This window comes from Schistocerca cancellata, chromosome 5 (assembly GCF_023864275.1).
Source record: "Schistocerca cancellata isolate TAMUIC-IGC-003103 chromosome 5, iqSchCanc2.1, whole genome shotgun sequence".
Lineage (NCBI taxonomy): Eukaryota > Metazoa > Arthropoda > Insecta > Orthoptera > Acrididae > Schistocerca > Schistocerca cancellata.
The window spans coordinates 763,784,653-763,856,741 of NC_064630.1; the positions used below are offsets into that span (position 1 = coordinate 763,784,653).

The 72,089-nt window shown below is 44.9% G+C and overlaps 1 non-coding gene across 1 annotated transcript; it reads left to right on the forward strand.

The window, feature by feature from the left end:
- Window positions 1-32,052: 32,052 nt before the first annotated feature.
- On the forward strand, window positions 32,053-32,136 carry Trnap-ugg (transfer RNA proline (anticodon UGG)). The gene has a single exon. It is a non-coding gene; the product is annotated as a tRNA-Pro (tRNA).
- The last annotated feature ends 39,953 nt before the right edge of the window (window positions 32,137-72,089 follow it).

The window sequence follows — 72,089 nt, forward strand, 5'->3', positions numbered from 1 at the left end:
TGTCAGCGTTTTAATCACACTCGCCAGTCTTGTTCCAATGCGGCTAAATGTGTCACTTGTGGCAGGGAAGCCCATGAGGGTGACTGTCCACCTCCCTCTCCTCGTTGTGTGAACTGTCAAAGTGACCATGCAGCGTCCTCCCGCGACTGTCCCATCTACAAGGAAGAACGCTGTATACAGGAAATTCGGGTCAAAGAGAAAGTGTCCACCTCGGCTGCTCACAAGCTATTTGCAAGTAGGAAGCCCACGCTGCTCCCAGCGGGGAAATACAGTACTGTCCTCGCCTCTCCTCTGACTACCAGGGAGGTGGCGACACAGACATGTGATCTGACCTTCAGCACTACGGTCGTCCGTTCGGCCAGTGCTAAGATCGCCCGGTCGACGTCTCCTCTTCCTCCCGTCCCCCCTCAGACACGAGCACCTTCATCAGCTTCTGCCAAGACGAAGACCCAGAAGTCAGATGCACGGGCCTTCAAGAAGGAACCGTCCCGTGCAGACTTCCTACGTACCTCGAACTCCCAGCCATCGACCAGTACTTCCACTAAACGACCTTCCAAGAAGGCTCATAGGAAGCACAGTTCTCCTTCTCCGCCACGGCGCATTTCTTCTCCTGCGCCACCCAGCGATTGCCGCCCCAGGCCGCCATCCGTTTCACCTGGCCGCACCGCTGGTAGTCGAACATCTGGCCGTTCACCCGCGGAGGAAGCTCCCCCTCCCAGCCATCTTAACAAGATGGCCGATGAACCTATAGACCCAATGGACGATGACTGTCCGCCTACTGATAGCGGCGGCGGTGCTCGCTCGAAGCCAGGCCCTCAGCGGCCTTCGAGGTGACCCCTTCTTTCATCTTCCTTTTCTTACGATGGCACTTATTCACTGGAATATTCGCAGCATTCGCTCCAACCGAGAGGACTTGAAGTTGCTGCTCCGCTTGCACCGTCCGCTCGTCGTAGCCCTCCAGGAAACGAAGCTACGCTCATGCGATCAAATTGCCTTGGCACACTACACCTCTGTGCGTTTTGACCTACCCCCTGTGGCAGGTATTCCGGCTCATGGAGGGGTTATGTTGCTGGTTCGGGATGATATTTACTACGATCCCATCACATTGCACACCGGCCTGCAGGCAGTTGCCGTTCGAATTACTCTCCCCACTTTTACATTTTCCATTTGTACCGTTTACACTCCATCGTCGTCTGCCGTTACCAGGGCAGACATGATGCAAATTATTGCTCAGCTCCCTGCACCATTTTTGTTAACTGGAGACTTCAGTGCCCTCCATCCCATTTGGGGCTCTCCAGCATCCTGCCCGAAGGGTTCCCTGTTAGCAGACCTTTTCAACCAGATCAATCTTGTCTGCCTCAACACTGGCGCCACCTACTTTTCTTTCGGACACATCTCACACCTCTCTATATGTACTACCCAACTTGCACGCCGGTTTGAGTGGTATGCACTTTCTGATACATATTCGAGTGACCACTTCCCGTGTGTTATCCATCTCTTGCATCATACCCCCTCTCCGTGCTCAACTAGTTGGAACATCTCCAAAGCAGACTGGGGCCTCTTCTCCTCCAGGGTGACCTTTCAGGATCAAACCTTCACAAGCTGCGATAGTCTGGTCGCACACCTCACGGAAGTCATTCTCCTGCTGCTGAATATTCCATCCCTCACACTACTTCTTCTCCACGTCGCGTACCGGTCCCCTGGTGGACCGCAGCATGTAGAGACGCTTTACGTGCTCGTCGACGTGCTTTACGCACCTTTAAACGCCACCCTACAGTGGCGAATTGTATCAGTTATAAACGATTACGTGCACAGTGTCGTCGTATTATTAAAGAAAGCAAGAAAGCCAGCTGGGCTGCTTTCACAATCACCTTCAACAGTTTTACTCCTTCTTCCGTTGTCTGGGGTAGCCTGCGCCGGCTATCTGGCACTAAGGTCCACTCACCAGTTTCTGGCTTGACGGTCGCGAATGACGTCCTTGTGGCCCCTGAGCATGTCTCCAATGCCTTCGGCCGCTTTTTCGCAGAGGTTTCGAGCTCCGCTCATTACCACCCTGCCTTCCTCCCCCGCAAACAGGCAGAGGGGGCTAGGCCACCTAACTTCCGCTCCTCGAATCGTGAAAGTTATAATGCCCCTTTCACCATGCGGGAACTCGAAAATGCACTTGCCCGGTCACGGTCCTCCGCTCCAGGGCCTGATTCTATTCATACTCAGATGCTGAAGAACCTTTCTCCTGCGGGTAAAGGTTTCCTTCTTCGTACTTATAATCGCATCTGGATTGAGGGACATGTTCCCGCATGCTGGCGCGAGTCTATTGTTGTACCGATTCCTAAGCCGGGGAAGGACAAGCACTTGCCTTCCAGTTATCGACCCATCTCGCTTACCAGCTGTGTCTGTAAGGTGATGGAACAAATGGTTAACTCTCGTTTGGTTTGGCTGCTCGAATCTCGACGCCTACTTACCAATGTACAATGTGGATTTCGTAGGCGCCGCTCTGCTGTTGACCATCTGGTTACCTTGTCGACCTTCACTATGAAAAACTTCTTGCGGAAGCGCCCGACCGCGGCTGTGTTCTTTGATTTGGAGAAGGCTTACGACACCTGTTGGAGGGCGGGCATTCTCCGCACCATGCATACATGGGGCCTTCGCGGTCGCCTCCCTCTTTTTATTCGTTCCTTTTTAATGGATCGACAGTTCAGGGTACGTGTGTTTTCTGTCCTGTCAGACAACTTTCGCCAGGAGAATGGGGTGCCACAGGGCTCAGTTTTGAGCCTCGCTGCTGATGTATCAGGCTCCCTTTTCGTGGACGATTTTACCATCTATTGCAGCGCGCAGCGTACATGTTTCCTGGAGCGCTGTCTTCAGCGTTCTCTTGACCGTCTTTACTCCTGGAGTGTCGCCAATGGCTTCCGTTTTTCTGCCGAGAAGACGGTCTGTATTAACTTCTGGCGCTACAAAGAGTTTCTCCCACCGTCCTTACGACTCGGTCCCGTTGCTCTCCCATTAGTGGAGACAACAAAATTTTTAGGTCTTACATTTGACAGGAAACTTAGCTGCTCTCCACATGTGTCATATTTGGCTGCCCGTTGTACCCGTTCTCTAAATGTCCTTCGTGTTCTCAGTGGAATGTCGTGGGGAGCGGATCGAACCGTCCTACTTCGCCTATATCGGTCGATCGTCCGCTCCAAGCTGGATTATGGGAACTTCGTATACTCCTCTGCACGGCCGTCCATCTTACGCCGCCTCAACTCCATACAACATCGGGGTTTACGTCTTGCGGTCGGAGCGTTTTATACTAGTCCCGTTGAGAGTCTTCATGCTGAAGCCGGTGAATTGCCACTACCAGCGCGATATACTGCTTTGTCGTTATGCCTCTCGGCTACTGTCAATGCCCGACCACCCGTCTTATCGTTCCTTTTTTGACGACTCTCTCGACCGTATGTCTCTGCCCTGCTACCCCCTGGAGTTCGCTTTCGTCGCCTCCTTCAACACCTTAATTTTTCACTCCCTGCAACCTTTCGAGTGGGCGAGAGCCACACGCCACCTTGGCTCCAGGCTCAGGTTCGCGTTCACCTTGACCTCAGCTCGCTCCCAAAGGAGGTTACCCCCGGTTCAGTATACCACTCCCGTTTTGTCGAACTTCGTTCGAAGTTCATTAATATGACCTTCATTTATACAGATGGCTCTAAGACCAATGACGGGGTCGGGTGTTCTTTTATTGTCGGGGCACAAAGTTTCAAATACCGGCTCCATGGCCATTGTTTGGTCTTCACAGCTGAGCTCTTTGCCCTCTACCAGGCTGTTCTTTACGTCTGCCGCCACCGACATTCTGCTTATGTCATCTGCTCCGATTCCCTGAGCGCCATCCAGAGCCTCAGTGATCCGTATCCAGTTCACCCTTTCGTGCACCGGATCCAACGCTCCCTTCAGCAGCTGGTGGACGACGGTTCTCCGGTTAGCTTTATGTGGGTTCCTGGCCATGTCGGTATCCCTGGGAACGAAGCTGCAGATGCCGCGGTCAAGGCTGCGGTCCTCCAGCCTCGGACCGCTTCTTGTTGCGTCCCTTCATCAGATTGTAGCAGGGTCATTTGTCGGCGCATTTTATCGCTGTGGCATGCCGATTGGGCTGCACTTACGGACAACAAGCTACGGGCCTTGAAACCTCTTCCCTTGGCTTGGACGTCCTCCTCACGCCCTTCTCGGCGGGAGGAGGTCGTTTAGGCCCGGTTACGAATTGGACACTGCCGGTTCAGCCATCGCCATCTGCTGACGGCTGCGCCGGCGCCGTTCTGCCCATGTGGGCAATTGCTGACGTTCCGCCACATTTTAACGTCCTGTCCGGATTTTAATACACTGCGTCTTGATCTTGGCCTGCCATGTACTCTAGATGCCATTTTAGCGGATGACCCAGGAGCAGCTGCTCGCGTTCTTCGTTTAATCAACTTGACAAACCTGTCTAAAGACATTTGATTATGCTGGTTTTTTTTAATCCTATGCCTGTCAGTCTGTCTTTTATCATGTTTTCCCTTTTAGTTGCTGTTTTAAACTTGTGTCTTGCGGTGCATTCCTAACGTAGTCTGGGCGCTAATGACCATTGAAGTTGTGCGCCCTAAAACCACAAAAAAAACACCCAGTCCCTGAGCGGAGAAAATCTCAGACCCAGCCGAGAACCGAACCCGGGTCTTTAGCTCACATTCTGTCGCGCTGGCCACTCACCTACCGGAAGCGGACATTGTATTCGGTTATGTGGACGAAGATGTGGCGAACAAATGTGAATAATTCAAAGGCTTCGTTCAATATGCCCTAGACAAGTATGTTCCGAGTAAGATTTTAAGGGATGGGAAAGATCCACCATGGTTTAATAGCCGTGTTAGAAAAGCGCTACGTACACGAAGAGCACTTCATCTCAGATTCAAGGGAAGTAAAACCTAGCTGACAAACAAAAGCTCAACGAAGCGAAAATGAGCGTAAGGAGAGCAATGATAGAAGCGTTGAATGATTTTGAAAGTAAGACGTTGTCAACCGACCTGAGTAAAATCAGTTAGTGGGTCAAAATTACCTATTCATTCCCTCAGCGACCAACCGGCATCGAAATGGAAGTTAACAGAGAGAAGGCCGAAATACTGAATTTGGTCTTCCGAAGTTGTTTCGCCGCGGAATATCGTAATACTGTCCCTGCTTTCAGTCGTTATACGGACGTCGAAATGGCAGATATTGAGACAACCGATCGCGGAATTGAAAAGCAGCTACAATCGCTTGTAGTGGAAAGGCGTCAGGAGCAGATGATATACCTGTAAGATTCTATAAAGATTATGCGAAAGAACTTACTCCCCGCATCGTAGATCGCTTGAGCAACGAAAGGTACCTGACGACTGGAAAAAATTGCAGGTCATTCCGTTTTTAAGAACGACCGTAAGACAGATGCACACAATTTTAGACCTATATCGTTGACGTCAATCTGTTGTAGAATTACGCAACATGTTTTTTGCTCAAGAATTATAATGTTTTTTGAAAATAAACATACCCTCTGTAAAAATCAACTTCACAAACAGAGATCCTGCGAAACTCAGCTCCCTCTGTTCCTCCATGAGACCCACAGCGCATTGGACAACGGTGCTCAGGTTGGTGCCGTGTTCATTGATTTCAGTAACGCATTTGACACCGTCCCGCATTGCCGCTTAATACGAGGGCTATCCACAAAGTACATTACGTTTTGGAATTAAAAATAAATAAAGTATTGGAAATTTTTTTATTATATACAGATGAAAGCCACAGTTAAATACTACTTTTCTACATAGTTGCCATTTAAATTAAGGCACTTATCGTAGCGATTGACGTGCTTGGAAATTCCTTCGTCGTAAAATTCGGCCGCCTGCGCCTTCAACCACCTCTTCTTTAAGCTGTGCGTCGTCATCAAAACGCTGCATAGCCAACCACTTCTTCATTGCTGGGAATAAGTGGAAGTCGCTCGGTGCCAGGTCGGGACTGTACGGCGGATGAGGAAACCACTCCCACTTAAAAGATTCGAGAACTTCACGAGTGGCATTTGCCGTGTGGGCCCGGGCATTGTCGTGAATCAGCAAGATCTTTGAGCCCAACTTTCCCCTGCCCCTGTTTTGTATTGCTCTTCTGAGGTTGTGCAGAGTTTGGCAATATCTTTGAGAGTTTATTGTAGTGCCTCTTTCCAGGAAATCCACAAAAATCACACCTTTTCTGTCCCAAAAGACAATGATTACGTGGTGGAAGGCGCAGGCGGCCGAATTTTATGACGAAGGAATTTCCAAGCTTGTCCATCGCTACGATAAGTGCCTTAATTTAAATGGCAACTATGTAGAAAAGTAGTATTTAAGTGTGGCTTTCATATGTACATAATAAAAAAAAATTTCAATACTTTATTTATTTTTAATTGCAAAACGTAATGTACTTTGTGGATAGCCCTCGTAAAAAGAATACAAGCTTACGGAGCATTGGAGCAGACGTGCGGTTGGGTCCAAGACATTCTTCCAGATAGAACTGAACTCGTAGCTCTTAACGGAACAAAATCGACAGATGTAAAGGTAATATCCGGAGTACCACAGGGAAGTGTGATAGGAACGTTCCTGTTTACAATATATATAAATGATCAAGTAGAAAGTGTCGGATGCTCTTTAAGGCTGTTAGCAGATGAAGCAGTTTTCTATACCAAAGTTACAACGCCGGAAGATAGTAAGAATTTGCAGAACGACCTGCGGAGAATTGATGAATGGTGCAGGCTCTGGCAGTTGACCCTGAACTTAAATAAATGTAACATATTTCGCATACATAGGAAAAGAAATCCGCTACTGCATAACTACACTATTTAGATAACAAATAGTTGGAGACAGCATCTGCCGTAAAATATCTAGGCGTAGCTATCCAGAGCGACCTTAAATGGAATGAGGACATAAAACAGATAGTGGGAAAAGTAGACACCAGGCTCAGATTCATCGGAAGAATCTTAAGGAAATGTAACTCATCCACAAAAAAGTGGCTTTTAAGGCGCTTGTTCGCTCGATTCTCGAGTATTGTTCATCTACCTGGGATCTCTATCAGGTAGGACTGAAAGAGGAGATAGAGAAGATCCAACGAGGAGCGGTGCGTTTCGTCACGGGATCGTTTAGCTGGTGAGAGAGCGTTACGGAGATGCTAAACAAACTCCACGGGCAGACGTTACGAGAGAGGCGTCGTGCGCCATGGAGCGATTTACTATTGAAATTTCGAGACAGCACTAATCAGGAGGAGTCGGACAACATATTACTTCCCTCTACATACATCTCTCGTACTGACCACGACGAGAAAATTCGAGAAATTAGAGCCAATACAGAGGCTTGCCGGCAGCCATTCTTCCCACGCACTTTTCGCGAGTGGAACAGTGCTGGAGGGATCAGATAGTGGTACCGAAAGTACCCTCCGCCACACACCATTAGGTGACTTGCGGAGTATAATGCAGATGTTGATGTGTTTGTCAAAGACCTGCTGTATGTGTACCTCGGAAGCGTCTTCACAGAAGGGAACGTCTAAAGTGCCAGCTGGACGGTCGCACAGTGATACACTGTTCCACTCGCAGTTGAGTCCCGATTCGGTTGAAGAGTGATTCTCGATGTATTCGCATCTGGAGGTAACATTGAACACGATTTCGGAGCCCAAACACTGAAGAAAGAGACCGATATCGAGGAGGAGGGCAGGGGTACTGACCACATAACATCTCTTCACGAAATTCTGAATCGACAATTTGTAACTGCTGTTGCGTATTGTGGAGAGATCGTGGGACATCAAGTGCGGTTGTTCAAAATGATTCAAATGGCTCTGAGCACTATGGGACGTAACATCTGAAGTCATCAGTCCCCTAGAACTTAGAAGTACTTAAACCTAACTAACCTAAGGACATCACACACATCCATGCCCGAGGCAGGATTCGAACCTGCTACCGTAGCAGTCGCGTGGTTCCAGACTGAAGCTCTAGAACCGCTCGGCCATACCGGCCGGAAGTGCGGTTGTTGCGTGGTGCTATGGGCCCCAGACTTCGTGGTGGTGGACGATAAGACTCAACCTCATAGAGCACAGGTGATTGATGTTTTCTTGGAAGAAATTACATGCATGACGTGGCCTGCTCGACCTCCCGATTTGAATCCCATACAGAGTGTCTAGGATGCACTAGGGAGACAGGTTGCATCACGTCAGCATCAACCAACCACTCTCCAAGAATAGTGAGCAGCGCTGCTGGAAGAATGGGCGTTATTGCCCCGACATGAGACTGATGACATCATTCACAGCATGCCCTGTGTTTGTCAGGCCTGTATTGTTGCCAGAGGTCGTCACACCGCATTCTGAGCTCATCAGCCAGTGGTCGGAATGTGTGTAAAAATCCGTTAAGTTGGAAAAAACGTAGAACGTTTCTTTCTACCGTTCTCGCTTCCCGCGCCCGGGTTCCCGGGTTCGATTCCCGGCGGGGTCAGGGATTTTCTCTGCCTCGTGATGACTGGGTGTTGTCCTTAGGTTAGTTAGGTTTAAGTAGTTCTAAGTTCTAGGGGACTGATGACCATAGATGTTAAGTCCCATAGTGCTCAGAACCATTTTCTCTACCGTTATGCATGTTGCAGTTGTTTAAGTCCTGCGTTGTTTACGTTCTTTCTCCTTTACTATCACCTATTTATACTGGTTTGTGGCAAAATAAACGCAGTCTTGCAAAATATCCTTTTGTTACTTTAATTTTCGAAGCTAGTGTAAATCCATTGCATATGACAGCTATGTGAACACAATAAAAGATAGTCCTTAAGTACTAATTACGCAGCAATAATTCTATTTATAGCCCTGTGGTCCACAGTGAGTTTTCAAGGATACAAGAAAAGGTAACTCTAATCGAAACTGAGACACAACAGTGCTAATTATGGCTTGGAGGCCTCAAAAAGTACAAAACTGAACAGGAAACAAGTACTTTGGCGTTAAAACTCTCAGACTACTTTGGGTCTTTGGTCTATGAACAGTCTACCAATTTACAAACCATCTACCGCATAATTCTGGGCTCCACAGCCTCACAAAGGCTTATAATCCTAAACAGTTTTTGAAAATGCAGTTCAGTTGATGGCTCTGTTTCGGAGATTTACAGTATGTTAAGAACTAAGGCTCTTAGGACTTTAAATATGACTTTATGTAACTTAAGTACTACTTGTCTTAGGACCCTTGGCCTTACGAAAATACAAGAACCATTAACATTTACGATGAAGCTGGGTGAGGGAGGAACTCATTAGCAGGGACATTTATAGTTATTAAAACATCCATACAGTAGCGAACAACATGCATTTTCATTCTGCGTTTCCCTGTCATCAATTCCTGTGATAGTAAAGTAAGAGATTGTACTCCCTAATTTACATGATGAGCCATCAACTCGCATTTTCTCTATCTTTTCCTTTTCATTCCCAGTTTAAGATACTCTTTTTAAATCAAAAATTGTTTTCATACGACAGTCCTGAAACGTACAGTGGTCACGAACATAATATGCGTTTAATTACTTCACAAACCATAATTTTTTTCTAATTTCACTCATTAAAATTCGAAAGTTCAACCCAAATACATTAAAAGCGATGCCTTGTTTGTTTTAAGTACTTTTCTATGGGAATTGTAGAAAGATTCTTCAACAAATAAATTTAGTGAATAGGCGATAGTTATTTAATTCAAACTCTCTGTCACCTATTCAGGATAAGCCAACCAGCTTTCACCACATCAAGCAGAATGGAATAAAAGTAGAGCCCAACAAAGGCATATTTCATGTGCTCAAACTTTCTCTGCTGTACTTCTGTTCATGCCACGTTTTTTCCCGTCGATCCGCACGAGTTTGCGGTTGTGGCTGCCTCTTTTGTGAACTTTTAATAGAAATTGATTAGCCCCAGAAAAGCACGTATTTGTTGCTTGGTTCTCACCACTGCATATTTTTCTGTTGCTTCAAGTTTCGTGAGATCTGGTTGGATACTGTCTGCAGAGATTATGTGTCCCAGAAATCCTACTTCCTTGGGCCCGAACTTCCACTAGCCAGAATGACCACAGTTTTATGATCCTTGAAAGCATTATGTTCCCCATGGGAACTGCTCAATCATAATTTTGTAATGTAGACTATGCGATCTGTCCGGGAACAGTGCATGCTTGTGAATTAAGACGAAATGCTTTAATATTCCATTCTCGCCCATGTTCCGATAATTTACGCCTACGGTTACCGATGATTCCATGTTCGCTGGAGGTGCACCGGGTCACGGCGAATACGAAAGAGCCTGTCAGTTAATTCCTGCAATTCTTTTCCATTTCTTCACGCATTAATGTTTCTCTTATTCGGGTACTGTTGGTCGAACCACTGTTTCGCTGACTCTGCGTAAGCAATTCGATCAACGCTTCCTTACTCCGACGGTTAATATCTGCCTGAATTTCCCCGAATTCAAAGAGTACTTTTATCTCTTCCTGATCTTTTAAATGTATACTGTCCCAGCCGAACTCGCGTCACTGCATGACATTAAAGCTTCTACTTGTTTCTTTACTTAGGAAACGTCGTCCGTGATTACGTCAGTCCTTTATTTAAAACTGCCAACATTCGTCCGTAACTCAACGGTCGTTTCCGTGCTTAATTTATTCTAGCAACAGCTAACCTGATCGACAATCACTTGTTTCCCGCCAGTTTGGTGTTGTGCCGCGAACCACGGAAGGAGACCATGGAGGAAAACAAGTCTACACCAGCGCCATAGATTTAGAAATCGCCCTATGTTTTTAGATAGTATAAAAATGATAATTTTAGTGTGTTTTTTAATTTTGATAAGTACGAATTTTAACCTTGACATCTACAGATTTTAATTAAGTGTTTTTGGAGATAAAAGTTAATCACAAAAACCTACTGAATACAGTATGTGCATATGTAATGTAAAAAATGTACCAGACGCCACCTGTCGGTAATAGTTTTATAATTAATATAAATGACGTGCATTCTGCCAACCATGGTATGTGACGCAGCATGTGAAAGTTGCTGTATTTGGACAGGTGTATCCTGTAACCGAAATAACAGGTGCGTTCTGGTACATTTGATGTTGATTAGATAGGATGAAAAAGGTTTGCATTCGTGAAATAGTAAATTAGTATCATTATCGTTACAGATCTGAAGATGGTTCTAGATGAACCGAAACCGGCCATATGAATAAACATTTTGCAATCAAGACGAATTATAAGTAACATTGTAGCTTGTCACGTTTTCGCGAAATGATCCGTTGCCTGTGATATTGTCACGTTCTCTTCATTTAACCTCTCTGTTTCTGTTTGTTCTACGTTATTCTTTAAGTTGTCGGATTCATGGTTTATAGCAAACGACTTTAATTACTTCAGAGATGTGTGAACTGCCTTGTTCAATTTCCATGTTAAGTTTGTAATTTACAGAATTACTCGTCTTCTCCTTATGTACAGAAATCAGTCTTTCTAAACTGCGTGCATGGGCATCGGTTAATCTTGGCATCTCCTAATACTGACACTAAAATCACGCATTTTTCCCCTAATAACCCAAATTCTACCCCACACGCCACGAAATGCAATGAAATTCCTAACCAGCCTCGTAAACACATAAAATATTTGCCCCAAAAATTTCAACGACAAGAACTCAGGACCACAACACCGTTTTACTCACCTGCCTTTTGTTTGATAGGAAAAAGCTCAAATTAGTGAAATGCATACGTTTAAAATTTTATAGATTTGAAGGTGTTAAATTGTAATTGGGTGATCGTTCTACTTTTAAGGTTTAAATACGCCAAAAGAAAATTTGGGTGCGAAAGATCAGAGGCTTGCATAATTGTCTTAAAATAGTCCCGGACAGGACTTACCACAGTCTTATGTGCCGTGTCGGTTGTGGTAGGAGCATATCCGTAGGATGCACAGGATCGAACTCTGATGACCAACAGATTGAGGAGCCACTCCAAATGATTGTGCAAATTAATTTAAAATAAGGATTAAAAAGGGTGTAAGACAGAGAAGTAGTCTTTCGCCCCTACTGTTCAATCTGCACATCGAAGAAGCAATAACGGAAATTAAAGAAAGGTTCAGGAATGGGGTGAAAATTCGAGGTGAAAGGATATCAATGATACGATTCACTAATGACATTGTTACCCTCAGTGAAAGTGAAGAAGAACTACATGATCTGCTAAATGGAATGAACAGTTTAATAAGTACAGAATACGGATTGAGAGTAAATCGAAGAAAAACGAAAGTAATGAGAAGTAGCAGAAATGAGAACAGCGAGAAACTTAATATCAGGTTTGATAGTTACAAAGTAGATAAAATTTAAGGAAGCAGCAAAGACAGCAAAACAGCCAGTGACGGAGGGAGCAAGAAGGGCATCAAAAACAGACCAGCACTGCAAAAAGGACTTTCCTGGCCAAGAGAAGTCTACTAGTATCAAACATAGATCTTAATTCGACGAAGAAATTTCCGAGAATGTACGTATGGAGCACAGCATTGCATGGCAGTGTAACATGGACTGTGGGAAAACCGGAGCAGAAGAGAATCGAAGCATTTGACATGTGGTGCTACAGAAGAATGTTGAAAATTTGCTGGACTGATACGGTAAGGAATCAGGAGATTCTGCGCAGAATGGGAAAGGAATATGTGGAAAACTCTGACAAGGAGAAGGGCACATCTGTTAAGACCTCAAGGAATGACTTCCATAGTACCAGAGAGAGATTTAAAGGGCGAAAACTGTGGAGGAGGACAGAGATTGGAATACGTCTAGAAAATAATTGAGGATGTAGCTTGCAAGTGCTACTCTGATACGAAGAGGTTGACACAGGAGAGGAATTCGTGACGGGCCGCATCAAACCGGTCAGAAGACTAATGACTGATAAAAACTGGATACAGCTGCTAAATTGAAATGATATTAATAGGACTGGTCCAATTAGGCGTCAGACAAATGGATAATACACCATTCACATCGGCGTATTAATGGGAGGAGGGACCTTATAGCTATTAATGGAAACAGATGGTCACTATATCAATTAGATTTATTATCTTTAGACATGAGAAATACCCAAGGATATTTATGAAGAGCTATTAACAAGCGGGCAACGGATTATAATCTAAAGTATAACATCGGCACAGGTGGGTAGGCAAAATGAACTAGATATGTTTTTAACTCGTAGACAAGGCTACTGACTGCCTAAGTTGTTAATTATACACTCCTGGAAATTGAAATAAGAACACCGTGAATTCATTGTCCCAGGAAGGGGAAACTTTATTGACACATTCCTGGGGTCAAAAATGGCTCTGAGCACTATGGGACTCAACTGCTGTGGTCATAAGTCCCCTAGAACTTAGAACTACTTAAACCTAACTAACCTAAGGACGGCACACAACACCCAGCCATCACGAGGCAGAGAAAATCCCTGACCCCGCCGGGAATCGAACCCGGGAACCCGGGCGTGGGAAGCGAGAACGCTACCGCACGACCACGAGATGCGGGCTCCTGGGGTCAGATACATCACATGATCACACTGACAGAACCACAGGCACATAGACACAGGCAACAGAGCATGCACAATGTCGGCACTAGTACAGTGTATATCCACCTTTCGCAGCAATGCAGGCTGCTATTCTCCCATGGAGACGATTGTAGAGATGCTGGATGTAGTCCTGTGGAACGGCTTGCCATGCCATTTCCACCTGGCGCCTCAGTTGGACCAGCGTTCGTGCTGGACGTGCAGACCGCGTGAGACGACGCTTCATCCAGTCCCAAACATGCTCAATGGGGGACAGATCCGGAGATCTTGCTGGCCAGGGTAGTTGACTTACACCTTCTAGAGCACGTTGGGTGGCACGGGATACATGCGGACGTGCATTGTCCTGTTGGAACAGCAAGTTCCCTTGCCGGTCTAGGAATGGTAGAACGATGGGTTCGATGACGGTTTGGATGTACCGTGCACTATTCAGTGTCCCCTCGACGATCACCAGTGGTGTACGGCCAGTGTAGGAGATCGCTCCCCACACCATGATGCCGGGTGTTGGCCCTGTGTGCCTCGGTCGTATGCAGTCCTGATTGTGGCGCTCACCTGCACGGCGCCAAACACGCATACGACCATCATTGGCACTAAGGCAGAAGCGACTCTCATCGCTGAAGACGACACGTTTCCATTCGTCCCTCCATTCACGCCTGTCGCGACACCACTGGAGGCGGGCTGCACGATGTTGGGGCGTGAGCGGAAGACGGCCTAACGGTGTGCGGGACCGTAGCCCAGCTTCATGGAGACGGTTGCGAATGGTCCTCGCCGATACCCCAGGAGCAACAGTGTCCCTAATTTGCTGGGAAGTGGCGGTGCGGTCCCCTACGGCACTGCGTAGGATCCTACGGTCTTGGCGTGCATCCGTGCGTCGCTGCGGTCCGGTCCCAGGTCGACGGGCACGTGCACCTTCCGCCGACCACTGGCGACAACATCGATGTACTGTGGAGACCTCACGCCCCACGTGTTGAGCAATTCGGCGGTACGTCCACCCGGCCTCCCGCATGCCCACTATACGCCCTCGCTCAAAGTCCGTCAACTGCACATACGGTTCACGTCCACGCTGTCGCGGCATGCTACCAGTGTTAAAGACTGCGATGGAGCTCCGTATGCCACGGCAAACTGGCTGACACTGACGGCGGCGGTGCACAAATGCTGCGCAGCTAGCGCCATTCGACGGCCAACACCGCGGTTCCTGGTGTGTCCGCTGTGCCGTGCGTGTGATCATTGCTTGTACAGCCCTCTCGCAGTGTCCGGAGCAAGTATGGTGGGTCTGACACACCGGTGTCAATGTGTTCTTTTTTCCATTTCCAGGAGTGTACATAGGAGGTAGGAGGGAAGATGGGAACTAACACCATAGAACTGCCAAAAATGCTTACTGTGAGTAACAAACTGAATGCGTAACTCGAAGATCACGTACTCGACTCATGAAGGGAGCGAATTAACTTCACATCCAAATGACAATGTGGGTGCGACGATGGCTCATTTTTAAAAAGCACGCGGAGCGTAAGATGAGCAGCTGGCGCCAACAGCGGCTGGAGGTTACGCCCCCTCTTTGTAGTTGCTGTTATAGTGCACAAGTGCAGCCGTCCTGCCAACGGTGGCAGGGCTCGTCTCATCAGCCATCTCTCCTGTCACAACCTGGAGTCTTTACTCTGCAAAAACCTAAAGCGAAGTCATCACTGCACAAAGACGTTAGGCTATGTTTATACCCTACAACATCTACATCTACATCTACATCTACGTGGATACCCTTCCCTCAGTGCCTGGCAGAGGGTTTATCGAACCACCTTTGCGACAATTCTCTATTATTCCATTCTCGAAAAGAACGCGGATGAAACGAACACGTATATCTTTCCGTGCGAGCTCTGGTTCCCCTTATTTTCTTACGAAATCATTTCTCCTTGCGCAGGTCGGCGTCAACGAAATATTTTCGCATTCGGTGGAGAAAGATGGTGATTGAAATTTCGTGAGAATATTCCACCGCAGTGAAAAATCCCTTTCTTTTAATGATGTCCACTCCAAATCCTGTATCATGTCCGGGACACTCTCTCCCCTATTTCTCGATAGTACAAAACGTGCTGCTTTTCTTTGAACTTCGTCGATGTACTCCGTCAATCCTGTCTGGTAAGCAATCCACCCCGAGCAGCACTACTCCAAAAGAGAACGGACAACCGTAGTGTAGGCCCTCTCTTTAATAGATCCGTTACATTTTCTACATGTTCTACTAATAAAACGCAGCGTTTGGTTTACCTTCCCCATAACATTTTCTGTGTGTTGTTTCCAATTTAAATTGTTCGAAACTGTAATTCCTAGCTATTTATCTGCGTTTACGGCCTTTAAATTAGAGTGATCTATCGTGCAACCGAAGTTTAACGCATTCCTTTCAGCACTCATGTAGATAACCTCACACTTTTCATTATTTATGGTCAATTGTCAATTTTCGCGCCATTCAGACATCTTTTCTAAATCATTTTCAATTTTTTTTATCTTCTGATGAGTTTACTACACGATAAACGACATAATCCTCCTCAAACAACCTAAGACGGCTGCTCAGATAGTTTACTAAATCATTTATATAGACAAGTAACAGCAGAGTTCCTATAATATTACCTTGAGTAACGCCAGACATCACTTCTGTTCTACTCGATGACTTTCCGTCAGTTACTACGAACTGTGGCCTCTCTGACAGGAGATCACAAATCCAGTCACATAACTGAGACGATCTTCCATAAGCACGCAATTTCACTACCAGCCGCTTGAGTGGAACAGTGTCAAAAGCCTTTTGGAAATCTATAAATATGGAATCAATTTGAAATCCCTTGTCAGCGGCACTCAACGGGATGAGTAGAGAACTAGTTGCGTTTCACAAGAACGATGTTTTCTAAGTACGTGTTGACTGCGTGCGATACACCGTTCTCTTCGAGGTAATTCATAATGTTCGAACCCAATATTTGTTCCAAAATCCTGCTGCATATCGGTGTTAATAATATAGGCCTGTAATTTAGTGGATTACTCCTACTACGTTACTTGAACATTGGTGTGACCTGTGAAAATTTCCAGTATTTGGGTACGGATCTTTCGTCGACCGAGCGGTTGTATATGATTAAGTATGGGGCCATTTCATCAGCATACTCTAAAAGGAACTTAATTGGTATACAGTATCTCTCATTGACGTACACACTAAATTTCGAGCTTCTGTAAAAGTTTGCCAATCATGGAGATTTTCCATTCGTTTAAATTTAACATGCTTGTTTCATTGTTTCTGCAATAGTGTTCTGATCTATTTTGTATACCAAGGGGATCAGCTCGTTTATTTGGTATAACTCTCTCGATTGCTGTCGATACGATTTCTTCGAATTCAAGTCACATGTGGAATGAGATTTTCACACTGTAGTGGTGTGAGCGCTAATATGAAACTTCCCGGTATATCGGTGGGCCGAGGCTCGAACTCTGGACCCTTGCCTTCGTGGGCAAGTACTCTACCAACCTTTTTTTTCCATTTTTGCTCGTTGGGTTTGGTCGTTGCGGACGTCACGTGACATCCGTTAAAGTTCGTTTATTGATCCTTCCATTCAATTGCGTTTTTTAAAATAGGAACCCCCATTTTTTATTACACATTCGTGTAGTACGTAAAGAAATATGAATGTTTTAGTTGGACCACGTTTTTCGCTTTGTGATATATGTCGCTGTAATAGTCACAAACGTATAAGTACGTGGTATCACGTAACATTCGGCCAGTGCGGACGGTATTTGCTTCGTGATACATTACCCGTGTTAAAATGGACCGTTTACCAATTACGGAAAAGATCGATGTCGTGTTGATGTATGGCTATTGTGATCAAAATGCCCAAGGGCCTGTGCTATGTATGCTGTTCGGTATCCTGGACGACATCATTCATGTGTCCGGACCGTTCGCCGCATTGTTACGTTATTTAAGGAAACAGGAAGTGTTCAGCCACGTGTGATACGTCAGTCACAGCCTGCAACAAATGATGATGCCCAAGTAGGTGTTTTAGATGCTGTCGCGGCTAATCCGCACGTCAGTAGCAGTCAAACTGCGCGAGAATCGGGAATCGCAAAAACGTCGGTGTTGAGAATGCTACATCAACATCGATTGCACCCGTACCATATTCCTATGCACCAGGAATTGCATGGCGACGACTTTGAACGTCGTGTACAGTTCTGCCACTGGGCAAAGACGATGACAGATTTTTTGCATGCGTGTTATTTAGCGACGAAGCTTCATTCACCAACCGTGGTAACGTAAGCAGGCATAATATGCACTATTGGGCAACGCAAAATCCACGATGGCTGCGACAAGTGGAACATCAGCGACCTGGACTAGAATCTTTTGCCGGCCGAGATGTTATCGCCTACAAGACGTGGCACTGTGGAATCTACCCGAAGACGTAAAGTAGACTTAGTTTTGTTTATAGTAATATGCCTTTTACTCTGTATACCCGCTCATGTAGGAAAGTGTCTAATGATGAGAGGAGAAGAGAGTGAAACATCCTACTGTTCCCACAGACCAACAGGTCTCAGCAGGATTCGTTCCAGAACAGTATACCAGGATTCTAAGTGACCTATTTCCACCCACATGACAAAAACAACCGAGAGGCAGAACGTGAGTAGCGTTAGATGGCTTGGGCTATTTGACGATGGTTACCACCCACTTTGGTATCAGAGGAAGTGTTTACCTACCCTGTGGGAAGGCTCCAGACACGTCATGGAAGCGTGTGTAATGGTTACCTGGCGAGTGTAATCCGATTGAGGGGAAAAATTACTCACTCTGCAAAGAGGCTCTTACGATCAAATTAATTAATTAGCGTATCAGTTTGACGTCAATGACGTGCCGCCAAGCGAGTGAATGCCAGAGTGAGAGTACCACAGATATGATTCGAGAGTTGGAGCGTTAATCAGCGGTTTTTCGTTGTGGTGAAATCTCTTAACAGAACCTACATAGGGCAATATGATCATCATAATAAAATTAGCTATATTATCGAATCTGTTCCAATTATATTTTTGTTAAAGCCATTTGGCTGAATAGCAGTGGAATGAAATTACAATAACGGAAAAAAAGACACACAGGATCACTCAAAACTGCAAGAACCCCCACCTGCCCCCATTGTAAAACCTCCCACTTCCTGAAACAGTGTCCTAACCTCGTCTCTCCCCCTTCCTGCAACACCTGCTATGAACCCCACCCCACCTACTCCTGCAAATGCAAAGCAAAACCCCCTCCCACCAACCCTGAGCTCACTGTCCCCGTTTGCCCCAACGACCTGACCATCCACCCCAACAGTTCCCTCCACCCTCCCTCTACAGCAGAAGACACCATCCAGTTCCTACCCATCGTCCTGGAGAGCATCCATCCCTTCCAGCGCCCCCTCCAGCAGATTTCCTTCACCGCCTGCTCTGTTTTCCATTTAAGTACCTATGCTGCCTACTCCTACAATCAGGCCCACTTTACCTTCACCTACCTAGACACCCTCGTTTAAGCCCCTCACTCCTTGCCCCACTTCCTTCCCCCCTCCCACATCCTGGCTCACCAGTATCGTCTCCTCTACTCCTCAACACTCACTCCCTCCCTGCCAACAAATACCTCTTCATGCATACCATATCCCAGCACCAGGTTGACTCCTTCATCCTCAATGAAAGGTTCCTCCAACCTCACCATGTTGTCCACGTCTCTCCCTATCTCCTTCACCGCACCGACAGTCTCCTTCCCCTCGCCTGAGGCAAGGTCGCTATTGGTCATGTCAAGCTTCTCCCTGTCCAGCTACAACCCTCCTCAATGACCCAACTGAACACCTTCTCCTCAGCATGTTCTTTCCCTCCCTCACCATCAACTGTATCACTATCTTTATCTGTCCCGCATTTTCTTTCCCATACAACTTCATTTCCCATGTTGACCGTACCTTCTCCACATACGTGATTGCCACCGACCTCAACGTGCATGATATGGTCGTCCTCAAGTCTAGATTTATCGTTAAGTAGGAATGGGAGTGGGAGGGCTAGGTCAAGTTCCAGGGGATCAAGCAATACAGGTTCTGACAGAGATAGCGACTGGCGCGCCTCAAAATTGGCAAGTCTCTCAACCCAAATCCGTGCCCAAGGTACAGGGTACAAGATCACGGTTGGGTGTGAAACATCGGAAAACAATGTCAGTCCTGCATTGATCATAAATACAGACGTTTCTTGTCTTCCCAAACCTTAAGTGAGAAGAATGTATATAAAAGGATATACCAAAATTATGATCACTGTGCAGTCAAACCAACAATCAGGGCACAGTAGCAGGTGTTAATGACAACAGTAATACTTAGTCACCAGACCTGCTGTGACCCAGCATATACATACATTAAAAATAAGGGAGTTTAAACAGCAATATATATATATATATATATATATATATATATATATATATATACATATACAACTAGAACTATGTTATCTTGCTGGCAGCGCTAATAATCAGTCTCCAAACCTGCTGCGATCCAACATAGGCTTACGATACAAATCCGCAAGATGTGAACTTGCAGATCAAGTTGACAATATCCCATTAACGATGAACAAACACACGTGACCAAAGGCTGATTCAAACTGTTAAATGGTGAGGCTGTTCACGTGCGCCACCTGCCACCAACTCCCGTCTGCTAGTAGGTCCTCTCTCTCCAAAAGCCACCATCGATCGCACGCTAAGCACTGTGACCACCTCTGGCGATATGCCAGAGGAAGGAGAACACTGGTCAATGCACAGTGGTGACCTTGCCACCACCCATCCTGAAAGTAACTCCACCCCTGATGTTATCCTCGCTTCCCTCAACCTCCTTGGTCGTATTGCCATTGATGTCCTTGATCCCATTGGTAGTGACCACCTCCCCATCCTTCTCATTGTCTCCTCTGCCTGTGGCCCCCCTGTAGCCCCCTGCCCAGCTACCCCTCCAAAGTCCATGCACAACTACCAATGCGCCGACTGCGATACCTACCAGGAATCCATTACCTCACAGGTTGAAAGCCACCCCTTCACCTTTCGCCGCACTGACATCAACCAAGACTCTACCTTCCTTCGGAAGACCATCACTGACACTGTGGAGGCCTATGTCCCTACCAAACTCATCCAAACTCAGTGCCCTACGCTTTCTCTGCAGGCCGTCCTTCTTTGTGAATCCCACAGGCACTACTGCTTCTTCCTCCACAGCCGTGACCTGGATACACTCATCTGCCACCAGCAATTACAGCGTCACATCCGGAACCTCCTTACAGCAATGCTGGGACTGGCGCTAGATATGCACATGCCTCAACTCTGCCCTCCCTGTCAACTCCTCCAAGTACTAGTCAGCCTTCCACCACCTTACCGGTAGCCATCCCACCCCGCATTACCCTGCCTTCATGCCGATCATCCCTTCCCTGACAACCTCAGTAAGGCTAACGATTTTGCTTCCCACCTCTCTGAGGTCTTCTCCATTCCTGATGATCCCCATTTTCATTGCTCCCTCTTCCCCACAAACCTTGACTGCACTGATACCTCTGTCCCTACACTCGCCCCTAGCTTCCAGTACTTAAATCAGTGACCCCCCTCAGACATCAACACTCCCAGCACCACACACGACATCACACTCATCTGCTGCTCCAAACACAATACCGCCCCTGGTCCTGATGGCGTCACCTACTGCAACCTCAAGGAATCTCCTCTGTCCTTCCTGGCTGTCCTTGCTACCCTGTACAATGTCCTCCATTCCACTGGTTTTTACCCAGAACTGTGAAAGACTTCCTGTGTCCTGCTGTTCCCTATACCCAACAAACCCCCCTCTGATACCTCTTCCTATCACCCCACATGCCTCACCTCTGTATTCAGTAAGGTCTTAGAGACCATCCTCTCCCGCCATATTCACTGCCACCTTAACCAGCACCACTTCCTTCCTCTTACCCAGTGTGGCTTCTGGCCTTCCTTTTCAGCTGACAACCAGTTCCTTAACCTTACCAGTCTTCTTTCCCTCCAACTTAACTCCAGTCGCTCTGCTATCTTCGTTTCCCTTGACCTCCAGAACGCCTATGACCGTGTCTGGCATCCTCTTCAGACCTATGCTCTCCCTATCAATTTTGTCTGTATCGTTGCTTCCTTCCTCTCACGCCGTCCCTCCTATGTCACAGTCCACATTTACAACTCCTAAACCTTCTATCCTTCTGCCAGCATGCCCCAAGAATCTGTCCTTTCCCCTCTATCTCCTGACCACTGCTGATATGCCCAAAACTCCCCCCACCTGTTCATCTCATCCAATTTTCTGATGACATCGCCTTCCTAGCCCTTTATCCTACCCTTCAACAGTCCCAATGTACCCTCCAAACCCACCTTCACCACTTGGTGCAACCAGTGGTTCCTTTGTATCAACCCCTCCAAGACACAGGCGATCATCATAGGCCACACCACCTGCTCCTTCCATCTCCATGATTTCTACCTAACCATTTATGGCCGTACTATCCACCTCACTCCTACCCCCAAATAACTAGGTCTCACATTCGACCAACACCTCATCTGGACTCTCCATATCCTTACAATTCAACATAAAGCCCACAACACTCTGCCTCCTTAAACTCTGTCCAGTCACACATGGGGACTTCATCCACCATATTTCACACATACAAATCCTTGACTTGCCCCATCCTTTGTTATGCCAGCATTGCTTGGATTTCTGCCCCTTCCAGGTTCTATAACGCCCTCCCAATCCTCGAACGCCAAGTACTTATCCTCGCCTTCTGTGCCCACCTTCTGTCCCCCACACACATCCTCTATGACCTCATCCCCTTCCCCCACCTACTCCTTTTCCTTGAACACATCTGCACCCTGTATGTTGTCCGCTGACTCGATCCTACCCACCCCCTGGTGTCCCCCTTCCTCTCCACCCCTAGCCCGTTGCCACACCTTTACCGTTGTGTCCCACCCTCTCTCCATCTCCACACCCTCTGCCTCCTATCCCAATGTAACTTCCAGCACCTACCCCTCCCGGATGATGAACTTCGCCCTGACATCTACCCCTCCTACCAATTCTAACCCCACCTTCCTCCTGCCTCCTCAGGGCTCCCTCTCCTCCCCCTCCCAAGTGGCTTTCCCCATCCTACACCCCCTCCCTCTCCCATGTTCTCCTTCAGTCTCTCTGCACTCCCTCCTGCTTTCCCTCTTCATCTCCCGCCCCACCTACCTCCTGTCTCTTGCTACACCCCCTGACCCCCTGTTCCTATCATCCTACCTCCTCCCCCACTGCACCTTCCTCTCTCCTCTTTTTCCATCCTCTCCGACCTCTCCCTTGGGAGGTCCCTCCTGGCATGTTTTATTCTTTGTTGTGCATGCTTCTTCTCTTAAAGTGGTTTTAAGATATCTTTGTTCTGGAGTGTTTTAATACTGTGGCCAACTTTTAACCTGTGCGTGTGACTTCAGTGTCTTTTTTGTGCTCTATGAATCGCCAACTGTGCTTTTTAACTTTATGTAGACTTTTTTAATTGTCCCCCATCAATGTCTCCATGTCAGTGTATATTTTTTCTCCATTGTGTCCCCTTACTCTGTTTTTATGACCCCATTTTTATGGACTTTATATGTATAATTTCTCCTTTTATTAGCTATCATGTCACTCAGCTGAAGAGCAGCGGATTGTGCCACTGCCAGTCCTCACCTGCCCATATGTGGCAGGGCAATGAAGTCACTTTTTTTTTTTGTCATCAGTCTCCTGACTGGTTTGATGCGGCCCGCCACGAATTCCTTTCCTGTGCTAACATCTTCATCTCAGAGTAGCACTTGAAACCTACGTCCTCAATTATTTGCTTGACGTATTCCAATCTCTGTCTTCCTCTACAGTTTTTGCCCTCTACAACTCCCTCTAGTACCATGGAAGTCATTCCCTCATGTCTTAGCAGATGTCCTATCATCCTGTCCCTTCTCCTTATCAGTGTTTTCCACATATTCCTTTCCTCTCCGATTCGGCGTAGAACCTCCTCATTCCTTACCTTATCAGTCCACCTAATTTTCAACATTCGTCTATAGCACCACATCTCAAATGCTTCGATTCTCTTCTGTTCCGGTTTTCCCACAGTCCATGTTTCACTACCATACAATGCTGTACTCCAGACGTACATCCTCAGAAATTTCTTCCTCAAATTAAGGCCGGTATTTGATATCAGTAGACTTCTCTTGGCCAGAAATGCCTTTTTTGCCATAGCGAGTCTGCTTTTGATTTCCTCCTTCCTCCGTCCGTCATTGGTTATTTTACTGCCTAGGTAGCAGAATTCCTTAACTTCATTTCGTGACCATCAATCCTGATGTTAAGTTTCTCGCTGTTCTCATTTCTACTACTTCTCATTACCTTCGTCTTTCTCCGATTTACTCTCAAACCATACTGTGTACTCATTAGACTGTTCATTCCGTTCAGCAGATCACTTAATTCTTCTTCACTTTCACTCAGGATAGCAATGTCATCAGCGAATCGTATCATTGATATCCTTTCACCTTGTATTTTAATTCCACTCCTGAACCTTTCATTTATTTCCATCATTGCTTCCTCGATGTACAGATTGAAGAGTAGGGGCGAAAGGCTACAGCCTTGTCTTACACCCTTCTTAATACGAGCACTTCGTTCTTGATCGTCCACTCTTATTATTCCCTCTTGGTTGTTGTACATATTGTATATGATCCGTCTCTCCCTATAGCTTACCCCTACTTTTTTCAGAATCTCGAACAGCTTGCACCATTTTATACTGTCGAACGCTTTTTCCAGGTCGACAAATCCTATGAAAGTGTCTTGATTTTTCTTTAGCCTTGCTTCCATTATTAGCCGTAACGTCAGAATTGCCTCTCTCGTCCCTTTACTTTTCCTAAAGCCAAACTGATCGTCACCTAGCGCATTCTCAATTTTCTTTTCCGTTCTTCTGTATATTATTCTTGTAAGCAGCTTCGATGCATGAGCTGTTAAGCTGATTGTGCGATAATTCTCGCACTTGTCAGCTCTTGCCGTCTTCGGAATTGTGTGGATGATGCTTTTCCGAAAGTCAGATGGTATATCGCCAGACTCGTATATTCTACACACCAACGTGAATGATTTTAGAAATTCTGATGGAATCTTATCTATCCCTTCTGCCTTATTTGACCGTAAGTCCTCCAAAGCTCTTTTAAATTCCGATTCTAATACTGGATCCCCTATCTCTTCTAAATCGACTCCTGTTTCTTCTTCTATCTCATCACACAAATCTTCACCCTCATAGTGGCTTTCAATGTATTGTTTCCACCTATCTGCTCTCTCCTCTGCATTTAACAGTGGAATTCCAGTGGCACTCTTAATGTTACCACCGTTGCTTTTAATGTCTTCAAAGGTTGTTTTGACTTTCCTGTATGCTGAGTCTGTCCTTCCAACAATCATATCTTTTTCGATGTCTTCACATTTTTCCTACAGCCATTTCGTCTTAGCTTCCCTGCACTTCCTATTTATTTCATTCCTCAGCGACTTGTATTTCTGTATTCCTGATTTTCCCGGAACATGTTTGTACTTCCTCCTTTCATCAATCAACTGAAGTATTTCTTCTGTTACCCATGGTTTCTTCGCAGCTACCCTCTTTGTACCTATGTTTTCCTTCCCAACTTCTGTGATGGCCCTTTTTAGAGATGTCCATTCCTCTTCAACTGTACTGCCTACTGTGCTATTCCTTATTGCTGTATCTATAGCGTTAGAGAACTTCAAACGTATCTCGTCATTCCTTAGTACTTCCGTATCCCACTTCTTTGCGTCTTGAACTTCAGCCTACTCTTCATCACTACTATATTGTGATCTGAGTCTATATCTGCTCCTGGGTACGCCTTACGATCCAGTATCTGATTTCGGAATGTCTGTCTGACCATGATGTAATCTAATTGAAATCTTCCCGTATCTCCAGGCCTTTTCCAAGTATACCTCCTCCTCTTGTGATTCTTGAACAGGGTATTCGCTATTACTAGCTGAAACTTGTTACAGAATTCAATTAGTCTTTCTCCTCTTTCATTCCTTGTCCCAAGCCCATATTCTCCTGTAACCTTTTCTTCTACTCCTTCCCCTACTACTGCATTCCAGTCGCCCATGACTATTAGATTTTCGTCCCCCTTTACATACTGCATTACCCTTTCAATATCCTCATACACTTTCTCTATCTGTTCATCTTCAGCTTGCGACGTCGGCATGTATACCTGAACTATCGTTGCCGGTGTTGGTCTGCTGTCGATTCTGATTAGAACAACCCAGTCACTGAACTGTTCACAGTAACACACCCTCTGCCCTACCTTCCTATTCATAACGAATCCTACACCTGTTATACCATTTTATGCTGCTGTTGATATTACCCGATACTCATCTGACCAGAAATCCTTGTCTTCCTTCCACTTCACTGACCCCTACTATATCTAGATTGAGCCTTTGCATTTCCCTTTTCAGATTTTCTAGTTTCCCTACCACGTTCAAGCTTCTGACATTCCACGCCCCGACTCGTAGAACGTTATGCTTTCGTTGATTATTCTTTTTCTCATGGTAACCTCCCCCTTGGCAGTCCCCTCCCGGAGATCCGAATGGGGGACTATTCCGGAATCTTTTGCCAATGGAGAGATCATCATGACACTTCTTCATTTACAGGCCACATGTCCTGTGGATACACGTTACGTGTCTTTAATGTAGTGGTTTCCATTGCCTTCTGCATCCTCATGTCGTTGATCATTGCTGATTTTTCCGCCTTTAGGGGCAATTTCCCACCCCTAGGACAAGAGAGTGTCCTGAACCTCTATCCGCTCCTCCGCCCTCTTTGACAAGGCAGTTGGCAGAATGAGGCTGACTTCTTATGCCGGAAGTCTTCGGCCGCCAATGCTGATTATTTATCAAAATTTAGGCAGTGCCGGGGATCGAACACGTTTTGATTATGAATCAAAGACTCTACCACTAGACCACGGGTCACAATAAATGGAAAAAGGTCACAGGACATCTCGAGGGTTGGATCCTCTCAATTCCAAGATGTAGGATTCAACTGCCTGGGCTTCCCTTAGGGTGCAATCTATGCTTTGGATAGCCTCTTGCTGTTGCTGTGTGCCTGCCTGCCTGCCTGCCTGCTGGCCAGCCAGCAAGCCACTGCCATTTGACTGGCGTCGCCGGTGATCGCCGCTATCTGCCGCTGTTGTCATCCACCTGCCTGCCCACCCATCTGACCGCCGCCGCCTGCTGTCCATCTGTCACCATCTATCCATCCGTCTGCCGCCTACCATCGTCGCCATCGGTCGTCGCCGTCTGTTCGTCATGAGCTTTCCCACCTCCACTCTCATCTACACCTCCCCCTCCACCACTTCCACTATCATTTCCTGGAGTGCCGCCCCTGGCCTCCCGCCTTATACCTCACCTCTCCTCCCCCTCCTCACCCATTCCCCCATCTCCTACCTTGCTGTTTACCTACACATCTACACCCTTCCCCCAGCGTCCACACCTGCAACAGCTCCCACTCCTGCCCCCATCCTTAGATACACCTCCACTGCCACCTCTGCTGCCACTCCTCAGATGGTCGGCTTCCCCTCTCTCACTCCCCAAGTTGCTTTATTATCTGCCTTCCCCACCCACATCACGTCATGCTGGGCCACAATTGTCACCACTGAACTGGCCAAATCTCCCATCCACATCTTTGTGCTGGCAACTCCAGACCCCAAGTTCCTTGATGCCTGTACCCTCAGCATTTAGATACGAAAATATCTCCCAGGTGCTCCCATCTCCCAACTGGTTACCTGCAGGAGCTCAGTCCTCGTACGTCCCACCCTCCTTTCATACGAAACTCCCCCATAAACTCCTGTGCCTCATGTTTGGCCCCCATGTGTCCCTGACACCCTTCCTCTCCTATTGTCCTCGGCAGCCCCAGCCTCCCCTTCGCCCCCCCCCCCCACACCTACACTGCCGTGATCACCAAGTTCAGCCCAGTGATCACAGAGGATGAGTTGGCTGAATTGAACTCCCACCCTGACCTGGAAATCCGCTCTGCCCACCGTATCCACAATGCCTTCTGTCCCACTTATGTCGTGTGGGTCTTTTTGGAGCCTGCCCCTCCATCGACCACCTCCTCATCAGGGTGCCCTGATTTATCACCGCCGCCACGCTGTTGTTCCTCCAATCCCCTCCCCAATCCTACCGCTGCCAGTGCTGCCTCACGTATAATGATCACCTGACCCCCAACTGCAAAAACCCCCCATCTGTCCCCATTGCAAGGCTTCCCATTTTCTCAGAAATTGCCCCAACCTCGCCACCCCTCCTTCCTGTAACACCTGAAATATCCCCCATCCCACCTACTCCCACAAGTGTATAAGTAAGGCCCCTCCTGCCAGACCCCAATCTTACTGTCAATGTCCGTCCTATCAATCCCCCTGTCCACCCCAATAATTCCCTCTGTCAACCCCCATGGCTGAAGACATCATCCATTTCCTTGTCATAGTCCTACAAAACATTCACCCTTTCCAGTGCGCCCACACCCTCCAACAGATCTCCCTCGCCCCCCTCTCCATCTTTCACCTCAACACCTTCGCCATGTACTCCCACAACCAAGCCCACTTCACCTTCACCTGCCTCAACACCCTAATTTAAGCGTCTTCCCTCCCCTCTCTGCACCCTCTCTCTTCCCATCATAGTGTGGCACGAGTGTCATATGCTCTTCGAGAACATCTGCTCCTTCTGCATCAACAAATACCTATTCATGAACACCCTCTCCCACCACCGGGTCGGCACCTTCCTCCTGAACGAAACCTTTCTCCAGCCCCCCATCCTATCTGCACCTTCCCCTATATCCTCCACCAAACTGATGTTCCTGGTCCTCGGGCGCATGATGGAGGTGCCGTCCGATAACTTAAGGGGCCGTTGTACGTGAAAAATCGTTGATATTTGACATTTTCTGCTTTCTACTCTACTTCGGACTTTCCTGAACATTTTGGTATGCAATACATTAATGTTGACGTGTGACTGTCAAATTTCACGGCTTCGCATATACTGTTGAGCAGTCATATCTTGAGAACTAAACAGTCTACAAGGCTGTGAATTGCTTTTATATGTGCCTACTGCTACCTCTCAGAAGTTGGCATTACGAATAAACAAATTAGTCCTTTGTTTATTTACATAAAAAAGCAATAGAAGTTAGCTTACTACAGAAATAGCCGATAATCACACTACTTTCAACGAAAACTAGTATCAGAAAAGTAATTGATTAATTACATGAATATTATGGTTCAAATGGTTCAAATGGCTCTGAGCACTATGGGACTTAACATCGGTGGTCATCAGTCCCCTAGAACTTAGAACTACTTAAACCCAACTAACCTAAGGACATCACACACATCCATGCCCGAGGCAGGATTCGAACCTGCGACCGTAGCAGTCCCGCAGTTCCGGACTGAGCGCCTAGAACCGCTAGACCACCGCGGCCGGCTGAATATTATGGGAAGACCATTAAAGATAACTGTGACAAGTTAGAGAAGATGAAAAGAGCTATGTGGAGCACTTTCTTTCATCGAATATCAACCGATGAAGAGCCATGTCATGCTCTATGTCCACCTCCAACAAACTCTTGGTGTAAATATAGGCAAGCAGAATTTTATGGCACTCTGCATGAATTTACGCATAAACATTCTCTTCCTTTGGTGATAAGGCAGGCAATCAAACCTATTTACGTGCTCTAAGGCGCTGCAGTCATGAACTGTGTGGCTAGTCCCAGCAGAGGTTCGAGTCCTCCCTCGGGCATGGGTGCGTGTGTTTGTCCTTAGGATAATTCAGGTTAAGTAGTGTGTAAGCTTAGGGACTGATGACCTTAGCAGTTAAGTCCCATAAGATGTCACACACATTTTTTGAAACCTATTTACAGAGATTTGGCAAATCCTGAGCTACGGAACGTGAATGAGTCCTTGAATAATGTTGTGTGGTTCCGTGTGCCTAAAAATATATTTGTTGGCCTTAAGGCTCTAAGGCTAATAGTGTTAAATGTTGGGAACTATGAAAGACTTAAGGTTCTGGAGAAGTTAGGAGTAAGATTTGGACAGAACACAGTTAAAGGACTGCGGGAACTGGATGAGTTTCGTGTACGTGAAGCAGAGTTAGCTACTCAGAAAATGACAGAAGAAGCAAGAAAGAAAAGGAGGAGGCAAGCACTGGGCTGTTGTGACACTGAAGAAGACAGAGACTGTGGGGCCAGGGAAATTCTAGTGCATACAAGACGCAGAAATGTGTGTCTGTATAAGAATTTGTAATAAAGAAAGTTTTAAACCTCAATATCTCTGAATTACATTTTTTTAAATAAATGAGTCGTTTTCTAAAAAAGTACTGATGGTAGAGACATGAAATTTTCGCAGCATGACAATTGTGAGATTCAACACGTATGGAACTAGAATAATTAAAATATCCTGAGTTGTTTTGTTTTTATGTTCATTTATTTACAAAATTCTGTCAAAACATTGAGTATTAAAAAAGGTAACATTCCCAACAATACGATTTTAGTAATAATTCTAGTTCAGTGTATCTAGAAAGGCGCAGTCAATAATTATGGAAAATTGGAAGTTGGTTTCTTGAAAAGTATCCAAGATAATGGGTCACAAAATTCGATAATTTAACACTGGCAGCATAGGACATCCAAGTCCAGCCACAACCCCTCCTCAATGACCCCACTGAAACCTTAGCGTCTTCTTCCCCTCCCTCACCGTTACCTCTGCCACTCCACTGCTTCTATTCCCTATGACCGCACATTCTCCTCCTATGTGATTGCCGCCGAGATCAACATCCATAGCCACTCTGCTGCAACCCTTCGCCAGTGGCATCAGTTCCTCCTCATGATCTGAGGTGACCTTGTTCCCCTTCCTCAGCACATCCATCATGAAATCAACACCACCCCCAATGTTGTCATTCCCTTCGCCAACCTTCCTGGGTGTATCACCGTCGATATCCTTGATTCCACAGGTAGCGACCACCTCCCTGTCCTTCTCACCATAACGTCTGCTCACCACCCCCCTCCGGCACCCCAACCTGCACCCCCCACAAGATAGTCCATGACTACCATCGCGCCAACTGGAATGCCTACCGGGAATCCAGGTCCGAAGCTACCCTCTTACCTATCACCATCCTGACAACATCATCCATCCCTCAGCCTTCCTTCAGAAAACTATTACTGATGCTGTCCCTACTAAAACCATCCACCCCCACTGTCCCACTCTCCCTCCATGGAATCCCCCCGCCTCTATCACTCCTCCCTGCACACTCGTGACAGGGATACACTCTGTTGCCGCCAGCAAACACAGCAACACGTTCGGAACCTCATATCAGCAAAGAAATGTCAGAACTGGCGCCAGACCTGTACATGACTCAAAGCCACCCTCCCTATAAACTTCTCCAAGTACTGGTCAGCCTTCCATCACCTTACTGGTTCCCATTCTGCACACCATTACCCCCTTCTCCATAACGACCTCCCCCTTCCCGACAACCTCAGTAAAGCCAACCACCTCACTTCCTACCTTTTCAAGGTCTTCTCCATCCCTGGTGATCCCCATTTTGATTATTCTCTTTTCCCCACCACCATGGCATGCGCCGATACCTCAGTCGCCCCACTTGCTCCCAGTCTCCAGTACTTGGGGCAGTTGTCCCCCTCCGACACCAACACTCCAATCACAGCACAAAACATTAAACTTATCCTTCGGTCAAAATGCAACATGGCCCCTTGTCACGACTGTGTCACCTGCCGCCACCTCAGTGAATACCCCTTCTCCATCCTGACTGTCCCTGCAAATTTATACAATGTCATCCTCTCTACCGGCTTCTACCCTTACATGTGGAAGACTTCCAGTGTCTTCTTATTCCTCAAACCCAATAAACCCGCTTCCATCAACTCTTACTGTTGTCCCACTTGCTTCACCTCCATCATCAGTAAGGTCTTAGAATCCATCCTTTCCTGTCGTATCCATCACCGCCTCCATCAACACCACCTCCTCCCCTTTACACAATGTGGCTTCTGACCCTACTTCTCTGCCCCAGACCAACTCCTTAACCTCTTCCACTTTCTCTCTCATCGCTCCGCCATTTTTGTTTTCCTTGGCTCCAAAATGCCTACCACTGTTTATGGCATTCCGGTTTCCTCTTTAAAATCGAAACCTACGCCCTGCCTTTCAATTTTGCTTGACTGGTCACTTCCTTCCTCTCACGCCGTCCTTCCTATGTCACCCTCCACGACACCAACTCTCATATCTTTTATCCCACTGCTGGCGTCTCCCAGGGCTCCATCCTCTCCCCTCTCCTCTATCTTCTGTACACCGCCGATATGCCCAAGCCAACCCCACCCATCCACCTCCTCCAATATGCTGATGGCACTGCCTTCCTGGCTCTCTGTCCTACCCTTCAATGGTCCCAGTGCACCCTCCAAACCCACCTTGACCAGTTCACCACTTGGTGTAACCAGTGGTTTCTTCATATCAACCCCTCCAAAACCAAGGCAGTCATCATAGGCTGCACCACCTGCTCATTGGCCGGCCTGAGTGGCCGAGCGGTTCAAGGCGCTATGGTCTGGAACCGCGCGACCGCTACGGTCGCAGGTTCGAATCCTGCCTCGGGCATGGATGTGTGTGATGTCCTTAGGTTAGTTAGGTTTAAGTGGTTCTAAATTCTAGAGGACTGATGACCCTAGAAGTTAAGTCTCATAGTGCTCAGAGCCATTTGAACCATTTGAACCTGCTCCTTCTGTCTCCATGATTTCTACCTAACAATTTATGGTCATCCCATCCAGCTCCCCCCCCCCCCCGAGCTATCTTGGTCTCACCCTCAAACGTCACCTCACTTCAACCCCTGACCATCCAGCAGAAAGTTCATTCCCGCCTCCACCTCCTGAAACTCCGTTTTGGCCAGACATAGGGATTGCATCCATCCACCATCCTCTATACCTACAATTCCTCTGCCTTCCTTCAGCCACATGACTCCTGTATGACCTCATCCCCTTCCACGACCTCCTCCTTTTCCTCCAACATCTCTGCATCCTTTACACTGTCCACAGGTTTGATGCCCCCCACCCCCTGGTTTGCTACTTCCTCTCCACCCCCCGACCCACTGCATCGCCTCTATTGCTGTATCCCTCCCTCTCTCTCCACCTCCACATCCTCCTTCATCAGTGCAATTTCCAGCACATCCCCCTCCCAGATGCTGAATCTCACGGGATAGATAAGGATGATATGCAACTGTAAGTGGAACAATAGAATAGATGCTAATCTAAAACTATAAACAATTAAGAACAAACAAATTTATATAAGAATGAGATAATGAAAAGAAGGCAACAGCATGGTTTACACAGCCATGCAGCTTCGTAGTTAGCATTAACTTTTCCTATTACATATTTATTTTATATTATATGTCTGCAGGAGTTCCGACTCCTGGGGAGGTGGGCGGGTTATTATGTGCTTATTTTATGATTTATAACAAAATACTACACATTGATCTTGCCAAAAGCCGAGAAGCGATTCTTCTTGGTGTTATATATAGCTCTCTGGGGCACTCTGGGATGCTCTCTGGAGCACTCTGGGATGCTCTCTGGTATTCTTTTCATTATCTCATTCTTATATAAATTCTGCGTCCCGTACAAGTACAAGTACACCAACCATGAAGTAACAGCCAGCAAGTACTGATAAGAGCTTCGCACTACGTCACACTGATAAGCTTATCAGGGTGCGGCAGGAAGTAAGCCCGCTCAGTAGCGCAATGGCGGCACCGGAAACACTGTTTTCCAGCGGATCGCACTAAGTTAAAACTTTAGTGCGATCCTCCGCAGCGCCTCATGCAGCGGCTAAGTCCCGTTCAAGGTCACCCGCCTTGTGTAAGCAGTAGCAGTGCTGCCAACACATCCATGCTATAGCCATGCCATGCCATGCCTCTACCCTTCCTACCAACTGTAGCCTGGCCTCCCACCTCCCCAGGGCCTCCCTTTTCCTCTCCCCTCCTTCTCCAAGAATAGATTCTCCTCCTTCTGCCCCTGAGTCCCTGCACCCCCTCCTTGGCTGTTTTCCTCTCCCAACCCTTCCCTCCCTGGCCCCCAATGGCGCGCCCTGCAACTCATCCCCTTCCTCTCCCGTCCTTCTCGCCTCCGTTTCCCTTCTCCCTTGTTCCCCACCACTGGCAGATCCTCCCAGGTTTTTATTCATTCTAAAGAGGCTGCATTATTGTTGTGTTCAGTGCCATTATCCAGTGTCATCAAGCGATGTGGTTTTAATTGTATGCTCGACCTGTATTTAGTCCATGATTGTTCCGTGCTACACCATCTGTGACGTGGCTGTTCTAATCGTTCTGCGACATTTTATGCTCTGGCCTTACTTTGCTTGGTACTTTCTAATCCTTACATTGTGTGTTTTTTGTGTAAAATACTTTTTTAGATTTTTACCTCTATTTTACAGTCGCCGCTTTTTGTATGTTTTCCTCTTTTATGTTCCGCCTTTTTTTCTATGTTCCGCCATGTTTTCTTCTTTATATTGTTTTAAATGTCTTCCTGCCTATTTGTAATGTGTCTTGGCTGAAGACCAGCGCCTATGCTGCTGCCAGCCCGTCCCTGATGGGAAATTACAAATACACTAAAGGGAAAAAGAAACACACACAGGAGAAAGTGGATCGCCGTTCTAATATTATTATTACCCATCGGTATGTCCCTCTCAGCAGCAGCTATTCACTTGTAGATCACCTGTACTTTGGTGATAGCTTGCTGTCATTATTTCCCATATAGGGCTACTGGCTACACTAATGGCGGAAATATTCACTCCACAAATAGCAGTTACTGACAAAAGAGGATGGAGGTACTGTTATTTTTTGCTACGATGGATGAAAAGTAAAACTCCATTGATAGCCCGCGTGTCATTAACTAAAACGACCAATAACTCGGACAGTAAACATACATTAGAACGTAAGTGGTTAAAAAAAGGGCATTTGGTCAAGAAATGGCTAAAAGTCATAGGTTGATCACAATGACCACGAAGTGGTAGGGGGGATCACCACTTAAAAATGGTGATGGCTAAAACGACAGTGCCTACTATGCATCCTAGATAAAATGATCTCGTGTTTAGAGGGCTGAGAGGAGGTTGGCCAAGCTGATGGGAGAGGTTCTCCAGAACTTGTTCCAATGAAGAGAAGACTAGTGGTGGTGACAACGTGACACCACCTGCTGACAAATGGTAACACAGAGACCATCGGAAGGAATGGAAGAAATAGTGGGATGAGGTAGGAGGGCTGCAACCTTGCAGTAGCGTCAGCAGCCTTGTTTCCCGTCGGACTGACGTGGCCAGGAATCCACATAAACATCACAGTGGCTCTCTCAAGAGTGAGCAGGTGGACGCTTTCTTGGACCCACTCCACTAAGAGATAATCTATGTACAGCACACTGAGGCTCTGAAGGGCACTGGGAGAATTAGAGCAGACGACACAATTGAAAAGCCTGTGTCGCCGGCTGTACTGCATGGCCCGATACAGGTCAAAGAGCTCTGCTGTACTTACTGAACAGTGTTCCAGAAGCCAATACCGAAAATCGCCAGTGCCAATGACGAACACACACCCAACACCACACTCAGTCTGAGTGCCATCAGTGTATGCAAAGGTACATCGCTAAGTTCCATGCGAAGGTCTAGAAACTTACAGCAATAGATTGAATATGGAGTATTTTCCTTAAGAAGCGAGAAAAGTCCAAGATGAACATGGCCCGCCGCCCGAAGCCAAGGTGGTGAAGGGTTCACATCCATTGGGAAAGTGGTAGGTAGCGTGAAGTTAAGCTGCTGAAGCAATAGCCAAAAGTGAACTCCAGGTAGTGTGAAGTTAAGCTGCCGAAGCAATAGCAGAAAGTAAAGTCCAGGCGGTAACAGAGAAGAGGTATGTGCCCCATACTGGCGGTCAAAGTATAAATCAAAGAAAGAGGCATAGGATGGGTGGCCGGACATGGCAGACAAATGGCATACATGCCTGCTGAGGAGAACATCACGCTGGTATGACAGCAATAGTTCAGCAGATTCTGGCATAGAGACTCTCAGCTGAGCTAGTATCAAAGGCGCCAGTGTCCAAATTGATTCAATGATGGTGAACTGTAGAAAAGTTTGAAAAACACAGCCCTCAGACGCGAACACAATTAATTTGTAACCTAGGTTTCGGTGTCACAAGGGACACCTTCTTCGGACAAAACTAAAACTAAATGTTACAGCATAACGTCCCAAAAAATACGAAAGCTGCGGTCATACCTGAGAGCGTCAGATAGTCAGAATTAAAACAAAATGCAACAGAGGTGCAAGCCACTAAGGGCTGCCATGTGTCCTCTGCTACAGTCAACACAAAACTGAAACATCATGTGACTTGTGCGCCACGGCAACTTCAAGACAATACCACCATCTGGTGGCTAATTGGTAAAACAAGCTATTTTGTAAACATCTCTCGTAACTGCAGAGAGGGAAATAAACAAACACCTGAACGGTGTACATGAAGTAATTGCAATAGCGGGATACTGCATGATATAAAATACAACAATTGAATGACTGGTTGTAGTACAAAAATTCCAGAATAAATACATAAAGAAGGCATTTACGAAATAATCCATTAAATGACATTACTGCTTGCTATAATAGATACGTTATAAAAACCAAAATTATTTTTTTTTAATTTACGTATATGAGCCGTAAAAAGTAGAAAGAAAAGGTATCTCTGAATCTGCCAGAAGTAGTTGGTACATCAAAGTGTTCGATCTCGTCAAGCAGCGGCTTTATACCATTGAAATAATTTCTTCCGCCCAACTGCACCTGCTCTTTGAGAAAAAGTCCGTCATTCGAAAGTAAATGCTTGAAAATTTCCGGCTCATCCAAAATATCAAGTTTACGCCCTTTTTTTAATATACAAAATTTCCAACTTCTCAACCCCTTTAGGAGAGTGTCCTGCGATTAGCAGGTGATCCGCAAAAGAAGAATTAGGGGCACATGAACCGTTTTTCCTCAGAAAATGTTCTTTACAGCGAATTGAAAAGGCACGTCCTGTTTGACCAATATAATAGGCACAGCAAGTGTCACATGAAATCTTGTAGACACCAGAATTCTGCAGATGGCTAGTAGTTGACTTTAAATTATGGATGACATTTTTTCTCAAATTGTTATTTGTAGAAAAGGCAATATTACATTTGTATTTAATCGGAAGCAACCTTTGGATCTGGTATGACACTGGGCGTAAAAATGAAATTGAGAAGAATTTTTTCTCCGATTCTTCTGGGACGCTGATGAAAGAACCAAGTGTAGTACCCTTCTTTCCAATCTTCTTTCTGAGGATGTCATCTACCAACCGAGCTTCGTAACCATTGTTGACCGCCACAGTTTTAGTAAGATTAATCTCATTATTAAAGTTTTCTTTCGAGAGGGGAATGGAAAGTACTCTGTGAATAGCCGAGAGAAAGAAAGCGTTTTTGTGAGAGGCTGGGTGCGTAGAAGAAGCTGGAACTATTTGATCAGTTTGAGTCTCTTTACGGAAAATGTTGAAGGAAATTCTGTTTTCAATTAATGACGACGTAAGATCGAGGAAATTTAATTGACGATTTTCATTTTCTAGTACACAAGTGAACTTAATATTATCATGAAGATCATTAAACAGATTGAAAATGTGGTTGATCCCATCAGTAGGACCTTTGTAGACTGCTAATATCTCGTCAACGTATCTACAGTAGGACAAAATGCCCAGATCTGTAGCTGAAAACATCGTAAAGAATTTCACCTCTAACGAATTGATAAAAATTTCGGCAAGAATTCCGGCTAGCGGGTTCCCCTTGGCTAGGCCGTCATTTTGTTGGAACAACTGCCCATTGAACTGAAAGTAATTGTACTTAACTACAACGGTGATCAAATTCATGAGATCTGTAATTTCTCCATCACTGATATCTTTCTTAAACCTACGCAGATTTTCCTCCTCAATCTTAAGGGTTTCTTGCACGGGAACATTGGTGTAAAGGTTTTTTATGTCTAACGAAAACAATCCAGTAGCCTGGTCACTGTCTATATCCTCTACTTTGCGAACTACAGCAGCACTATTTAACACAGAATAGCAATGAGTGAAGACAAGACTTTTTCAGCCGATCATGTAAAAATCTAGCAAGCTCATGATAAGCACTGTTCTGACTATTCGAAATCGGACGAATGGGATGGCCAAGTTTATGTATCTTCTATTGCGCTCTTAATTTGGGAGGTTGTGGATTCATATTAATATGTGACTTTTTGTGAAATGGCTTAAGCAATAAATTGGCGTTGTTAACCGCTGATCTGATTTCTCTCTGGAGGGAGGGAGTAGGATCGACTTGCAGTTCAGAAATACCATATTCTTTGAAAAAGGACATGGTTTTCGAAATATATTCTTCATTATATGCAATTACTAGTGAAGAGTCCTTATCAGCTTTCGTTATAAGAGCATCATTACCTTTAAGTTTCTTATTAATATTTCTAATCAAGGCCTTGTCATTACGTGAGACATTAGGGGAAGCAGCCTGACATTTACTAAAAATATTTGTTACATCATAAGGAATCCTCGTTTGCACAGCACTATCCATTTTTATGCAATCTACACCAGTTTTCAGGTCTACAAGGACATTCTGCACAACCTGCTTATTAGTCAAATCTGGTTTAACATTATACTCAAGACTTTTCTAACAGACTAGTTTCTGCTTCTGTAAAATTAATATTAGTCTTATTTAAAACTCTGTGATAAAAGAAATGGTCACTTTTTTTAAATTTTTCGGAAGATCTCTCAGGTGGAAAAAGACAGAAAAGCTTACTGATTTTCTTTTCATGCCTGTACATAACACCTTGTTTATAATTCTCTAAATAGTCATTAATTTGTGACCATACAACATCGATATTAACATTAAACAAATCACGGCACAATTTTGTAATTTCAAGATGCAGGTCGTAAGCCTCTGCTTTGAGAGCGTCTTTTTTGGCATAAAGCGATTTTATGTTATCAGAAATTAATTTTTTCACAATAGGCCTGAAGCTCAAAGGATCATTTTTACAATTTCTGAAGTTAATAAAAGCCTTTAAATAAGTGGGGACTAATTCCCTCCGTTCACATTGCTTATTAAAACAGATGGACATGCTGGTATTTAACAATTTTTTCTTTAAGTATTTATATTTAGATACAGCCTTAGATACCCGGGCAGGCACAAATCTTAAAAACCTTATGGTGAACTGTGTTTAGATGGCGTAAGATGGACACACGTGCAGACGAAGAAACGAAACAGCCATAGTTTAGTTTCAAACGGAAGGGGATTGGTAGAAATGGAGGAGGGTGGTCCGATCCTCTTCCCAGGAAGTACCACTTGGGACATGTTGGACGCTGAGGGACTGGGTACAGCGGGTGGACAGGTAAGACAGGTGGGAGGATCAAGAAAGTTTTCTATCAAGCATGAGCCTTAGGCAAAATGTAGTTTAAGCGAATGGAACAGCAACAGGCCCAAGATGTAAAGACAGCGAAAGAAACCCTTTGCGCCTCCAGAAATTCACACAAACGGTTTCGCTAGTGGAAAAACGAAATCCATCGTCGATGCTCCACGAGTAACGACAATCGAGACATCGCTGAAGACGCCGCTCAAGGAAACACGTCCGTGGAGAACTGCAGTGGATAGCAAAATCGTCGACGAAGAGGGAGTCGGAGATGCTCAGCAGTAGACAGGTCACAATAGGATTCATGGCTATAGCAAAGACGATGACGCTCAGGACAGAGCCCAGAGGCACCCAGTTTTCCTGGATAAAGGTGTCCAACAAGGCAGAAACCACATGTACCTTGAAACCTGTGCCTTTCAAAAATTCCTGAAGTAAACTGGGCAGGCATCCTCAGAAGCCCCATGTGTAGAGGGTACAAAAGATACCAGTCCTCCAGCATATGTAGTAGGCTTCCTCCAGATCAAAGAACACGGGCACAGTTTGGTATTTCAGCAGAAAACCGTTCATGACATTGGTTGTGAATAATTGGCCAAATGCATAACAGCTCGCTCGAAAGCCACACTGTGCAGTGGTTAGCAGATTACGAGATTCGAGCCACTATATCAACCAGCCATGAACCATACATTCCATCCCTTTCAAACAGAGCTGGTGAGAGAAATGGGGAAGGTGTTTGTCCTTATTGGGCTTAGGTAAGGGTATGACAGTGGCTTTACGCCAGAATATGGGAAACATGTCATCTGCCCAGATACGATTATATATATGAAGGAGAAAGTGCTTTCACAAAAAAGAGAAAGGTGCTGCATCATGAATGTGAACATCGTCTGGCCCTTGGGCAGAAGATCGGCATGAAGCGAGAGCGTGCTCTAGCTCCCTCATTGCAAAGGCGGCATTGTAACAATCACGATTCTGAGAGGAGAAGGGTATCACGAAAACCTCCTCCATTCGTTTCCGATGGAAGAAGGTAGGGTGATAGTGGGTGGAGCTCAAAATCTCTGAAAAATATCTTCCTAGGGTGTTGAGATAGCAATGGTTCCACAATGACGTCATCTGCTACGGTCAGGCAGGAAATTGGGGAATGGGCCTCGGTCTGAGAGCACCGTCGGAGGTTGGCACAGATATCTGAAGGGGAGGTACAACTGTTAAAAGAACTAGTAAATGAAATCCAGCTAGCTTCTTTGCTATCCTGAAGAATGCGACGACACTGTGCACGCAACTATTTATATTCAATACAGCTCTCCATCGTAGGATGGCGGTTAAAAATGCAGATAGCACGTCTGCGTGTGCGTATTGTGTCATGGCATGCCTCAGTCCACCAGAGGACTAGGACACAGTATAGTAAAGATGAAATCGAGGAATGGAACGCTCTGCAGCGGCAAGGATAACGTTTGTGAGGTACTCCACCTTGTCATCACAGTTCGGATACGTTCTTCGTCGAAAGTCGTTAGGAAGGAATAAAGCATCCATTTGGTCCTAGAAACCTACCAATTAAATTTACATATAGGTGGGGTAGAAGCCAGCAGACTGATAGTACATAGGAAATGGTCGCTCAAATGTATGTCAGAGAGAATGGACTACTTGAGATGACAGACATGCTGGGCAGTGCAAATCGAAAGGTCCAAATGGGAATAGGTGTGCATTGAATCTGAAAGGAACATGGGGACTCCAATGTTAAAACAGATGAGGTTGAGTTGATTGAGAAGGTCAGCAAAGAGGGCACCTCTCAATGTAGACATTACAAAGACAAAAAATGAAACAAGGAAGGAAAATACAGACTGCAACCACTTTTAGCTGGTGTTCAGTAAGATGGTTTGACCATGAACACTATCCTGGATGAGAAGCATGACTCCCCCATGAGAAGGAAGCCATCCTCAGGATGAAGGTCAAAGTGAACTGGAAAGAAATGCAAGAGGTCCAAGTGGTCACTATGGCACAGTTTTGTTTCCTGGAGGCAGAAAACAAATGGACACTGTGAGTCCAAGAGCAGCTGTACCTCCTCCGTCTTGGATCTAATGCCGTGAACATTCCGTTGTAGGAGAGGCATGATGGGGACAGGGGAGTAGGGAAGAAATGAAGTGTTGTTACCTTGGCAGCTGCTGAGCGCCAGCTGCGGGGCGCAGAGGCTGGCGGATCCTGTTCCATGAGATCTACAGATGCGTCAGCAGTCTCTCTGGGTCGGCCTGTGGATTCCAGGGCAGAAAAACGGTTGGTGGTCCGCATCGCGGGAGTCGGCCGGGTGAAGGTATCATACAGTGACACAATTGAAGAGGATCTTCTGGCCGGCGAAGGACAAGACCGTTTGTCTTCGTTTGACTTCTTAGAGCCTTTTTGACTGCTAGATGAAAGCTCAGATGTTTATTGGCTAGAAGAACGTAAGAAGTCTTCATTGGACTTTTCTTTAGTCCTTTCCGGACTGCCAGTTGTGAAGCACGGGATTTTGCCACTGGGGGGAAGATTTGGTGGCTTATTGCATAGCTGGAAGAGAAGAAGACAGGGATGCTACTGTGATACAAGGTGATTTTATAACTGCAGCGCCGAATTGAAGGTTGCAAGTCTGCATGGCCACGTCCTTCGTGGAGCGAGATGTAGCAAGAACAGTACAGTAAGTATCAGGTGGTAAAATGCGGGATTTTCGACTAGCCAACAGCTTGTGAGTGGCAGGGTAAGATACTTTTTCCTTCACCTGGATCTCCTGGACGCCCCACTCATCGAGATACATGGGATACTCACAGGATGAGGCATGGTCTCCATTACAAGTCATATAACAGGGAGAAGGAACCAGCCAATCGCCCTTGTGAGCATCCTTACCACAAATAACAAATTTGGCAGTGTTCTTACAGGACATTTTAATGTGGTTGTAATGTTGACACTGGTAACAACGCATAAGGTTTGGAATGTATGGTCTGATGACTTCATAGCCTGCTTTGATTTCAATGCAAGCACTACTTGATCTAAAGTGACAAAGAGAGTGCACATTGGAACTAAGGTGCCATCAACTGTTTTCGTTACCCAGTACAGTGCCGTGACAGCCTGATCAGAGAAGTAAGTTTGGATTTCTCCCTCAGTCGGTCCAACAAGCAGCCGAGTGTGAATAACACCACACAAAGAATTCAGCATTCAATGTCCTCGACACGGACAGGATAGCCATGGAGGACAGAAGCTGTAAGCAGTTGTTGAGCTTGAAAATCACTACTGGTCTCCGAAAGCAAAGTCCCATTCTGTAAAGAAGAACGAGATACCACAGGACCAGTAATTACATCAACACCTGTCTGAATAATAAACGGATTGACCTTAGCAAAGGACTGACCTCCTTCATTACATTGCACCACTAGGAACCAAGGTCTGGCTAGGAGAGTGTTTGATCTTAAGCCTCATTTCGTTTACATGTAGTAAGCATAGTGATGAAGATGAGTGGCTCATTGCAATAAAACCCGCCATGATGGCCAGCGTCTCTGATGGTGCGCTCCTTCCAAGTGGACCTCGCTTGGGTCTCATCCACATTAGGTCGAAGTTCACACCCCAGCTCACATTCCCGAACTTCTAACAGAGTGAACAACTGGCAAACTGAGAAGTTTACAGGTCAGCCAGTCACCCCTCCTCAGGCCTGGCCTGTAACAGGGGATATGTGCATGCCCTATCTGTCGACCTAGGGCTGAGAATTATGCGTCCCCCAGTCACCTGTTCTGTGTCAAATGCGTGGGCTGACCTTCAGGAGCGCACAGGAGGAAGAAGAAACATAGAGGAACCTCAAACGCCAAAGCGGAGGAAGGCTATGAGACAGATAATGAAGAAAGAAAGAAAAACACAGATGATGGGCATTTCTGATGTCAGGCTATTAAAATCTCAGAACACGTTCTCAAAAATATCCTAGACATGTCCACCAACGAATAACAGGATAGACATGCAGCGCGGAAGGGGAAGATGTCCTCCAAGGTTTGGGCTCCGTGGTACCCAAGCATGAACTCACCAAGGAGTGGTGAGCCCCTGGGGTGTTTTCAGTTGGTGAGAGCTGACGGTAGGTCTGAGTGTGGCGCAGACTCCACGAAGCCATGGACCCAAGCTGTCAACATGGCACTGTGCAAGCTGCTGGTGGCCCCATAAAGGTGTGGATCATGTTGATACGGAATAGACTGGATCCCCTGGTCCAACTAAACCCATCATTCACTCGAAATGATTATGTTCGGCTACATGGAGACCATTTGCATCCATTCACGAACTTCATGTTCTCAAACAACCATGGAATTTTTATGGATAATAATGCTCCATGGCACAGAATCACAATTGTTTGTGCTTCGTTTGAAGAACATTTTGGACTATTCTGGCGAATAATTTGACCGGACGTGAACACCATCGAACATTTGTGGAACATAATGGAAACGTTAGTTCGTGCACAAAATCCTTCCCCAGCAACACGATTGGAGTTATGGATGGCTATAGAGACAGCATGGCTCAGTATTCTTCAGTTGACCTCCAACGACTTGTTGAGTCCAAGCCACGTAGAGTTGCTGCACTACGCCGGGCAAAAGGAAGTCTGACATGGTATTGGGGGGGGGGGGGGCATCCCATGACTATAATCACTTCAGTGTAAAAGGACAAGTATATTGTGTATCCAACTTGAAAGCTTTCATGTCTTCAAAACCTCCACTACATGTTGCTGTTGTGGTCTTCAGTGCAGAGACTATGCAAGCTTTTTCATTTCCAAGTAACTACAGCACCCTTCATCCTTCTGAATCTGCTTAGTGTATTCATCTCTTGGTCTCCCTCTACGAATTTTACCCTCCACGCTGCCCACCAATACTAAACTGGTGATCCACTGATGCCTCAGAACATGTCCTACCAACCGATCCCTTCTTGTAGAGAAGTTATACCACATAATCCTCCTCTTCCCAATTTTATTCAGTACCTCCTCATTAGATACGTGATCTACCCATCTAATCTTCAACATTCTCCAGAAACGACTTCCTGACACTTAAACCTATACTCGACGTTAACAAACTTCTCTTCTTCAGAAACGCTTTTCTTGCGATTGGCAGTCTACATTTCATATCCTCCCTACTTCGACCATCGTTTTCAGTTATTTTGCTCCCCAAATAGCAAAACTCATCTACTACTTTAAGTGTCTCATTCCGTAATCTAATTCTCTCAGAATCACCTGATTTAGTTAGACTACATTCCATTATCCTCGTTTTGCTTTTGTTGATGTTCATCTTATAGCCTCCTTTCAAGACACTGTCCATTCCGTTCAACCGCTCTTTCAGGTCCTTTACTGTCTCTGACAGAATTACAATGTCATCGGCAAACCTCAAAGATTTTATTTCTTCTCCATGGATTTTAATTCCTATTCCAAATTTTTCTTTTGTTTCCTTTACTGCTTGCTCAATATATAGATTGAATAACATCGGGGATAGGCTACAACCCTGCCTCATTCCATTCACAACCACGGCTTCCCTTTCGTGCACGTAGAGTTATAACTGCCATCTGGTCTGTGTACAAATTGTAGATAGCCTTTCGCTCCTTGTGTTCACTCCTGCCACCTTCAGAATTTGAAAGAGAGTATTTCAGTCAAGAATATCAAAAGCTTTGTCTAAGTCTACAAATGCTATAAACGTAGGTTTGCCTTTCCTTTATCTTCTAAGATAAGTGGTAGGGGCAGTATTGCTCACGTGTTCCAACATTTCTACGGAATTCAAATTGATCTTCCCCGAGGTCGGCTTCTACCAGTTTTTCCATTCGTCTGTAAAGAATTCGTGTCAGTATTTTGCACCCGTGACTTATTAAACTGATATTCGGTAATTTTCACACCTGCCAACACCTGCTTTCTTTGGGATTGGAATTATTATATTCTTCTTGAAGTCTGAGGGTATTTCGCCTGTCTCATACTTCTTGCTCGCCACACGGTAGACTTTTCTCCCAATGCTATCAGTAGTTCTAATTGAATGTTGTCTACTCCCGGGGCCTTGTTTCGACTTTGATATTCCATTGATCTGTCAAATTCTTCACGCAGTATCATATCTCGCATTTCATCTACGTCCTCTGCCATTTCCATAATATTGCCCTCAAGTGCATCGCCCTTGTATAGACCCTCTATATACTCCTTCCACCTTTCTACTTTCCCTTCTGTGCTTAGAACTGGTTTTCCATCTGAGCTCTTGATATTCATACAAGTGGTTCTCTTTTCTCCAAAGGTCTCTTTAATTTTCCTGTAGGCAGTATCTGTCTTATCCCTAGTGATATATGCCTCTACATCCTTACATTTGTCCTCTAGCCATCCCTACTTAGCCATTTTGCACTTCCTGTTGATCTCATTTTTGAGACGCTTGTATTCCTTTTTGCCTGCTTCATTTACTGCATTTTTATATTTTCTCCTTGCATCAATTAAACTCAATAACTCTTCTGTTACTCAAGGAATTCTACTAGCCCTCGTCTTTTTACCTACACCAACTTCATAGGAAAAGCAAAAAAACAGTGAAGCGAAAAAGTCACTGGCGAACCTAATTCAGATCTGCAATTGCAGAACAGTGTAATTTAATGACAACTTGACCAAGGGTATTTGCAAACCGTCCTTTGAAATGTTAGTACGCAGTTTCAGAGAGAAAAGGACACCGCCATGACAGCGTTGTAGGGCCCCCTGCACACTTGGCACGTGTTCTGCAACGTCCACACTCTCCTCAGCTACCCATGTGCTCTTTTAAGAGGGAATTATTGGTACTTTATCACCATCGTGCTCTTTTGAGGGGAAGTGATTAACACTTTATCGTGAGCTTAACCAGTGTACTGAGATACTTGCCGGCCGGTGTGGCCGAGCGGTTCTAGGCGCTTCAGTCAGGAACCTCGCTGCTGCTACGGTTGCATATTCGAATCCTGCCTCGGGCATGGATGTGTGTGATGTCCTTAGGTTAGTTAGGTTTAAGTACTTCTAAGGCTAGGGGACTGATGACCTCCCATAGTGTTTAGAGCCGTTTGAACCATTTTTACTGACATACTCGAAGGACTTTTTCTCTTCCAGTCCCTATGAAAATACGCACTAACTATATACCATGGGTCAAACGGTACGATACGTGATTAATTTTGGAAACTGATTACTGTTGATTACTCGTAGTGGTGGACATGAGAAGGGAACCGTAATAACGAACCGCAATACAACTGCAATCATTTCGGAGAGTGAAAATCGCCAGATAAAACTTTTGCTTTTTGTCCGCTGCCCTCGCGCAGAGATAACAAAGATTTTTATTTTTGCGTCGCGCGGCCGCTCTGCAGCTAATTAACGCCAGACAAAATAAGGTCTGCAGTCGCCGTCAGAACAGTAAACCCCGCCTGGGGAAGTCCGCCGGCTCCGAAATTCTCATCATCCGACCAAGAAAAAAGACGAAAAACCTCCCACCAGCTGCACTGAAATTCTACGAATATTGAAAGCAGTCTTTTTGAAATAGGAAAGACTATGGAGGGAACTGAGTATTCTGACAGCATCAGTCAAATGAGAAAGGTCTGCTGCTAATAAATATGTGGATAACATTCTGGCAGGATAAGTTAAATAAAACTAGTCTGTCATTAAAGAATATGTGCGGAGGCATTAAATGAACTGTAAGCTGTTGGTATCGATTCTACTAATAATTTAATGCATCCGTCGCCGGATGCCTGAACATCATTCATTACCATAAAAAATCAAGGAATACTAGGTATAATAAATATGTGGATAACATTCTGGCAGGATAAGTTAAATAAAACTAGTCTGTCATTAAAGAATATGTGCGGAGGCACTAAATGAACTGTAAGCTGTTGGTATCGATTCTACTAATAATTTAATACATCCGTCGCCGGATGCCTGAGCATCAATCATTACCATAAAAATCAAGGAATATTAGGTAGCGTCTTTCCATATGTTTAATAACCACAACAGGTACGATAAACAGAGATATCAGTCATCAGTAATATATTCTGCTTCACTATTCACAACAGTCTACCAAGGCCGGGGAACCTTTTCGATGCCACGATTCCAGATATCGCATGGTTTTCTCCTTTCATCAATTAAATTTAGGTAGGAGACGAGGTACTGGCAGAAGTAAAGCTGTGAGGACGGTGCGTGAGTCGTGCTTGGGTAGCTCAGTTGGTAGAGCACTTGCCCGCGAAAGGCAAAGGTCCCGAGTTCGAGTCTCGGTCCGGCACACAGTTTTAATCTGTCAGGAAGTTTCAAATTTAGTATCTCTTCTGTTACCGAAGGATTTCTACTAGCGCATTTTCATCCGGAAAGGAAGTTCCTTGAAGGTTGTGCGATGAGGAAAGGAAAATTTTAAGATCTGAGAACGCAATATCAGGTGAATAAGATGGGTGCGGAGTGACTTCCCAACCCAACTAGCGTGCAGTGTTTTTTCTCAGTGTAGCAGAACACGGACGTTATCGTGGAGTAGCATCACTTCACACGGTCTTGCCGATTGTTGTTCGTGGATTGTGTCTGAAAGACGACTTTGTTGTTGACAATAAAAGTCAAGAGCGATGGTTACACCTTGGGAAAGCAATTCGTAATGCGGCACATCCTCGCTGTTCCACCTGATGCATAACGTTATCTTTCGTGGATGCGCACAGGTCTTTGTACAGGTAGTTGCTGCTTTGTTTGGGTTCAACCATTCCTTTCTTTTCTATGTTAGCATTAAGAGACCATTTCTCGTCACCAATAACAATACAGGATAGGAAAAATCGGAGTTGTTCATGAGCCAGTCGATGACGAGCAAACAGAGATGCACGTATGGGCACCCATTGATTTGTGTGCTTTTAGCTTAGAGCATGCGATACTCATACACCCCATTTTTGAACCTTCCCCAATGCATGGAAATGTCGCACGGTGGTCGAATGATCACAGTGCATCACGTTTGCGAGTTCGCCTGTATACTGACGCGTATAATTGTGGATTAATGCGTTTAAACGATCCCAAAAGGCTTCCTGAACATAGTCACTAATGTGAAAACGATCCTTCTTAAAACAAGAAAAACATTTTCTTACCTTTCTCTGCCCAATGGCATTATCCCCATAGACAGTGCAAATGATTCTGGTTGGCTCTGCTGCTGTCACCCCGCTATTGAACTCAAACAGAAGATTATGCAGGAAATGATACGATTTCTCCACTTGGAACTTCATTTTCTAGCGTCCACAGCTCCATTCACTACCTCCAAATGACAAAATGAGAGCATACAAACTGAAATAGCAACAGTAAACTACAAACAAAAAACCGCAATAGATGAACTCATAGCACCCGGAATACCAACATGTGAAACAAAAGCCCAATCTAACATATCCTATGAGCTGTAGGGTGATTAGAAACTATCTGGTTTGATAGGAGATTTGCACCATGCAGTTTTCTTGAGAAACAACGTCTTTTACATATAAGTATAGCTGATGGCCTTTGTTACTGTATACCCAAGTGACATGGAATAAACTAATTACCGAAATGATTTCCAGAGGAATTTGGTTACTGCACATGGTCAGGAGTCCACCACACACAGGAGGCGGCTACATGGGTAGCGGGGGCTGTGTGGAAGGCACTGGGCGGCTTTTTAGGTTAGAGGGTCTCAGGGAACCACAGAAGGGGCGTCCGTCAGAAAGTGGTCACGTAAAATACAGTAAGGTAGCTGTAGAAACGATTGGTATTGTAGTTGTAAATTGTCGTAGCTGTGTTTGGAAAGAAAGAGAGCTCCAAGCCCTAATAGAAAGCACTGAAGCTCAAACAGTTGTAGGTACAGAGAGCTGGCTAAAGCCGGAAATAAGTTCAGCCGAAATTTTTTCAAACGATCTAACAGTGTTCAGAAAGGATAGATTAAATACAGTTGGTGGTGGAGTATTTATTGCTGTCAGAGGTAGTTTGCCTTGTAGCGAAATTGAAGTAGATAGTTCATGTGAAATAGTATGGGTAGAGCTTATACCTGACAATCGGACTAAACTATTAATTGGATCGTTTTACCGACCCCCGACTCAGAAGACATAGTTGCTGTACAGTTCAAAGAAAACTTGAGTCTCATTTCAAGTAAGTACCCCGCTCATACAAGTCGGTGGTGAGTTCAAACTATCCTCGATATGCTGGAAAAATTATACGTTTAAAGCCGGCGGCAGGCGTAAAACATCATCCGAAATTCTACTGAACGCTTTCTCAGAAAATTATTTTGAACAATTAGTTCGTGAGCCCACTCGAAGCATAAATGGTTGTGAAAGCATACTTGACCTTTTAGCAGCAAATAATCCTGGACAAATAGTGAGTGTTGTGACGAATACAGGGATTGGCGACCACAAGGCAGTTGCTGCTAAGCTGAATACCGTAACACCTACAACCATCAAAAAGAATCGCAAAGTATATCTATTTAAAAAAAGCTGATAAAAATGCTCTTAACGCCTTTTTAAGAGATAGTCTTCACTCCTTCCGACCTGATCATGTAAGTGTAGAAAAGTTGTGGAATATTTTCAAAGAGATAGTATCAACAGAAATTGAGAGATATATACCACATCAATTAATAAGTGATGGTACTGATTCCCCATGGTACACAAAACGGGTCAGATCGTTGTTGCAGAAGCAACGAAAAAAGCATGCCAAATTTAAACGAACGCAAAATCCCCAAGATTGGCAAAGTTTTACAGAAGTTCGAATATGGCGCTTACGTCAATGCGAGATAATTTTAATAATTTCCACAACGAAATTCTGTCTCGAAATCTGGCAGAAAAAACAAAGAGATTCTGGTCATACATAAAGCACACCAGTGGCAAGACACAATCAATACCTTCACTGCGCGATAACAACGGTGAAGTCACTGATGACAGTGCCACTAAAGCAGAGTTATTAAACACGGTTTTCCGAAACTCCTTCACCAAAGACGACGAATTAAATATTCCTGAATTCCAATCAAGAACAACTGCCAAGATGAGAAACATGGAAGTAGATATCCTCGGTGTAACAAAGCAGCTTAAATCACTTAATAAAGGCAAGGCTTCCGGTCCAGATTGTATACAATTCAGGTTCCTCCCAGAGTATGTAGATAAAATAGCTCCATGTTTAGCAATTATATACAACCATTCTCTCACAGAAAGATACGTACTTAAAGACTGGAAAATTGCTCAAGTCTCACCAATACCCAAAAAGGGAAGTAGGAGTAATCCGCTGAATTACAGACCTATATCACTAACGTCGATTTGCAGTAGGGTCTTAGAACATGTACTGTATTCGAACATTATGAAGTACCTCGAAGAAAACGATTTATTGACATATAGTCAACACGGATTCAGAAAATATCGTTCTTGTGAAGCACAACTAGTTCTTTACACTCATGAAGTAATGAGTGCTATCGACAGGGTACGTCAAATTGATTCCATATATTTAGATTTCCAGAAGGCTTTCGACACCGTTCCTCACAAGCGTCTTCTAATCAAACGGCGTGCCTACGGAGTATCGCCTCAGTTGTGCGACTGGATTCGTGACTTACTAACAGAAAGGTCACAGTTCGTAGTAATAGATGGAAAGTCATCGAGTAAAACAGAAGTAATATCCGGCGTCCTCCAAGGAAGTGTTATAGGCCCTCTTATGTTCCTGATCTATATTAACGACCTAGGAGACAATCTGAGTAGCCGTCTTAGATTGTTTGCAGATGATGCTGTCATTTACCGTCTTGTAAAGTCATCAAATGATCAAAACGACTTGCAAAATCATTTAGATAAGATATCTGTATGATGCGAAAAGTAGCAGTTGGCCCTGAATAAAGAAAAGTGCGAAGTTATTCACACGAGTACTAAAGAAATCAGCTAAATTTCGATTACGCGGTAAGTCACACAAATCTGAGGGCTGTAAATTCAACTAAATACTTAGGGATTACAATTACAAATAACCTAAATTGGAACGATCACATAGATAATATTGTGGGTAGAGAAAACTAAAGACTGCGATTCATTGGCAGAACGCTTAGAAGGTGCAACAGGTCTACCAAAGAGACTACTTATACTATGCTTGTCCGCACTATTCTGGAGTACTGCTGTGCGGTGTGGGATCCGCATCAGGTGGGACTGACGGATGTCATCGAAAAAGTACAAAGAAGGGCAGCTCGTGTTGTATTATCGCGAAGCAGGGGAGATAGTGTCACAGACATGATACGTGAATTCGAGTGGCAATCATTAAAACAAAGGCGACGGGATCTTCTCATGAAGTTTCAATCATCAGTTTTCTCCTCCGATTGTGAAAACATTCTGTTGGCACCCACGTACATAGGTAGAAATGATCATCACGATAAAATAAGAGAAATCAGGGCTCGCACGGAAAAATTTAAGTGCTCGTTTTTCCCGCATGCCGTTCGAGAGTGGAACGTTAGAGAGACGACAGCATGAAGGTGGTTCATTGAACCCTCTGCCAGGCACTTCATTGTGAATAGCAGAGTAATCACGTAGTTATAGATGTATTTGACAGAGATCTATTACGTGAAAGAACCTAAATATGGCGAAAATTTTCATTCAAACATAACGAGAGATACATGGAGCATTATTATGTCTCAGTTACAAGTAATGCCCATACACTGACCAGCCAGGACGTTATGACCACCTGCCAAATAAACGGCACGATACGTCGAAACATAGACGAAATGAGGCTTTGGTACGTTGCTGCACCCACAAGTCACTCAATTCCCGTAAATTCCGTGGTGGGAGCGCTGAACTCTGAGGCCACGTTCAGTCACGTCCCAGATGTGTGCGATTGGGTTCAGATCTGGCGAGTTGAGGAGCCAGTACATCAATTGGAACTTGCCACAGTGTTCCGCGAACCACTCATCACACTCCTGGCCTTGCAACACGGCGCATTATCTTGCTGAAAAATACCACTGCCATCGAGAAACATGACCGTCATGAAGGGGTGTACGTGGTCTGGAACCGGTGTGCGATACTCCTTGGCCGCCATGGTTCCTTTCATAGGCTCTACTACACCACTACGGCCGGCTCATTCGATCCCTGCGAAACGCTACATTTCAGCAGGATAATGCACGACCGCATGTTGCAGGTCCTGTACGGGCCTTTCTGGGTACAGAAAATGTTCGACTGCTGCCCTGGCCAGCACATTCTCCAGATCTCTCACCAATTGAAAATGTCTGCGCAATGGTGGCCGAGTGACTGGCTCTTCACAATACGCCAGTCACTACTCTTTATGAACTGTGGTATCGTGTTGAAGCTGCATGGGCAGCTGTACTTTTACACGCCATTCAAGCTCTGTTTGACTCAATGCCCAGGCGTATCAAGGCCGTTATAACGGCCAGAGGTGGTTGTTCTGGGTACTGATTTCTCAAGATCTATGCACCCAAATTGCGTGAAAGTGTAATCACATGTCAGTTCTAGTATAATATATTTGTCCAATGAATACTCGTTTATCATCTGCATTTCTTCTTGCTGCAGCAATTTTAAATGGCCAGTAGTGTATGTTCTCCAGAGAGTAATGGAGCCGCCTCCAGCTAATCTCCGTCCTGCACTACAGGTGTAAAGGACCTGCTCCCCGAAAGACGACGGATTCGCGCCATCGTCATGATGAATAAGGCACTGGGATTTATTAGACCATGGAACGCCCTGCCACTATGACAACGTCCAGTGCCGACGTTCACGTGCCCATTTCAGTCGTAGTCGTCGATGTCGCTATGTTGACCTTGGCACGTGGATCGATCATCGGCTGTGGAGGCCCGTCGCTAGGAGTGTTCGGTGCACTGTCTGTTCAGACACACCCTTCACTCTGCCCAGCATAAAATCTGATGTTAGTTCCGCCCAGCCTACGATGTCCGACATTTGGAGAGTGGCCGCCCAACCCACATCTTCTGAACGTGGTTTCACCTTGAATTTCGCCACATGTTGAAGACACTCCTGGAGCACCGGATAAGTCGTGCAGTTTCCGGAATGCTCGTGCCGAGCCTCTGCGCCATCACAAGGTGCCTTCTGTCAAACTCAGAGAGATCGCGCGTCTTTTCCATTCTATACACGGACAGCACGCTCACTGATACTCCATGCACCGTGCGCGTGTTTGACAAGCAGTCATTCCTTGTCAGGTGACGCTGCTATAGCCTGGACAGGTTTATATGGATAGTAGGTCAGTGATCATAAGGTTCTGGCTGATCAGCGTATGGCAAGGCCGCAAGATACTGGGAAACACAGTGGAAAAGAGGTGTTACTTCAGGAGACCGTGACTGACTCGAATTTAAATGACGTGGCAGAAATAGCTGCGTTACCCGTGATACTTTGACTGCTGAGTGCATCATAAGACAGCGCCGACTCGTTATCTTCGCAGTCTTTTCTGTGTTCATTCTCACCCAATAAGTTATTAAAACCAAGTGTACTTTCAGTATTCTTTATTTTTGTAGTTCCTAAAACTAGATAACATTACAAAGAAGAATATTACAGATTTTTTTTTGTAGTTGTGTTATTTGAAACATGGCACAATACATAGTACCACGTTACATCGTGTACAGGAGTAACGAGACGCCTTTCGCTTCTTATTCTTAGTGCAGTGATGCATCTTCTTACATGTCTATGTTGTTAGACCGACGGTTCAACGTTGCCTGGAAAGTGTCTTTCTCGAAGCAACTATAGATTTACCAGTCTTACGAATGAGGCCGAAATGAAAGTCAGTGACTGAGTTCCGGTATGAACCTCATAAATAAATTGGAAATTTAGCATGCACGCGTCTAACAGGTGAACAAAGGTTTTTTTTTGGTACCATTTCAGTGTTTTGGGAACATATTCCGTCGAGCTAAGTAGCTTCTCGTATTTGTTCATTGCATCCAAAGAATGGTTGAAATCCGTCACACATTTTTGTTTAAATTTCTCTGTATTAGTTTGGCGCTCCGTTTTCCCAGCTGATTTCATTGCATCTGTATGGCATGTCGTCAACATACATATGACTCTTTTGTCATGCCGCTTCAAGACCATCATAGTGTCTGTTGACCTCAGTTCCATCTCACCTTTTTTGCAGTTTGTCTTCAAGCTTTGGAGCGCATTTCCTGTGCATGCGAACTATACTTACTGCATTTGTTCTTCTTTCAGGCTAATAGTGGATTTTTTTTCCTTTATTGTATTTCAATTCCCCATTGGGGCAGGCTGGCAGTAGCATATGCGCTGCTCTTCAGCCGAAAGACATAGAACAAACAATAGAAGACATTTTAAAATATAAAAATGAGAAAACATGGTGTACATAGATATAAAAAAGGGGCAACATCATGTAAGACAATAGACAAAAAAAGGGCGACTGTAAAATGGAGATAAAAACCGTAAAACGTAGCGCACACAAAAAACCACACACTGGGACAATTAAAAGAACACAAGGTACAGTATGACCAGAGCATAAAAGTATCGATGGATGGCGTAGCACACAAACACTGACAGTGATACTAAGTACAAGGCCAGCACACAATTAAAATCACACCTCTCGACGCATAGGAGAAACAACACAAAACACAACACTGACGTGGCACACTGACGATGATCAAAACGGAGGATCTGCCAGGCGCAAGGAGATGAGGGGAGGGAGGGAGGGAGGGAGGGAGGGAGGGGAAGAGAGGGGAGATATGGGCGGGGGGCGCCCTGAAGAGGGCCAGGTAGAGAGGGATGTGGGAAGGAAAGAGGCAAGGATAGGGTGAAAGGTCTCGGGGGGGGGGGGGGGGGGGGAGGAGGAAAATCCGCTCTGGGAGGAGGGGAGAGGAAAAAGGGGGCCCTGGGAAGGGGGGGGGGGGAACAAGGCCAGGCTATAGTCGGAAGGAAGGGTAGATGTCACGGCGAAATTCATCATCCGGGAAGGGGAGGCACTGGAAATTGCTCTGATGAAGGAGATGGAAGGTGTGGAGAGAGGGAGGAATACAACGATACAGGCGCAGCAACAGGCAGGGGGTGGAGAGGAAGGAGGAAACCAGAGGGTGAGGGGGATCAAGCCTGCAGACAATGTAAGGGATGCAGAGATGTTGGAGGAACGGGAGGAGATGGGGGAAGGGGATGAGTTCATACACAAGTCGTGTGGGGGAAGGAAGGCAGATACGGAAGGCAAGGCGGAGTGCATGGCATTTGAGGATTTGGAGGGCCTTGTAAAAGCAGGTGGATGCGGAGATCCAGGCAACACTGGCATAACAGAGGGTAGGATGGATGAGGGATTTGTAGGTGTGGAGTATGGTAGGACGCAATCCCCATGTCCGGCCAGACAGGAGTTTCAGGAGGCAGAGGTGGGAACGGGCTTTCTGCTGGATGATCTGGAGGTGAGGGGTCCAGGTGAGGTGACAGTCGAGGATGAGGCCAAGGTATCTCAGGGTGGGGATGAGCTGGATGGGATGACCATAAAGAGTGAGGTAGAAATCATGGAGACGCAAGGAGTGGCTGGTGCTACCTATGATGTTTGCCTGGGTTTTGGAGGGCTTGAGACGGAGGAACCACTGGTTACACCAGGTGGTGAACTGGTTAAGGTGGGTTTGGAGGGTACGTTTATGACTGTTGAAGGGTAGGATAGAGAGCGAGGAAGGCTGTATCATCAGCATGTTGGAGAAGGTGGATAGGTGGGAGTGGCTTAGGCATATCAGCTGCATACAAGAGATAAAGGAATAAATGGAGACGACAGAGCCCTGGGGGACGCCAGCAGTGGGATAAAAGATACAGGAGTTGGTGTTCTGGGGGGTGACATAGGAAGGACGGTGTGAGAGGAAGGAAGCAACCAGACAGACAAAATTGATAGGCAGGCCGTAGGTTGGAGTTTAAAGAGGAGACCGGGATGCCATACACGGTCATAGGCATTTTGGAGGTCAAGGGAAACAAAAATGGCGGAGCGACGGGAGTTGAGCTGGAGGGAGAGAAGGTGAACGAGGTTAAGGAGTTGGTCTTCAGCAGAGGAGGAGGGTTGGGAGCCACACTGGGTAAGGGGAAGGAGGTGGTGTTGAGTAAGGTGCTGATGGATATGGTGGGAGAGGATGGATTCGAAGACCTTACTAAAGACAGAGGTGAGGCAGATGGGATGATAGGAAGAGGTGGCAGAAAGGGGTTTGTTGGGTTTGAGGAATAAGAGGATGCGGGAAGTCTTCCACAGGTCAGGGTAGAAGCCTGTAGAGAGGATGACATTATAGAGATGGGTGAGGACAGTCAGGAAGGAATAGGGGCTTCCTCGAAGGTGACGGTAGGTGACACAGTCATGACCAGGGGCTGTGTTGTGTTTGGACCGGAGGATAAGATTAATGTCTTGTGCTGTGATGGGACTGTTTATGTCGGAGGGGGGCAACTGCCACAAGTGCTGGAGACTAGGAGCAAGTGGAGCGACCAAGGTATCATCACATTCTATGATGGTGGGGAAAAGAGAATAATCATAGTGGGGATCATCTGGGATGGAGAAGACCTCGGAAAGGTGGGAAGCGAAGTGGTTGGTCTTACTGAGGTTGTCAGGAAAGGGCCGATCGTTATGGAGAAGGGGGTAGTGGGGAGTGGAAAGGGAACCAGAAAGGCGATGGAAGGCAGACCAGTGGTGGTGTTGAGTCATGTGCAGGTCAGGCGCCAGTCTCGGCGTTTCTTTGCTGTAATAAGGTTCCGTACATGTCGCTGTATTTGCCGGTGGTGTTGGAGTGTATCTCTGTCACGAGTGCACAGGAAGGAGCGAGACAGGCAATGGGATTCACGGAGGAGGACAACCCACAGAGGGAGAGTGTGACGGTCAGGGTGGATAGTTTTAGTAGGAACATGGGCCTCCATGGCGTCGGTGATTACCTTCTGAAGGAAGGACGAGGTGTGGATGATGTCATCAGGGTGGCAATAGGTAAGAGGTGGCTTTCGACCTGGGTGGTGATCGATTCCCAGTAGGCATACCAGTTGGCAAGGTGGTAGTCGTGGACGACCTTGGGAGGGGGTGCAGGGTGGGGAGCCGGAGGGGGCAGTGAGCAGACGTTATGGTGAGAAGGACGGGGAGGTGATCGCTACCTGTGGGGTCAAGGATGGTGACAGCAATATGCCCAAGGAGGTTGGCGGAGGCAATGACAACATCTGGGGTGGTGTCACTTTCGGGTCAGGTGTGCTGGGGAAGGGGAGCAAGGTCACCTTGATTCGTGGAGAGGAACTGATGCCACCGCTGAAGGGCGGCAGGAGTGTGGCTATGGATGTTGAGGTCGGCGGCAATCACATAGGTGGCGAAGATGTGGTCATTGTGTGAGATGAAGTGATAAGGAAGAGGAGCAGTGGTGCGGACACGGGTGGTGGCACAGGTAATGGTGAGGGACGGGAAGAAGATCCTGAGGATAAGGTGTTCAGTGGGGTCATTGAGGAGATGTTGTGGCCAGATGCTTAAGGTGGCCAATCGCGACTCCACCCTACGCACGAGGACCAGGAGTGTCAGTGCGGTGGAGGATATAGGGAGAGGTGCGGATTGAATGATGGGGCTGGAGAAAGGTTTTGTTCAAGAGGAAGGTGTCGACCTGGTGGTGGGAGAGTGTGTGCATGAGTAGGTATTCATTGCAGCGGAAGGAGCGAATGTTCTAGAAGAGGGTGCAATACTTGTGCCGTGCCATGGTGGGAAGAGAGGGGGAAGAGAGGGAAGGAAAGAGGCTTAAACTAGGGTCTTGAGGCAGGTGAAGGTGAAGTGAGCTTGGTTGTGGAAGTAAGTGGCAAAGGTGTTCAGGTGGAAAACGGAGCGAGTGGCAAGGGAGATTTGTTGGAAGGTGTGGGAGCGCTGAAAAGGGTGAATGTTTTGGAGTACAATGGTAAGGAACCGGATAATGTCCTCAGCTGTGGGGGGTGGACAAAGGGAATTGTTGGGGTGGACAGGGAGATCAATAGGATGGACAGGGACTGTAAGCTCAGGGGTGGCCAGAGGGTGTATGGCTTTACACTTGTGGGCGTACATGGGATGGGACCCAGGAAGGAGGAGCAGCGAGGTTGGGGCAGTTCTTAAGAAAGTGGGAGGCCTTGCAATGGACACTGGTGGGGGGGGTTTTGCAGTTGGGGGTCAGGTGGTCATTGTACATCATGCACCACTGGCAGCAGTAAGGGAGGGGATTTGGAGGATTCAACAGGGTGGCAACGGTGGTAAATCAGGGCACCCGGGGTGAGGAGATGGTCAATGGAGGGGGCGGACTCAGAGACTCGTATGAGGTAGGTGGGACTACAGGCATTGTGGATACGGTGGGCAGAGCAGATTTCCAGGTCCGGGTGGGAGTTTAGATCCGCCAACACCTAATCCTCCATGATCACTGGGCTGGGCTTGGTGATCACAGCAGTGTAAGTGGGGGGAGGCGACAGGGAGGCAGGGGCTGATGAGGAGTGAAAGAGGAAAGGAAGTGTGTCAGAGATGCATGGGGGCCAAACATAACTTGTGGGAGTTTACGGAGATGGTCCGTGCGAAAGGAGGGGGATGGGGACTTGATAAGGACTGAGTCCCTGTGAGGAATGAGTTGTGAGATGGGAGCACCAGGTAAATACTTTCATATCTCCACAGTGAGGGTATGGGCATCAAGGAACTTAAGATCAGGATTTGACAGGACAAGGGTGTGGAGGGTGGGGGCCAGGGTATGGGTGGCTGGAGGAGAGGTGGTGTCCATGAACACGACAGGAGGAGGGGGAGGTGGTGTTGGCTTTTCGTGGGAAGTGGCGGGAACAGAGTCGGTAATGACGCGCTTTTGGGGTTTTTTGGAGACTGGAGGCTGGAGGAGGGGAGAGGGATGGGGAGGAGAGGGAGGTGGCAGGTGGCAGATCCCTGTGGCATAGTGGAGGTGCCGGGAGAAGTAGCCGGTTCAGTGGTGGCGATGGTGGCTTGGCATTACGTGATGTGTGCGGGGGATGCAGATGATGAAGCGATGGGGTGGGTGAGAGAGGGGAAGCAGCAAAGGTGGCAAGAGAGGCGTATGTGAGGTCGGGGTAGTAGTGGGAGCTGTTGAGGGTGGGGAGGCTGGAGGAAGGGTGTAGAGGTGGGGGTACACAGCAGGGGAGGAGATAGGGAAATGGGTAAGTGAGGGAAGGGGAGGTGAGGTGTAAGGAGGAAGGCCAGGGGCGGCACTCCAGTAAGTGACTGTGGAAGAGGGGGAGGGGGAGTTATAGATGACACTAATAGTGGAAGAGAGATGGACTTACGTATCAATTGTCCACATATTATAAGTGCTTTGTGACTTGTGTTTACCAATAAAATCTCGAAATGTATAAATCCGAGGTTACCACTCTGGCAACGCTCGCTTCCTGTCGCATATACAGGGTGGTTCATTGATAGTGACTCGGCCAAATTTCTCACGAAATAAGCATCAAACGAAAAAACTACAAAGAACGAAACTCGTCTAGCTTGAAGGGGGAAACCAGACGTCGCTATGGTTGGTCCGCTAGATGGCGCTGCAGTTGGTCAAAAGGATATCAACAGCGTTTTCTTTTTTTTTTTAATAAGAACCCCCGTTTTTTATTACATATTCGTGTAATACGTAAAGAAATATCAATGTTTTAGTTAGGCCACTTTTTTCGCTTTGTGATAGATGGTGCTGTAATAGTCACAAACATATGGCTCACAATTTTAGACGAACAGTTGGTGACATGTAGGTTTTTTAAATTAAAATACAGAACGTAGGTACATTTGAACATTTTATTTCGGTTGTTCCAATGTGATACTTGTACCTTTTTGAACTTATCAAACGCATGCTGTTACAGTGTGATTACCTGAAAATACCACATTAACGCAATAAATTCTCGATATGATGTCCGTCAAACTCAGTGCATTTGGCAATACGTGTATCGACATTCCTCTCAACAACGAGTAGTTCCGTAATGTTCGCACATGCCTTGACAATGCGCTGACGCATGTTGTCAGGCGTTGTCGGTGGATCACGATAGCAAATATCCTTCAACTTTCCCCACAGAAAGATATCCGGGGACGTCAGATCTGGTGAACATGTGGGCCATCGTATGGTGCTTCGACGACCAATCCACCTGTCATGAAATATGCTATTCAATACCGCTTCAACCGCACGCGAGCTATGTGCCGGACATCGATCATGGTAGAATACATCACCATTCTGTCATGCAGTGAAACATCAGTAACATTACGTAGGAAATTGGCAGACATTGCACCATTGTAAGGTGTCTGGCAAATCCAACACCTTCCATGAAAACCCTGACATGATAAGCAAATCTAGTAGTATGTCACATAGCTCCGAATAAATCGTGACATTAAATTAACCATAGTAATACGAGTAACGAGTGAGCAAATGGAATACCACAGACTAACACAAGAATGCCTAAATGCATGTCATACCTTTCCACCGTGAGACAGACGCAGTTCCGAGGGGAGAAACGAGAACAGAAGCCGAGAGCAGAACCGTGTTAAGCGAGAAGGCCCTACGATGAGGGGCGGACACCCACGTCACCAGCTAACCGCTAGGACCACCCCAGACGCAAGTTTTAGCGTGAGACTTTTTCGCGTCTCTGTTACGTCAGGACCACCCCCCAGCCCATGTTAAAAGCTAGAGCCCTCCAGAAGAACAGTATAGATCTTACGATAACGCTAAAAGGACCACACCAGCTGCAAGTTTTAGTGTGAGACTTTTTCGCGTCTCTGTTACGTTGCAAACTTTAAAAACATCGCCCGAACGTGAAAAGTATAACGTTTCTCATTGGATGGACAGAATTTTTGTAGGCGGAGCTTAAGGTTAACATTGAGACCCTGATTGGTCAGATGAAAATACAGCCAGATAGTTTTTTTAAACCAACTTCGGTAAATTGTAGTAAGGAGAAGTTAGGAAAGAGTAGCTTCCGAGACGGGGAGGTGAGCGGAGCTGTGCTGCCCGCCGCCACCTGACGAACACCGACAAGGTAATGAACGCACGCGATGCCGCATAATAGCGCATAAAGCTTCACTCAGAACTGCAGAAGTCTCATCGGTTACACCCCCTTTTTGCGTAATACTAGTGTCGATCGTCAATTAAAGCTCATGGTGTTCACATTTGCCACTTGAAGTAAAAATCTGAAACACGATGATTTTTCTGTTATGTAGTTATTGAGAAGCCACATCAGCCACTGTAATTTACGACAAGTTAGATAAGTAATTAAAGATAATTGAGGGTCACTGTAGACCATTTTGATAGTTTTCTCTTTTGTGAAACTTAATTTAAACCTAGATTATAGATGTGATATGGCATAGGTCATCCTTCGATCCATTGTAGAACTTGGAAACCCATTCAGGGAATATTCGTTCACATTTTTGTTGAACGCTGTTGATTTTTACCATCTTGTACTAAAACATTTCCTTTTATCAATAGTGCCGTTTATAAACGATGTTTTGTGAGTAGAATAAAATTTCCAATGGTAAACGTAACTGCTTTTTCGACGTTATTTTACCAGCTAACTAAAAATAGGAAAGCCTTGAACCCCTTCCACTAAATTTAGTTAGTGCAGTGGAGCTGACGCTGAAGTCATTAAGTATTCGGTTATATCATCGCTAGTCTCACTGAACTCTTCTGAATTCTACATGTCATGCGTGGTCTGGCGTCTCCTTACCAGCAACAGGTCCCAGGTTCAAATTAGTCAATTCCCTAAAAAACACGCTCAGAGCGTCGTTGCGCGAAAGTGGTGGGGAGACACAATATAGAACAAACAGACACCATGCAGAATGTTAGAGAATGGCGACCCTGCCAGGATGGTAAAATACCATGATTGAAGGTCGACTACATGCCTAACTAGGTCAGAAAAATATCCTGTTGAAAAATTTTCGTAATAAAAAAAATTTTTTGAACGTTATAAATAGTTGAAAACAGTAGCTGCAGCGACAGATAGTAAGAAAGTATTCAATAAAAGTGAGACATTCTGGCAGAGACAATAGCCTAATTAAGTTATGAATTTTAGTATTGTTATAATTAAGTTTTCTCTCCAATGCAAGCGCACAGGTGGCGGATACATCGTTGACAAGTTGGTTCTGACCCAACAAGTAAGTGAATGGATTGTCAAGTCGTGTGTGCAAAAAGTTTATGACACGCGTGAGATCGTATGAGCGCATGTTGACTCGAAGTAGGGCGCGTGAATTGCTTTTAAAACAGAAAATAAGGGATTCGAAAAGATTAGCAATGGCAGATCGAGACCTTGACCGAATTGAGGTAGAGACCCAGCATGAAAATGGACAGAGAATAGAGGACAGTACAACAGACGATGCAGTATCGCGAGAAATAGGACATATAACGCACATAACGAGGATAATGTACGTCAAGGCATAGAAAACGTAAGTCAGCATACGACAGAGGAGCAGGAAAGTAGAGAGACAGTCGATGAGGATTCTAACTTGCGTCTTGAATACGTAGAACCCATAGTACAAGTAATCAGAGCTCCCTCACTACAGAGTACAAGGAATGCGAGCAGAAACGTGTCACAGCACAGTTCAATGCAATCGGTTGCGAACCAACACTTGGGCGAAAACACAGAGCGTAGGACGTCGGAAGAAAACGCAATAGGACCCACCAATCTGTCAGAATTATTACGACAAATTACGGAAACCATGACAAGGCAAAATAAAGACATAGCGAACCAAATTCAAATTCAGAATGCAGAAACCACGAGACAAATGCGTGAGATTAAAGAACAAAACAAAAAAATTCAGTTACACCTAAGTCATATTGAAGACGAGGCAAACGAATCTCGAGAAGTGATAGGAAACTTAATAACAGGTTACAATCAATTGAGAACAGACATTGACAAGGTACAAGTGGACGTACAAACATTGCGTAATGACACTCAGGACGAGATACAAACATTACGTAAAAACACCCAGGGAGAAGTCAAGAAACTAGAGAAACAGATAAACGAAAGTACTAGACAAGCAGCAGGTACAGCGCGTGAAGTTGTTGAAAACAGTGTGTTACACAAACGTATCACTAAAGCAGCGCTGAAAAGATATGATAACCGCATAGTCAAATTAGAAGCGCAAACCAAGCGACAATTTCAGAAATTGCGAACAGAGTTGTTGCAAAACATTGAAGAGCGTAGTGAACAGGATCGAACAAGCACAGAGTCTGCAACCACGTCCGTATCTGTAACAGCACCGGAAAAACGAGCAATTAACGAAGATATTACGCATTTGAAATTCCAATAACAGGCGGAAAGTAACATACGTGAAATCAAACAGCCTGCACCGCGGTACGCGAAAGTTACAGTGGACAATATCCAATGGATCTACCACAACCGTAAAGAACGACGGGAGAAATGATCAGAAACAAAAGTGGCGAAGAATCGCGAATTTCATATGGAACTATGACGAAGTACGACAACGATCATTTCCTCACAGTCAGAAAATTTCAACACTTTCGAGAAGGAAACTCATTACATCCACGAACTTTTATTGATCAATTCCGAGTAGGATTACCAGAACACTGGACGCTAGCACACAAATTAGACTTTATATGTGCACACGTGTCAGGAACAGTCGCAGAAACCATGCAGAATTTTGCAGTGACATGCCGATCCTACGAAGATTTCAGAGAGAAGTTTCTCTCACGATATTGGTCCAGCGAAGCACAGAACAGAGTGAAGTACGAATTATTACAGAACCCATATTTTGAAAATTCAGGAGAGAAGAGTCCCGTGAAATTTTTCGAAGTAATGGCAAACAAAAATCAATGCTTAGATGCACCATACAGTGATGATTAAATTATGCGCGATGAAGCTACCATTGAAATACCAGAAATCATTAGTAGGGCGCGGAGGCAATGACGTCGAAGCATTTAAAGGTATTCTAAGGGAACTAGAGTTCATATTTTCGGAAGATGACGCAAGAAAAAGACGAAGCGCACGTGAAAACGAAAGCAAAAAGCAGTGGAATCCACAAGACACAGTACGAAGAAACAATAATTACGAACCATGTGATAACTTCGCACCAAGAAACGACAATAGATTTCAACAAAGAACCGGTTATGGATTTAGAAGAGAATATGGCAATAACTATAATTCACCCAGGAACGGCAACAACTATTACAGAGGGAATAACGACAACCGGAACGGGTACTGGAGAACCAATAGACCGACAAATTATCAACAAAGAAACCACTATCAACAAGCTGAACAAGAAAAGAGAATACAGATAGAAGAGGTGGAGGTAAGACCACCAAACCCCGATAAACGTTCAAATTGACAGCTAAGCTCCCATGCCAAAGAAAATGACGCACCGACCCAGGACAATTGTAGCACCTTGAACAGAGAAGTAAAAATCTTATCACAAGAAAAGAAGAAGGAAGAAACAAATCCGCAGGGACCAGATGAAAACGAAGACAAGAAAATAACAATATCGTGTTGGGACGAAATTAATTGGGAGAATACTGACGAGGAAGATGAATTACCAGAGGCATGCACAACGAGTGTAGGAGGAAAGGACGAAGTAATGAGTATTGCAGAGCTATTTGAGATGGAAACCAGGGAAAGCGAATTCAATGAGGATAATGCGCAGTCGACAGAAGTTGAAAATAAGTTACGAGTGAGCACACAACCCAACGTATATAATGAAGGAAGTTATGAAGCGATAATTAGAGCATTTAGATGCGATTATGTGGAAGTAGCGAAGAAAGAAAAAGATAGATGAGGATGAGGAAAAAGTAGAGAATGTTGAAGAAAGCGTAAATGAAGGAAGAAATAGAGAAGAGGAAATAAAAGAGAGAGAAGCAGCAGTCGAAGCTTATCCTACAGAAAGTTCGAATTCACAAGGGAAATTCCTAAAAAGACTCATGTATGATTCAGTGGAGGATTCGTTGATGCAAGAAGAAGAAGAACAGAACCAACCCTTTCAAATTCAACCAATTGTGAAGGCCATGGTAAAGCATATCCCAGTCAATATTGTAATTGATAGCGGAAGTGAACTGACTGCGATCTCAGAAAATTTATTCATGCAGTGTAACGCCAATGAGGAATTGCCAGTTCTGAAAACACGTAAGATTAAAGTAAGAGGTCATATTAGAAACAATGCTGCGGAAGTTACGAGACAAACAAGGTTAACTCTTTCGTGTCAAGGTCAAAAGATCGAAGCCAACTTCGTGACTGTACCTAAACTAACTGTAGATTTGATTATAGGTGCAGATTTTTTAAATGAGAGACGAGCGATAATAGATATGGGAAAAGGAAGCGTAACATTAGGGAATGTCATACTTCTCTTTGAGCAAATGCTAAAATCAGAAGAAATACTAGTTATAAACAAACAATTAAGAATGATGTGAGATAAAGAGGATGAAGAATTAGAATGGTATGACAAAAGGGGGAATCGCCTCAACTCATGTTAGAAGTCCATAAAGAAATCGACGAAAAATTGCAAGAAGTTCAAGGTATTTCGGAACACAGTAAAAGAGAATTGGAGGGTATTTTACGAGATAAAGCAGAGGTATTTTACCTAAGACTGGCAGTATTAAGCACTTTCAGTACAAGTTTGAAGTAAAACAGCACAAACCATTTAGAGTGCCACTCTATACAATCCCATTAAGCTACAGGAATAAAGTATTCCAGGAGATATCTAAAATGTTAGATGACGATATTATTGAACCAGCTACCTCCACATATAACAGCCCGCTCTATATTGTACAAAAATGAGATGGGAGCATCAGGTTAGTGCTTGATTCCAGACAGATCAACACAATCATAATCACTGAGACAGATCGCCCAGAAAAATTAGAGGAATTGATACAAAACTTCCACAGAGCTAAGATATTTTCATCAATTGATTTATGGAGTAGTTTCTGGCAAATAGAATTGGCCCCAGAATGTAGAAAATTTACAGCATTTATCGTATTCGGTAGATGTTACCAGTTTAAACGATTTCCATTTGGTCTAAACATATCATCAGCAGCGTTTATTAGGGGATTTAATACTATACTCAGTCCTGAAATTTTACAAAAAATTACTTGTTATGTTGATGATGTGATTATAGCAGAACCCTCTTGGGAACATCACAACGACACATTAAATCAGTTTTTACAGATTATGAAAGAGCATGGTGTCACAGTAAATATAAAAAAACCAAATTTGGAAGGCGAGAGGTCAAATTTCTAGGACACATAATTTCCGAGAAAGGGGTAATGCCCAACCCAGAAGAACTAACGGCAATCAAAGGTTTCTGTACTCCATATAATAAGAAAACTCTCAGAGGATTTCTAGGTCTCACCAGATTCTATAAAAAATTTATTTGGATCGACTCTCCCGCAACACCACGCCTATGTGCATTGACTGGAAAAAACACGCCATGGGTATGGGATCAACAAGCCAATGAAGAATTTTTAAAAGTGAAAAACACACTAACAACAGCACCAATTTTAGCACATCCATATCTAACACAAAATTTTTGTATGGCCACTGATAGCGCGAAAACAGGTTTAGGAGTTGTTTTATTCCAAGAATACGAACAGGCAGGGCTAAGATCATATAGAACAATTGCATTTGCCAGTCGTGTACTCACAAAAAGCGAGAAAACTATTCAGTCACGGAGCTGGAAGCATTGGCCATTGTATGGGGCTTCCAACGTTTTCGACACTTCCTATTCGGAAGAAAAACAAAAGTATACACTGACCACAAAGCATTAGAATTTCTGTTATCCGCCAAACTAACTCATGGGAGGTTAGCCAGATGGATGTTAATACTACAAGAATTTGACTTCACTATTACACACATACCAGGACCAGCGAATGTATTAGCAGATGCTTTATCACGATGTCCACAGGGTGCATCCAATAACATAGGTTTGGAAGCAGCAGGAGACCAGTTTACAATGTACTATATGAAACAAGTACCTTTCGAAAACTACATTACGACAGCATTGAAAAACATAGGCAAAGAACAGGACAAGGATCCCGAAATACTAGGAATCAAACACAAGTGGAGAAGTAAGGATTTTCCAGACATTCGACAGCACTATCTCGTAAAAAACAATGTTTTATTTTTTAGACGAAATGTTGCAACGAATGAATGGATAATTTATATCCCAGATGAACTAATTAATAAGTACATATGGTATACACATTTAAGTAATGGCCACTTTGGACCAAAGAAATGTTTTTAAAAATAAAACAAACAAGCCATTTTTCTAATATGGAAAGACGAATTAGAACAGTATTAGTCAAACGCAAAAAATGTATGAGGGCTAAACACGTCACTTTCCAAACCAAGCCACCTATGTTTCCAATAATCCCTAAAAGATTAAAACACATAGCTGCAACAGATTTGATGGGGCTCCTCCCACGCACAAAAAATTGATATATTTTCATATTTGTCGTTTTGGAACTCACTTCTAAATATGTTACCTTGACACCATTAAAACAGGCAACAGGTCTTACTATAAGTAAAGCATTTAGACAAGATTTTCTCAGAAAAGTAGGTCGAGTGGAACAAATAATTTCGGATAATGGCCCACAATACAAATCAGTGCAATGGCAGAACACGTTAAAACAACACAAAATAAAACCCATCTACATATCCAAGTACAAACCTAGCGTAAATCCAGCAGAACGATCTATGAAGAACATAGGCATTTTATGCCGATTATATGCAGGTGAAAGACACAACACTTGGGATATATACCTTAAAGATTTTCAAGAAGTAATAAATGAAATGCCACATAGCACTACACTACTACCTCCAGTTACTGTACTTAAAAATATTGAACCCCCAAATATAACCAGAGAAAATGTTAGATTTCCTATTGTACCATGTAGACAGCACAAACAAGTCATAGCAACAGCACTCTCCAACATCAGAAAGGCAGCCATTAAAAGAAAAGAAAGAGGAGATAGAACAGCAATTAAAAGAACATTCTCATTAGGCCAGAAAGTATTTGTAAAAGCACACCATCTCTCCAGCAAACAGAAACACAAAATACATAAGTTTTACGCTGCATACAAAGGACCTGTCATAATTAGCCGAATTGCTCATGATAATGCTGTGGAACTAATGAACCCAAAAACAGGCAAAACCTTAGGACTTCACCATGTAAGCCATATCAAAAAGCTTGAAGATTAATTTTATTACTGGCAAATAATCAGCACAATATATCAAGATTATGTTGCAGATAAGATCGTCAGGAGAAAGAAGAATGAAGAGAGAGGAAGGTGGGAAAAAGAAAGTAGTTTCAATAAAAACAAAAACAAAAATAACACCAATAGTACCATAGATTAAGGTGAAGGGATAAAGCATAGATAGTCTAACAGCATGAAATACTAAAATGCTATACACCATGACACTACACAAAAATAAAAAACGAATTTGAGGATTCTTTTAAACGTTAAAACTCAAAATATCTTAGAATTGTAACATGGAAAGGGCGCCAAAATTTGTAAAGCTTTTTAAGAAGGTGTAAAACAATGTAGGTACTAGACATATGTTAGATGATTATAAGTAAAACTTTTTGTAAGAACCATTCTAAAAACTCCAGCAAGGACAAGATGCAACGACCCACTAGTTGCAATGAGAGAAGTATCAAGAAAGAAAAGGACATAATTAGCAAGACATGATTCCTACAAGGCAGAAGCGTCGAGAGAAAGGAAAGGACAGCAAGACCAACAGAACGCCCTTGTATCGAAACTGGTCAATAAATCTGCCCACTAGGCGGAACCCTGCTGGGAAGGAACACGGAGCCGCACAGTGGCGGAGCCCTGCAGAGACGCGACGTGAACGCCGGAAGGGTCTCCGAGTGCCCCGACTCGGCGGAGCGAGCAAAAAACGGCCTGACGAAGAGACGGCTTGGGCAAGCCACGACTGGCAAAAAATATGTGTAAAAGTCACACTACCGCTATTAAACAGCACGCTGATGCACAAAACTGAAGAAAACGTCCACAAAGTAAAAAATGACATGCCCAAACAATTCATCAAACTGTTACTAAGAGGAGAACTTCAAAGCGACTAGTTATCAATAAATATTTCCATATCCTGCCCAGAGAAGAACCAAGGAGCAAGTAAGATGCAGAGAAAAAGCAGGAAGAACAGAAGTTGAAGATTCGCAAGATTGAGACCAAGCAAGAAGATGGGTGAGGAATAGACTACATACCTTCCCAAATCCCTATCCTATTGTAAACTAGTCGCCTGCAAAGTATTACAACGAAAAACGACCGCTTTCAGCGACACATAACGATGACTTTCACGCATACAAAGCCAGTAAACCACGAGATTCTGCACTCACAGCTCCATTCCATTATGGGACCTCCACAACAGCAACACACACTTGCAAAGCCAACAAGGAACGATGAACGAAGCTGTACATCAAATACTTGCCCACATCCATCTCCCTCAAGTCCATCAGCTTCGTGCAAAAAACATTCACCAACCTCATGCTTAAAAATTCATAGGATTGTGTTAATGTGTGAAATCAAATTACGTGATGTAGGAATTGTGCAAAAGAAACGTGTGAAAAACTAAATAAGTTAAACACACCAGACAGCTAATAAAATACAAAATAAGTCACTGACTAGCGACTTAAGTAAAAAATAGACTATCAATAAAAATAAGTCATTAGTTCTGAAATGGACAGTATATAAAGAACAAAAGTAAGGCATAATAAACACTAAAACTATATGCCACTTATTTTCTCCTCATAAAAATAAAAGAATAACTATATTTTACTTATTTTCTCCTTATAAAAACAAAGAATAAAAAATCATCTTGTTGAATGTTTTCCCTTTTTTTAACATTTGTACCATTTGTTAGGATAATATCTCAATACTTGTGTATGTATATTTCTTTGTCAAAGCAATTCTTGGAAATAATTCTTATTTGTTAGTGTAACGATGTTGAAATGAGTGTCTAGAAACAAAAACATTTTACTTGTACATGATATTTAGCAAATGTGTTAGGAATAGATTTTACTTAATTACTACATTTATTATATATATATATATATATATTTCTAAGAAAATCTATGTGAAAGACTCCTCACTTTCGATAACAAACTTCTTAAAAAACAAGCTTCACACTTAAATAAAGAAAGAAAATAATTAAAAAATTAATAATAGCATAAAAATATTCTTCTCTTGTCATTTTTGAGAATAATGTGGAAGAATATAAAAATATAAATTAGTAATACAAACTAGCATAGAACCAGAATAACGTGGCTGAACAGTAGACAAAAAAATTTAGAAAAAGGAATAATTTTTGACTGACTTACACAACGATTCAATCATTGCCTAAATTCAGTGCAAAAATTAAGTTCGAAGGGTGGTGATATGTAAGGTGTCAGGCAATTCCAACACCTTCCATGAAAACCCTGACATGATAAGCAAATCCAGTAGTATGTCACATAGCTCCGAATAAATCGTGACATTAAATTAACCATAGTAATACGAGTAACGAGTGAATGAATGGAATACCACAGACTAACACAAGAATGCCTAAATGTATGTCATACCTTCCCACCGTGAGACAGACGCAATTCCGAGGGGAGAAACGAGAACAGAAGCCGAGAGCAGAACCGTGTTAAGCAAGAAGGCCCTACGATAAGGGGCGGACACCCACGTCGCCAGCTAACCGCTAGGACCACCCCAGATGCAAGTTTTAGCGTGAGACTTTTTCACGTCTCTGTTACATCAGGGGCACCCCCCCGCCCATGTTAAAAGCTAGAGCCCTCCAGAAGAACAGTATAAATTTTACGATAATGCTAAAAGTCTTGATTGCAAATTGTTTTTTTTTTTTTTGCAAAATCACTGATTGCTGTTATCCCATAAGACATTATGTCTGTTTTTGCAACGGTAAAAGGACCACACCAGCTGCAAGTATTAGTGTGAGACTTTTTCGCGTCTCTGTTACGTTGCAAACTTTAAAAACATTGCCCCAACACGAAAAGTACAACGTTTCTCATTGGATGGACAGAATTTTTGTAGGCGGAGCTTAAGGTTAACATTGAGACCCTGATTGGTCAGATGAAAATACAGCCAGATAGTTTTTTTTAAACCAACTTCGATAAATTGTAGTAAGGAGAAGTTAGGAAAGAGTTGCTTCCGAGACGCAAGGTGAGTGGAGCTGTGCTGTCCGCCGCCCCCTGTCGAACACCGACAAGGTAATGAACGCACGCGATGCCGCATAACAGCGCATAAAGCTTCACTCAGAACTGCAGAAGTCTCATCTGTTACACCCCCTTTTTGCGTAATACTAGTGTCGATCGTCAATTAAAGCTCATGGCGTTCACATTTGCCACTTGAAGTAAAAATCTGAAACGCGATGATTTTTCTGTTATGTAGTTACTGAGAAGCCACATCAGCCACTGTAATTTACGACGAGTTAGATAAGTAATTAAAGATAATTGAGGGTCAATGTAGACCATTTTGATAGTTTGCTCTTTTGTGAAACTTAATTTAAACCTAGTTATAGATGTGATATGGCATAGGTCATCCTTCGATCCATTGTAGAACTTCCATTCAGTGAATATTCGTTCACATTTTTGTTGAACGCAGTTGGTTTTTACCATCCTGTATTAAAACATTTCCTTTTATCAATAGTGTCATTTATAAACGATGTTTTGTGAGTAGAATAAAATTTCCAATGGTAAACGTAACTGCTTTTTCGACGTTATTTCACCAGCTAACTAAAGATAGGAAAGCCTTGAACCCCTTCCACAAAATTTAGTTAGTATTAAGATTCCTTTACAGGGAGTGCAGTGGAGCTGACGCTGAAATCATTAAGTATTTGCTTATATCATCGCTAGTCTCACTGAACTCTTCTGAATTCTACATGTCATGCGTGGTCTGGCGTCTCCTTACGAGCAACAGGTCCTATGTTCAAACTAGTCTATTCCCTAAAAAACACGCTCAGAGCGTCGTTGCGCGAAAGTGGTAGGGAGACACGATATAGAACATAGCAAATCAGCATACATTGCACCATTTATATTGCCATCTATAAAATGGGGGCCACTTATCCTTCCTCCCATAATGCCGCACCATACATTAACCTGCCAAGGTCGCTGATGTTCCACTTGTCGCAGCCATCGTGGATTTTCCGTTGCCCAACAGTGCATATTATGCCGGTTTACGTTACCGCTGTTGGTGAATGACGCTTCGTCGCTAAATAGAACGCGTGCAAAAAATCTGTCATCGTCCCGTAATTTCTCTTGTGCCCAGTGGCGAAACTGTACAAGACGTTCAAAGTCGTCGCCATGCTATTCCTGGTGCACAGAAGTACGGTAC